The sequence below is a fragment of the Leptodactylus fuscus genome, chromosome 6, assembly GCF_031893055.1.
Source record: "Leptodactylus fuscus isolate aLepFus1 chromosome 6, aLepFus1.hap2, whole genome shotgun sequence".
In the NCBI taxonomy this organism is placed as follows: Eukaryota; Metazoa; Chordata; class Amphibia; order Anura; family Leptodactylidae; genus Leptodactylus; species Leptodactylus fuscus.
Genome location: NC_134270.1, coordinates 148,034,777 through 148,104,231, shown reverse-complemented (window position 1 = coordinate 148,104,231; position 69,455 = coordinate 148,034,777). Strand labels below are relative to the sequence as shown.

The 69,455-nt window shown below is 44.4% G+C and overlaps 1 protein-coding gene and 1 non-coding gene across 3 annotated transcripts; both read right to left on the bottom strand.

The window, feature by feature from the left end:
* Positions 1-11,002: 11,002 nt before the first annotated feature.
* TOP1 (DNA topoisomerase I) lies at positions 11,003-32,666 on the bottom strand. 2 transcript variants are annotated; one of them, XM_075277539.1, is made up of 21 exons: positions 32,406-32,666; positions 32,056-32,080; positions 22,252-22,339; positions 21,550-21,832; positions 21,391-21,443; positions 20,397-20,492; positions 20,221-20,296; positions 20,044-20,141; positions 19,823-19,938; positions 18,797-18,918; positions 18,583-18,705; positions 17,983-18,170; positions 17,494-17,638; positions 16,556-16,699; positions 15,864-16,049; positions 15,701-15,769; positions 15,184-15,298; positions 14,325-14,452; positions 14,106-14,200; positions 13,203-13,352; positions 11,003-12,357 (listed from the first exon to the last, which is right to left on the bottom strand). In XM_075277539.1, exons 1-21 carry the CDS (start codon positions 32,436-32,438, stop codon positions 12,255-12,257), a joined length of 2,436 nt encoding a protein of 811 aa, XP_075133640.1. In that variant the 5' UTR covers positions 32,439-32,666; the 3' UTR covers positions 11,003-12,254. The 2 variants fall into 2 exon arrangements, with proteins under 2 accessions (XP_075133640.1, XP_075133641.1); XM_075277540.1 differs by having other exon boundaries at positions 20,397-20,489.
* A 34,530-nt stretch (positions 32,667-67,196) lies between these two features.
* LOC142211023 (U6 spliceosomal RNA) lies at positions 67,197-67,303 on the bottom strand. Its single transcript, XR_012717124.1, has one exon. It is a non-coding gene; the product is annotated as a U6 spliceosomal RNA (small nuclear RNA).
* Between the last annotated feature and the right edge of the window lie 2,152 nt (positions 67,304-69,455).

The window sequence follows — 69,455 nt, the reverse complement described above, 5'->3', positions numbered from 1 at the left end:
CGTACCGGGGTCTCCCCCAGAAGCACTCCCCATCTTGTGAGGGAGGCATCTGTGGTCAACAGGGTCCAGGATGTCTGGACCGTGGATTTCCCGTCTCTGAGCTGGGACCACCAAGCCAGTGATCGACGGGTTCTGATGGATAACTGGATAGGCTTCTGTAGTCCCGAAGGACTGTGGTTCCCGACTCTCAGGATCTTGCACTGTAAGGGGCGCATGTGCCATAGGGCCCACAGAACTGCCTTGATGGCAGCGGACATGAGACCTAGGACCTTCATGGCGGTCCTGATAGTAACCTTCCGGGTTGTGGATAGGTGATGAGCCGCTTGACCAATCTTCTCCTTCCAAGGAGGAGGCAGGGAGATCATCATGCTGAGAGAATCCAAGATAAACCCCAGAAATTGAATCGGGGTAGATGGAAGGACTACCGACTTCTGCCAGTTTATTAGCCAGCCCAGCTCATTTAGGAAAGCCACAGTGGATTCCAACTGTGTGGCAAGCACCTCCTTTGACCGGGCTTTTAGGAGCCATTCGTCTAGTTATGGGACAATAAGATCCCTTGGAGGCGCCTTGAACAAGTTGAAGGACCGATGGATCTTGGATAAGCCGTGACCAGGCGGACATATGATGAGACCAAATAGCCTACCCAGCCGATCTAGATGTGCTCTCCTCAGAGAGGGAGGCATAGGTAGTCAACAGGGTCTGGCGTTAGCTGGACCATGGCCACTCTCCACCAGAGAGGGATGCATCAGTGGTCAACAGGGTCCAGGTAAACTGGACCATGGACTCTACATTTAATTTCATGTTCCTCCTATGGAATGCTTCTCTAGATGTGCTCTCCACCAGAGAGGGAGGCATAGGTAGTCAACAGGTTCCGGCCTTAGCTGGACCGTGGACACTCCCCACCAGAGAGGGATGCATCAGTGGTCAACAGGGTCCAGATAAATTGGACCGTGGACTCTATATTCAATTTCATGTTCCTCCTATGGAACGCTTATCTGGATGTGCTCTCCACCAGAGAGGGAGACATAGGTAGTCAACAGGTTCCGGCCTTAGCGGGACCGTGGACACTCTCCACCAGAGAGGGATGCATCAGTGGTCAACAGGGTCCAGATAAATTGGACCGTGGACTCTACATTCAATTTCATGTTCCTCCTATGGAACGCTTATCTGGATGTGCTCTCCACCAGAGAGGGAGACATAGGTAGTCAACAGGTTCCGGCCTTAGCGGGATCGTAGACACTCTCCACCAGAGAGGGATGCATCAGTGGGCAACAGGGTCCAGGTAAACTGGACCCTGAACTCTTCATCCAATTCCACTTTATTCCTATGGAACTTTTCTCTAGATTCGCCCCACTAGTGAGAGAGAGGCGTTATAGTCAACAGGGTCCAGCGCTAGCTGGACCATGGACATCCCGTCCTTAAGATGGAACACCACCTGGATGAAAGACAAATTTTGAGGAATAACTAAATTGGCTTGACCCAGACTGCTGAGTTTTTTGTCAGCTGGATGACACAGCCTCCTCCATCCAATTCCTCACTGCCCGTATGGGAATCTCCTGTAGATGCGCTCTCTACCGGAGAGGGCTGTCTCTGTGGTCAACAGGGTCCAGACTATCTGGACATGGACATCCAGCCCTTAAAATGAAGCCCCTCGGGTTGTGATTCCAGGCCTCAGACTTACCTTCTGCAGGCCGCATGCGCTATATGGCCCAAGGGACTGCAACTGCAGACTCTGACATAAGATCCAGTAACCTTTGGCAGTTAGGATGGAAACCCGCTGTATCACCTATAGATAATGCACTGCTGATATGATCTTTTCCCACCTAGAGGAGGGAGATTTTCAAGCAGACAGAGTCCAGCATGAAGTTTAGAAACTTTCTCCATGTGAATGGACCATGAGAACCACAAGTACCTTATTAACTTTTTTTTTTTTTTTTTTTCATATCACGAATGCAAAGTGCAACTGGGATTGAACCCAGGATACTGTGGATTCAGGCATACAAGTCTGTAACCCTACAGCTTGAGCCACTAGGGCTTCTATTTCTAAGTAAGACCTCTTATGAAAACTGGGAGAGGGAACCTTACCAGAAATCTGCATGTACTCCTTCACCCAGGAGATGACAACAATAAATGAAGGGCTCCTAGCTGGAGGACCCCGTACTGACAGCAGTGCAGACATGCATAACCTTACAACAAAATGCCTTAGAGAATCCACCATCATGTGAGCAATAAGCAAATATGCACCTAATAAGTAATGATAGTACATAGGTATCTGAACCCTTCTTTTAGGTTCACAGCATAAAGTCCCCGCTTAGGAATTAAATGCACATTGAAAAACCGCAAGAAATAAAAAAATTTGGTTGGATCTTACCATAATGGCGGTGCATCGACTTCCATATTGTGAAGTTGACAGAGTGCCCATAGCAAATAGAAATTAGTGCTTTTAGTCTCTGCAGTGAACACAGAGGGAAAGCTGAAAGAAGACACGGCTTACCTTACTGCAGGGCAGTAAATGAACTGCAGCTGAAAAAGTCAGTAACCTGCACAAGGCAGGTAAGACAAAAGACTGCAGTATAAACCTAGATCTTTCACTCAGAAAGAAGGGAAAGAGAAGAAAGGATCTAAGACACCTTATTCTAAACCCTAGAGGAGGCCACAGCCTCCTCCACCTGTCTAGTCGCACAGGACAAAAAAAAAACACAGGGGGGAGGAGGTCGCTCTGGCCTCTTATAGGGGGAAAAACTGTTAGCTAATTAAAAGTTCCACCTGTCCTAACAGCACACAGGGGCAGAAATACCCCATCTTGTGCTGCTGTTTGGCGTAGGGGGAATGCAAAATGACTGTCAATTGACATCGATCTGGGTGTCGATGCAAAATCTCACCTTTTGGGGTATCCTTGATCATGAGGAAGGTGAGAGATCAGCCTAAAACTACATGGGGAAACTTGTTACTGATCTCAAGGCAGCTGGGACCACAGTCACCAAGAAAACCATTGGTAACACATTACGCTGTAATGAACCCTGCAGTGCCCGCAAGGTCCCCCTGCTGAAGAAGGCCCTTGTGCAGGCCTGTCTGAAGTTTGCCAATGAACACCTGGATGATTCTGAGAGTGATCGGAAGAAGGTGCTGTGATCAGAGGAGACTAAAATTGAGCTCTTTGGCATTAACTCGCCGTGTTTGGAGGAAGAGAAATGCTACCTATGACCCAAAGAACAACGTCCCCACTGCTAAGCATGGAGGCGGAAACATTATGTTTTTGGGGTGGGTTTCTGCTAAAGCAGCAATTCTCAACTGTGGGTCGAGACCCCGGCGGGGGTCGACGACCAAAACACAGGGGTTGCCTAAAGCCATCGGAAAATACATATTTCCAATGCTTTATCTCAGGGGTCCTCAAACTACGGCCCGTGGGCCACATGCAAATACAACTGAAAGCTGTCAGTTTAGGCCGCGCGACCACGGCCTACACTGACTGCAGAGAGTGACCTCTGCCCCCAACGCAGGCGCAATGACGTCATCGCTCCTGCAGTCTGAAGGAGGAGGATGCGCGGCGACTCTTTATGGGTAAGTATGATAGTGTGTGTGTTGTACTGAGGAGCATATAATACTGTGGGGTGGGGGGGCATACAGAGGAGCATATAATACAGTGGGGTGGGGGAGGGCGTACTGAAGAGTATATAATACAGTGGGGGGGCGTACTAAGGAGCATATAATACAGTGGTGTGGGGGGCGTACTGAAGAGTATATAATAGTGTGTTGGTGAATCAATTGAAGTAGCCACCAAAATAATTTTGTGGTTTGGAGTCACCGCAACATGAGGAACTGTATTGTGGGGTCACAGCATTAGAAAGGTTGAGAACCACTGTGCTAAGGGCACTGGACTACTTCACGCATCGATGGAAGAATGGATGGAGCCATTTACTGTAAAATCCTAAGTGACAACCTCTGTCCCTCCACCAGGACATTAAAAATGGGTCGTAGCTGAACCTTCCAGCAGGACAATGACCCAAAACATACAGCCAAGGCAACAAAGGAGTGGCTGAAGAAGCAGCACATTAAGGTCATGGAGTGGCCTAACCAGTCTCCAGACCTTAAACCCATAGAAAACTTATGGGGGGAGCTGAAGGTCTGAATTGCCAAGCGACAGCCTCAAAATCTTAATAATTTAGAGATGATCTGCAAAGAGGAAAGGACCAAAATTCCTCCTGACGTGAGCAAACCTCATCTTCATCTACAAAAAAAGATCTGGGTTTTTCCACCAAGTATTAACACTTTTTTTTCCCCAGAGGGATCAAAGACTTATTTCTCTATGCAAAATACAAATACATTTATAAAACGTATACAATGTGATTTTCTGGATTTTATTTTTGATATTCTCTCACTGTTAAAATACACCTACCCCTACAATTACAGACTGTTCATGTCTTTGTCAGTGGGTAAACGTACAAAAAAAACCAAACCCCACACTATTCCCGCTATGCCAGGAAACTCAGAGAAGGGCAGCTATGGCGCATTTCTTTATGCTTTGTTTGCTACTTTTTACAAAATGGAAGGTGAATGGCAAAAAGAGTTGTACTAGAAATGAACTGGCTTGGGGTGACTCCCTGCAGTGGGTGTTCTTAAAGAGGACCTTTCATCACTTGGGGCTCATGCGGTTTTATACACCGCTAGAAAGCTGACAGTGCGCTGAATTCAGCACACTGTCTGATTTCCCGATCAGTGCCCCCAGTGAAGAGCTATCGGTACCATATCTCTTCACTGTCAGAAAGGGCGTTTCTGACAGTCAGGAATGCCCTTCCTCACAGCAGCGCCCATAGCACTGTACAGTGTGAGCGGGGAGGAACGTCCCCTCCCCTCCTGACAATACTTGTCCATAGACGAGTACTATCAGGAGGAGAGAGAGGGGGCTTTCCTCCCTGCACTCACATTACAGCGCTATAGGCAGTGAAGAGGTACCGTACCAGCACTGATAGCTATTCACAGAGGGCACAGATCGTGAAAGCCAATAGTGCGCTGAATTCAGCACACTGTCAGCTTTCCAGCAGTATAAAAAACCGCCTGTGCACCAAGTGATGAAAGGTCCTCTTTAATGGCACCAAGACTTTATAGGTGGGTATAGAAACCACCAGTCATAATAAACTCTGCTCTGTATTCCAACCCCTTGGCATGACAGTGGAGGTTATTAAGGGATAAACGAACAGTTTTTCATACTTCCCAAAAACGGAAAAGTTGACTGTACAGATCTAAAAGTGGTTCAAATGGAAATTTATATCACATCCAATCAATATAGAAGAAAAACAGCCCCTCTTAATGAGGGCGGGTTCACACCTACACCCAAACTCTGTTTTCAGGTTTGTTGGCAGAAGACGGAAACCTGCCAGACAGTGTCCGTGAGCCCCTGTGACCGTTTTCTGCTCTCCGCATGTCCGACTTTGTGTCCGGTTAAAAGACAAAACAAAACGCTCACGGCCGGACACTTTCCAAACCCACTCAAATGAATGGGTATGAAAAATGACTGCAGGTTTCTGTCTCCTGTTCAGTTTTGAGCAGGAAACGGAGACCTGCAAAACGGAGATTGGGTGCAGATGTGACTCTGCCCATGGTTACATTTCAGGCATGACCACTTCAGGGTTGCTTTTCCTCTCTTCTACCCTCACCCCAGAGTAAATCCAGTAATGTTCTGTGAATTGTGGCAGAATTCGATAAGAACCCTCCAACACAGAAGTGAACTGAGCCAAACAGTTCTGTAATGAGCCAAACACCTGCATCTTTCACACTACGACCGATTCCTTCCCTCTTCTCCCCCAACTAGGAAACAAATGGTCCACATTTACTAAGGAATGTGGCCAAAAAGGCACTTTAACTCGGCACATCCTCAGCCCCTGTGCCCCACTCACCACTTTCAAGACAGCAGGCAGAATGGAGCAGAGATGCCCCAGATCTCTAGTTATACCAGAAGCCCCTGACTGGCATAGATCTGCAGACTAAGGGCACCTACATGTACTAGAATTTCTAAGAAGCCAAAGCCACTTACTAATCCTTAATTCTAGCGAATCGTGTGCCTGACGGGGAATCAATTAGGATTCCGCCTCCCCTCCAAGTGAGTAAGCAGCTTCTACTTTCGAAAGAGGCATCAAGGACTACTTAGCTAGAAATGCCAAAAGTTTTAGGAACACGCTGAACCTCAAACGATGCCAAAGCACCCTCAGACAACAAGGCAGGCACATAAGAGCCAATTTATTCAGATGTTTCATGTATCGGTCCTACACCTTTCTTCAGCTGGAGTGAGATATCTCAGCGTGAGAGGACATTTCACCACCTCCACTAATTCTAGTTCTTAGCATCGTTTAATAGTCGCTGTTGTACAGATTCCTGCACAGTTGGAATTTTCTCTCTAGTCCCGACTGTTCATGAGCAACAAGCAGTTAGTTTTGGTGCCCGATGTGTTATTACTATTTAAAGTGAGAAGGGCGGAGTCAGGAGGGCAAGATTCAGGGCTCCAATCAGAGGCAGCCAGTGTTTGACACCGCCCTCCTAACAGTACTGATAGCATATAAGGCACCAAAGCTTACAGCAAGGATTGCTTGGGAATGACGGAGGCTAGAGGAAAAATACCAACAGTCTCAGAATCAGTGGAGCAGTAGCTATTAAAAGATACCAAAAACTGGAGGTCTTGGAGGGGTGAAGCAGCTCTGGCTCTAGGTCCGTGATGGCGAATCTATGGTATGCGGTGCCTCTCTGCTGGCACCCAGATTGCTCACTAACAGGGAATCCAGTATCACTTTTCAGGTGCCTGTGCATATAATACTGTGTGTGGGGCATACTGTGGAGCATATAATACTGTGTTGTAGGGGTGTACTGTGGAGCAGATAACACTGTGCGTGGGTGTACTCTGGAGCATATAATACTGTGTGTGTGGGGCATACTGTGGAGAATATAATACTGTGTTGTAGGGGTGTACTGTGGAGCAGATAACACTGCGTGGGGGGGGCATAGTGGAGCATATAATAGTGTATGTGTGGGTGTACTCTGGAGCATATAATACTGTCTGGGACCACTGTGGAGTGCATTGTATTGTCTGGGGCCCACTGTGGGGCAGATTGTACTGTCTAGGGTCCCTTCACTATATCACACAGTATAGGTTTTATAGCAGACGTGATATTAGTACAGGCAGTAATAACATTGCATGGTTGTTATAAAACAGATGACTTAGCCTTCCCTGGCTCTCACCTCCCCCTGTTTACACACAGCACACAGTGCTCAGTGAGCTTCCGATGCTCTGTGCTGGTTAATTAGCAAATCAATAAAAGCGGGCCAATTCAAAAACTGCTGAGGGGATTAACAAACAAAAGGTATGTCTGGAATAGCCTTTCTAAAGGCTATGCAAATATAGGCTTAGTTAAAAATCACTAGAGCCAATGATTGAATCCATTTAAGGTTAAAAATTGCAGTTTTGGCACTTTGCGATAATTTAGTGGGTTTTGAGTTGCAGTTTGGGCACAGTCTCAAAAAGGTTCACCATCACTGGTCTAGGTCATGTTTTATTCTTTGTCTCTTTTCTCAGATCACTTCCTAAACAAATGTAGGAGGGATCCATGAAAATAGGTGACCTTCGTGTGCAAAGACAGCTGTGAAAGACATCCATTTTGCATCACGGTTATCAGGCTGTGTCGGGTATGGCTCCATATGGCCACTGGAGTTTTACATTGACTACTAAGTGGCCACATGATGGTGTTAGGAAACCATTGTTTCACTCATGAACCATGATCCCTATTGTAATGAATCCAGGTTCCCAAGCAAGGTCTTATGTTGGTCCCACTCAGCACACAGGACAAGCTTGTCAGCCAATTGGCTGAGACGAGTCACCGCAAGTACAGCCAGGGTCGGACTGGGATGTCTAGGGCCCACCAGTGGAATTGTTTCTAGGGGCCCACCGCCAGGACCCTGCAGATCAGCGGTACCGAGACAGGGTGGTTAAAGGTAATAACATGTTGGGAGCCATGCTACTCACGCACTATACCATGTGCACTACATATACCTACTGCTACAGCCTGTATGGCAAGTGAACAGCATGGCTCCTAGAAATGTTACCATTACCCGTAGCTGAAGTGTCCTGGAAAAAGCTGATCTGCAGAGGTCCTGGCTGTTGTATCATCGCATATGTAATATTGATGGCCTATCCTAAGGACAGACCATCAATATTAGAAACATGGCTAAATCCTTTAAAGGGGTTGTTCAGGAATTGGAGCGACCCATGTGCTGGGAGGGAGGTGTAAAATAAAAAACAAATAAATAAAAAAAAGAATACTCACCTGTCCCTGGTGCTCCGTTGTCCGCCGGTAGTGTCTATTCGGTTTCGTGCCGGAGCCTCCATGCTGGGAGTCCTGCACCTCATGTGATCGCTGAGACCAATTAGGTACAGGATTTCCAGAAATGAAGCCATGAGACAAACAGACACAGGTGGGGAAAACGGGGTGCGGGGGACAGGTGAGAAGGCTTTTAAAAAAAAAATAAAAACTATTTTACACCTCCCTGGTGGCCACCACAGCGATCACTCCAGTTTATAGACAACCTGTTTTAAGGGGTTGTCTGGGACAAATATTTTATGGCCACTTCACTGGTCCCCCGTAATGTTTTCCGGAAGCCGTTTTGTTCCAGCTCCTGGAAAAAGAAGCGAGGTGCTCATTCTTCAGGTCGTTTCGCCTCACGATTCGGCCTGAAGACACTCCCTCCTCCCAACTAGGCCCATTCATTGGGCCTAATCTGGAGCAGAGTGCGTGACTGGAGGCCGGTGCAGTGCACCGGCATTCAGTCAAGGCTACCTGTTTTTTGGTCCGGAACCTGAGGCAGCCTCCGCCTCAGGCTCCGGAACATAAAACTCTGTGTGAACTTACACTTATACCTATAGGGAAACTGCAGGTGTTTCTGCAGATATAAGTGACATGCTGCGATTTCCAAAACCGCAACAGTTTTGGAAATTGCAGTGTGTCTGCCATGTGTGTTTTTCTGCAATGTGTGGATGGGATTGCACTCACTATATACCTACACACTCAGGCCTGGTTCACATCTGCGTTCAGTAATCCATTCGGGGAGTCCACATGGGGACCCTCCCAAACAGACTACCGAACGCATTAGCAAGTGGTATGCAGTGAAAGCACACAGACTATAATGGGGTCCATGTGCTTTCTGTGCAGTGTCCGCAAAGAACATGCGGACAGAAAAGTACTTCACAATCTACTTTCCTGTCCATAAGACTCGTGCGGACACCGCGTGGAAAGCACATGGACCCTATTATAGTCTATGGGGTCCGCATACTTTCACTGCACACCGCTTGCTAATGCGTTTGATAATCCGTTCGGGGGGGGGAGTTTCCCATGCAGACTCCCCAAACAGATCACTGAACGCAGATGTGAACCAGGCCTTATACATATACCATATATACTCACACATATACATTTATATACATTCATATTACCATATATAAGTCATATATACTTGTATGAATACTATATACACACACACACATATATACATACACATTATAGCATACTGTATATACTCACACATACTTGTATACAAACATACAGTACTCACACAGTATACAGGACACATACTTTACACAAAAGTACATACATATTAAACATACAGATTTTACAAAAAGAATTTACTCACCTATTCCAGCAGTAGCAAACTCAGCAGACGACTCCTGTCTTCCCCACACGCTGCGATGTAAGAGCATTCAGTGTGAGGAGGAGGGGGAGGGGGGAAAGAGGAAGTGCATGCGGATAGCAGGGGAGACCTCACAGGAGAGCAGCAAAGCAGCTGCAGGTTAGCTGAGGCTGAAGCTGCACATGCTATACAGCTTCAGCCTCAGCTAATAGGGGCCCCTGTGTGTGAAGACAGATGCATTGGCCAGGTACCCGGTTGGGGGCCCCTGGCCATCCCGATCGGGCCCCGACCAATGCATCTGCATTGTTAAAATGAAAACTTTAAGTCAGGGCCCACCGGGGGATTCCCCGATGCTCCGGCGGGCCAGTCCGACCCTGAGTACAGCCATTAGCTGAACAGTCATTTCCTGTGTCAAGAGGAACCAGAAAGCGCTGGAACAGCAGATCGGTGAGATTTTTTTTTTTTTTTTTTAAACCCTCTGTCAAGTTTTTACCCAATAGGCAAACATTTAATAATAACGTTCTCCTGTCCTAAAAGGAGTTTTTGTACGAAATGAATACTATGTAGTCTGTGGGGGTCCGAAACCTTCAGGCACATGCTCAGTCTACTGCTGATCTGTACTGGTTTGAGCTGTCAGACCCCACAGTGTGAATAGGACATCCGAATTAAAGAGGACCTTTCATCACTTGGGGCACATGCACACTTTCGGCTTTCACCATCTGTGCCCCCGGTGAAGAGCCATCGGTGCCGGTGCTCTTCAGTCAGAAGGGCGTTCCTGACAGTCAGACAAGAACGCCCTTCCTCACAGCAGCGCCTATCGCGCTCTCACAGTAAAGTGCTATAGACACTGCTGTGAGGAAGGGCATTCCTGACTGTCAGTTACGCCCTTCTGACGGTGAAGAGCTGTGGTACCGATAGCGCTTCACCAGAGGCACAGATCGTGAAAGCCGACAGTGCGCTGAATTCAGCGCACTCTCGGCTTTCTAGTGGTATATAAAACCGCATGTTCCCCAAGTGATGAAAGGTCCTCTTTAAATAAACCTTATAGGACCAGACAACCCACCCCCCTTCCCAAAACCAGATATCTACTGCCCATATAGAAGAGTAAGTACGTGGTCTATGACAATAAAGACGCTGAGGCGAATGAAGTTGTAGGGTTTTATTTTAAATAACCTACACTCAAGTTAATGGCAATTCATGATAAAAATAGAAGATAGGAGGGGGGGAAAACGTCCAAAAAGAAAGGACTCCTGAACACTTGCTTTCATATTAAAAAATAAAAAGCATCCTAGGCAAAAGAAAACTCGTATCATCATTATTATTTTTTTTAACGCAATCTCCACAAAAACTCACCAAGCTCTTGCAATTGATGTTAGTCACATGAGGAAGTCCATAGTGTAATCGCATTCAAGTAATTTTAACAATTCTTTCTAGGCAACCAATGATCCTTATAAACAGTAAAGCAAAAGTCTTGCCGTTAACCCCGTCGCGCCTTACACGGCTTTCCGAAACGACATTCATAGAGCGAAAAACTTGAACACCCCCCCGTAGGACATAGAGGGACGGCCACTTTAAGCGCGGCGGTTCAGTCTGAATTTTTTTTTAATCTTTTTTTATAAAAAGGTTACAACAAGTTTGGTCTTCATTGCACTTCTAGAAAGTTACTCTTCACATTAAATAAAATTTCTGTTGGTAAAATCTGCTGAAATGAAAAGAATTTTCCGATGTCCCTACAATTGTACAACAGTTGAAATTTTTTTTTTTTGTGTTTTTTTTTTGACAAGATAAAAAGGATTAAATACTTGAAATAATAGTACAATACATAAGATCGGGCAAAAAAAATAAAAAAAAATAATTCACATTAATTAAAAAAAAAAAAAGTTTCAGAAAATTTCCCCCTTTCCGAAATCCGACAAGGTATCACATTTGATTTAAGTCTCCAAACCAAGCGTGGGGATTGGCTTGGATATAGTTTCACTTTTACTGGGAAAAAAAACAAAAAAAAAACAAAACAAAATCAGGAAGTCAGAGACCCCCCCTCAGCTGCCAGACAATAGGCCCCTCTCTTCAGTGTAACCAGGGTAAGGGGATATGTTCAGATGAAAGGGAAGGGTTAAGTTTATAATTTTCTATTAAAATAGAAGTTATCGGAAAAAAAAAAAAAATCTTAACTGTAAAAACACACAGGATATTTTCTTAATTTCTATAATACAGACTTTTTTGAAAAGCGGATTTTTTTTATGCCTGGTGAAAACCTCCCATCTTAAAACACATAAAAACAGAACTAATGTCATCACAATTTCAGATATCCCACTTTGTACATATGTATATACTCCTTGTCCATGGGACAATACTGAAGGCAGCACGGGGATATTAGCCAATGGATGTCGAGCAGGCTTTAGCCTTTGTTTTTTAGTTTTGGTTTTTTTTTTATTCCCCCTTGATCTGCTGCATATCCCCTTCCCGTCCTAAAATAAAAGTTGATAAAAGGTAAGGCTCTCTATAAAATCCCTTTCTGAGGTGACATCCAGGCTTAAAATAAAATAATTAAAAACAAATTATAAAACGAACATTGTCTCTCGCACTCATTAAAACTCATAGTCCTCTTCAGCCATGTCGATAGCCCATGCAAACTTCTCTCTCTGGGTTTTGTTGTAGATTTTTTCAATAGGGACGCCAAATTTCTTACACCTATTGGGGATTAAAAGGTAGAAAGGAAATGATTATTGAAAAAAATTTAGATTGTGATTTATTCTATCAGATTATCCCCGCTGTGCTGGCAGCAGTCCTACAGGTCACTATGGCTTCCTCTATGAGGCTGGATGTGCTGGTATTACAAAAATGGCTAGCATGTAGCTGGGAAACTAACTTGTGTGTCTAAACACTTAGGCCTCATGCACACGACGAGTGTGCAGACTGATTTTTTTGTCTGCTTTCCAGCAGTATATAGAACTGCCTGAGCCCAAACCCATGAAAGGTCCTCTTTAAGGTACTCTGACTACTCATCCCCGTGTCTTCCATGCTTTATTAATTCCTATTGGGAACAGGGGGAGGGTCTCTGCTGTTCAGACGGCGCCTGCTCTGTAATTACTAGATCTGAGCAGAGTGTCAGTGCCCCACTTGGACAGCACATACATGTAGCCTTAGACTGGTTGCCCCTTTCAATAAAGCCACCGTAGATATTTATCCTGTGTTTGACTAGTGAGGGTCAGACTGGTGGGACCTCACCAATCACAAAGGGGGTCCTAACCCCTTTCCAATAAATTGCTGCGACTCCATTTAATTCTATACAAATGCAATATTCTACCATCTTCAGCAGTCCCATAGCACAGCCACACATGGTTCACTCAAATGTGGGACTCAGGACCACTATTAAAGCAACTGGGTCCCAGTGGTCAGACCCCCACCGATCAGGCACGTACACTGCGGCCCAACACTCTAGCATTGATCTTTCAATGTACGGCTATATTTAGAAACAGCACACCATATGGACAAGCTACAAATGTACAAATTACGTCTAGACAAGATGTTCTTACCAGGCTACGGAGATTCTTGGGTCCAAATAATTGAGTTTGGAGGTTCCTAGAGCGATCTGTTTGTTCTCTTCTCTGTCTGTTGCTTGAACCTCCAACTTCATCAGCTGCTCCTCTATCCTTTGCACAGCTTTCTTTTTGCTTTCAACGAGTCTGCAACAAACAGAAAATAAAATATTAGCTTAAAGGGAACGTCACCCTTGTCATGGTCATGTGTATGGGTGCGAGACTGTCTAAAGCCATGATGGCGAACCTATGGCACGCGTGCCAGGCACTCAGGGTCCTCTCTCCTTGGGCACCCATCTGTGGAACAAATTACACTGTGTGGGATCACTGTGGAGCAGATTGTACTGTGTGGGGCTCACTGTGGGGAAAATTGTACTGTGTGGGGGGCCACTGTGGAGCAGATTGTACTGTGTGGGGGCCCTTCACTATTTTTATCACATAATATCTGTTTTATAGCAGACAAGTGATATTACACACCATCTGTTACTGTCTATAATTGTGGATCCGCACAGTGTTAAGGTTAAATTGCCATGTTAGCACTTTGTGATAAATTAGTGGGTTTTGAGATGCAGTTTGGGCATTCGGTCTCTAAAAGGTTCGCCATCACTGGTCTAAAGCCTCACTGCTGAGTCTTATCCGCATTATGACAAATGTCATTTTAACTGAAATAATGAAGTTCTCTCCCCCTAGGCAATGCACGAGTATTCGCTATACAGCACTGCATAAATTGTGTGCCCGCACAGCCAGCTCTGTAGCTTTGCGTGTATAACCTGAACAAGTGCGTCCCCATTTCTGCAAATTCATCCACCATTGGCAAGAGTTAAAAATACCAAACCTCAAGAACTATTAGAATTTTTTTTTTGGGCTACCATTCGATAAAAACCAACCCATTCAACGTACTTTTTGGTCTTCTCATCACGCTTGACCTTGGCGTCTGCTTTGGCGCTCTTTAATTCACGGCGTGCATCTGCCAGTTGATCCTTTTTGGCATCAATCTTAAAAGCAAATAAAACGTGTGAAATCAAAAAATACAGCCGACGACCACACCGTGTGTAAATGCGTACGGTCACCATGATTATTTTTTTTTTTTTAGCAATTGATTATTTAGAGGGCTCATACCTTGGTCTGTAAATTCATCATGGACTTTTCAAAAGTCTTGGGAGGAGCGCGCTGATGGTTACACAGGATTGCCACCGCTCTGTTTGCTCGATTATAAGACAATATTTTGGCAGCAATATTATCGTCAGCTGAAAAAAATAAAATAAAGTTACACCGTTTACCTGGTCAATGCCAATTTTCTTTTTTCATACCCATCCTCTAAGATTCGTTATACTTACATAGAGGTGTCACTACTAGAGATGAGCGAGTAGTATTCGAAACAGCAGCATGCACCCATAGTAATGAATGGAGCTGGCCGGCGCCCTGCCGCTTAACCCCGTGTGCCGGCTGCGTCCATTCATTCCTATGAGTGCGTGCTATTCTAAACTGCTGTTTCAAATAGTACTCGCTCATCTCAAGTCACTACTTAAAACCAGTTAGTTACGCCAGGGTCGCATCTACATAGTAGACACACAAAAGGTGACTATCGGGGTCCATCAGGTTGCTGATGTTTTAACTGAGCTTGCTGGAACACAGACTTTTAGGAGTAAACAGATTCTGGTGCTGATGAGAACCTAGCTTTATGAAAACTATTTGCTGCACTACTAGATTCTGAAAATCCTCTACAATTTTCTTTCGATAGAGCCGTTTGAGGTTGCACTTTTTTTTTGTTGCTTGCAGGGTGTGCTGCACTTTTTAATGAGTTACATATGACTAAATGACATTTCATTTTTGTGTGTGTGTGTGTGTGTGTGTGTGTGTGTGGGGTAAGGTACTGGCTAAGCCTGCTCTATACATTCCCTGTGCACATGTGACTTATATGTACGTCCCCTGAAATGGGTCAAATTGTAAATTTTAACTCCATACAAATGTCACTTACCGTTGGTGAGTTCGCTCAGCTGCTGCTGCAGGGTGATGGAGGCGTTGTATGTTCTGAACACTTTGGCTGTCAGACCATCCATGAGATCTTGAAGATGCTTGTTTAAAATAGTTGTCTGGTATAAAATAAAATAAACTTAATTTCAGATAATGAGTTTTCCTCCACACATTATAAAATTGATTTAAAACAATAGAACAGATTTTATGTATAAAGTTAAAATTTTTTGCATAAAAAAATAAAATAGTGACTGTCTTGCCATCCACAGCACTTTAATATAGAAGGGAAGAGGCATAGGAGTTGCACTAAAAATTGACACCAGTTTACTGTCCTATATTATAGATGAGACAAGCTACAATATTTCTCATAAATGAGGCGCCTCCTCCGCCAGAGTAGGGGACATGAACACTGGCAGTGAATGTGCCAGTATTCATAAACCCCCTCCGACCTCCCCCCACAATGAGCTTAAATTAATTTTGGAAAAAGCATCCTAAACTTAGTTGGCAGCATGTACACTTACATTGAGTCTGTCGAACAAGTCATCTTCTGGCTGTTTGTTTTCCATGAAAAGTTGCAGGTTCTTGAAGACCTGATTCAGGGGGAAAAATAAAAATGAAATTCAAACCATGAACCAAGATACAAGGTGTTATAGTCAGACATCCAGAGACTCAGCCAGTACGTACCCGCTTTTCCACAGGCACCTTATTGTAGTAACGGATGGAATCTTTACCAGGGAAGTCGAACTCCACCACATATTCCTGGCCGTCCATTTCTGGGTAAAGCTTTATGTGCTCCACTCTCAAAGAGCAGCAACCTACAGTGTCCGCAGTTTCCCCCTCTTCCTTTTCGTTACCAGCTCTCAAAGCCAGCTGGAAATAGAAAGTGGTATATGTTAGTACATTAGGCAAAGTTTTAGTTATAAACTAATTTTTTATTTAATTTTTAATTTTACAATATCATTTTATAATAAGATTTTTAGATGCATATTTACTTTAATAGGAATTCAATCACTTAGGACAGGGGTCAGCAACCTTCGGCTCTCCAGGTGCTACGAAACTACAATTCCCAACATGCTCCATTCACTTCCATGGGAGTTCCAAGAACAGCAGAGGAAGTATGCATGCTGGGAGTTGTAGTTTTAAAACAGCTGGTGTGCCGAAGGTTGTCTATCCCTGACTGACCATGGCCGTCAGCCATTTATGAATGTATCAATTTGTGGAAAAATAGGCATGCTTGTAGTTTGCCTGCCAACTCCACAGCCCTGATCAACGTTCCCATTTGTTAATAACCTGGGTAAAAACTCAGGAACCCCCCCTTCTCCCCCAATATTGTATGTATGTGAGGTCTAAATGTGTGACTGCACCACTGGCCTCACCTTGTCTATGAAGTACAGTGCTACAGATCTCTGTCTGGCCTTCATCTCTTTGGATTTCCAGTCTTCCCGGTAGGTGTTACGAATCTTTTCAACACATTTTTTGAGTCTACGGGCTGTCTCATACTTCTGCCAGTCTTTTTCTCCCTGAAAGAAGCAAAATGCACTGGGTTAGGAAAGGAGAGAAGACAAATTTTACCTACAACAAGCAGTGGCTTTACTTTGTGAAGACAGATGTAGCAATAGTAATTTGGGTTTTCCCAAAAGTTTAAGGCCTGGGCTATACAACTTTACTGTAGCACTACAAATTGATTTTAACTATTGAGTTCTAACTGCAGCCCAGATGAATGGATTAAGTTGTATGCAGTGCTGTGGGCTACAGAGGTCACTCAATAGTTAAAAGACACAGAGACCAGTCTGACCATTCTGTACAGCAGAGGTGGACCAAAAAAACAGGAAAAAATAAATATATATTAATAATATTATTCATCTAAACACAAATATAAATATACACACAGACACGGAAAGGGTGTGGGCAGTGGTCTACATTTAGGTAACTGGCTTAAGTGAAATCTATGCCATCTGCAAGCTTGCCACGTTTCCTTTGTGCAGGCACAAGACCTGGTGGAGGGTGCGCCGGAAACATGAAGAGGCACGTGCCTAACGGTAAATGAGGCAGACTCGCCACCAATGCAGGTCAAAAGACAACTGGTGTTACACACATCTTTATATATCTCCCCCTAAATATAATGAACAGATGCTCAAGAGCACAGGGGTGTAAAGGTAACAGGCCCTGGAACCAAAAGAGGCCCAGAGGCCTTTCTATAGCATAAGACACCAGAATCATAGATAGCAAATAGTAAGTAGGGGTCCCCACTACATATTTTGTATCAGGGCCCAGGAGCTTCAAGATAAGGCTCTGCAAGAGCACCATACTTTACCTTAATGCGGGAACTGGGATTAAGCATTATATATTTGATGGATCCCTGAATGTTCTCTGTCCAGGACACTAACCATGTGACCTTATTGTCATGTCGAACCTCTTTCCACTTGTGACCAGGAGGAGCAGCGGGAACCTTGGAATCTCTAAATAAGAAGATACGAGATGTTTATTGAGACCAAGAGCAGGATATTGTTTCAGTGCAGAGGAAACCAAGTGCATTGAGGGGTTATTCCCACCTCAGCTATGGGAATAACTGTAGGTAAGTCCCAACAACTACCAGGGGGAAGACTTTTGGGAACAGCCGACCGATGCTCCTCTATGCAGCTTCCTTGGCTACTTATTCCCATTCACTGCTCTGCTGTTTCAATAAATCTTGCCTTGGTGGTCGTTACTTATGAGCAGTGATACGCCGTGATGGGAATAACACATTCAGCTTCATGCACATATATATTATATTGTCTATATGCTCCCCCACTCTGATACATACTTGCTGCAGTTAATGATGATGTCTTCTGGCATGATTCTCTTTTTTAGCTTGCCCATTTTTGGATGGTTTCCTCTTCCTCTAAACAAGCCAGGGGGTTCTATCCTGAAGTTGGCAATCCTTTCTTTATGGTTGTCCATGATACAAAAACCGTATTCCTGAACCAATCGCTCATTCTCTTCTTTGATTTTCTGTAGGACATATGGAAGGGAAAAGATTTGTAAACAGAGTCCATATATACGAGTCTACAGTAGACAGGTCTGGAGGCCTCTGGAGTCTCCAAATTCATGTTGGGAGTAAAATAATGAATGTTACACTTAAGCCCTCTCTGCCTCCCCCATTGAAGTGAATGGGTTTGGCCACTTTTCCAATTTTTGCATTTAGTGTGGAGGTAAACCAGGATCAGTTCGGGTCTCAGCAGTCAGACCCCCCTCCCCCTGGTCAGCAATTTATCCTGCATCCTATGGACAGAGGATAAACCTTTTGTGGTACAACCCTACTAATCTGTTCTCCCCCTTCAGAGCACATGCACACTTGGCCAAGCCTACACACACACATGGATTCGAAAGAAACCGTTTATCGTCTATGATCAGCTCCCAATACCTGTTTATCCTCCTTGGTCATTTGTTTCCTGGCCTCTGACTGGGCTTTGAAGTATTGGCTCATCTCATTGAAGTCACACTTGCTCAGGTTGGAAAGTAGAGCTCGTTCTTCTGAAGTCATTTCCTAATAAAATTTAGTTTGTAAAAATTAAAGCTGAAGTCATTTAACAAAAGATACACCCACCCCCACCCAAAAAAAAGCCCAACTAAAATACCTTCTTCCAGTCCTTAAAGAAGTTTTTCCTGAAGATGTCCTTTGTAGTGTATTCGTGATCCAACATTTTTGCAAAGAAAGTGGCTACCTCCTCGGCTTTAGGACTGAGCTTCACGGCTTTTCCTGTGGACGACAAAACAGAGCAGTTTTATTAGACTCCACCGTGTACAGGCTTACTCAGAGTTCTAGGCTGACAAATTCGGGTAAGATGTCTCATGTATAGGGACCCTGGTACACATGGAGGAATTTTACACAGAATTTGTCAGCCATAAATCGGCAGCTTCAGGAACTTGAAATAGAATTTGGAAATGGATTTTGATGCAGATTCGGAAAATCTGCCTCACAAACAGCGCCGAGCTCTGCCTTATCTTCACTATAACAGAAGAAGATACCTGAAGAACGAGCTAGCCGAAAATAAATATCTGCCTCCCATTGAAATGAACAGGGAGCGGATCTCAGGCAGGTCATCAATTTTGGACCATCAGAATCTATAGTCTAGCAATGTTCCAGCCCAGGGATAGGGAACCTTCGGCTCTCCAGCCGCTGTGAAACTACAACTCCCAGCATGCTCCATTCACTTCCATGGCAGTTCCAAGAACAGCAGAGCAAGTATGCATGCTGGGAGTTGTAGTTTTGCAACAGCTGGAGAGCCGTACGTTCCCTATCCCTGGTCTAACCCATCACCCAGGGTCATCCAAAGCCACAGGGACAGGAAAACCAATCACTATCCTGTCTCTAGATGCTGTCACTTGTACATGTCCCCTACACACAGGCTGAAGTGAGAGCCACCAGCATATGAATCTCTCACTTCAACCAACACCAATGTTTTTCTAATTGGGTTACAGGAACAATTTTCTAATTGCTGCTGTAGCCCAACTGGAAGTTTTGGCTAGACCCCCTGAACAGACATTAGCAACATATCATTAAATCTAATGTCAAGACCAATGTAAATTTCCCCAACCCCCCCCATTAAGGATGAAAAGGAACATAAAGAGAATAAAGTCTTGTCCTCTAGATCAGTCATTACCATCATAATAAAACTTCACATTTTCTGGGAGAGGCTCATAGGGCGGTGCAAATACAGGGCCCTTGTGTTCCAGGAATTTCCATTTGACACCATCAGTGTGACGCTCTTCCTCCCACCTGTGAGCAAAAAAAACCAAATGAGCAAAGGATATCAAGTTCTAGCAAAGAACACCAAGATCAAGTAAGGTAGACAAAACATGCCGAGGTAGATTCTAAGGTTACCATTTCCATTTTTCCTCCTCTTCCTTCTTTACTTTTTTCCTTTTGCCCTCTACTTCTTGGCCTTTGGGTTTGCCCTTTGTCGTCTTAGGCTTGACGTCCTTAAAAAGGAAAGCCATAGATGAAAATAAAGTAAGGGCTCATCACTGAAAACTATCACAAGATATCCCGGCCACTTACCGGCTCATCCTCTTGCTTCCTTTTTTTGGTTTTCTTTATATCTTCTGTTTTTATTTTTTTGGGCTTGTAGTCAGAGCTGCAAAGGGAGACGATTGGTTTAGAGAATGCTGGCTTTAGAGAATGTGTATACTTGCACTATAGAATAAGCATGGGCATAGTCCCTTCTCCCCACATACTCGTCGTCATCCCGGGATCTCTTCAGAGCCTTGTTCTGCTCCTTAGGTGACAAAGTGTAGGCGTCATCTTCTGGCTCATCCTTAATATGAAGAGGACTAAAAAAAATGAATGAATGAATGAATAAATAAAATGGCAGTCTCAGAATTGAAATAAGTAATAGCAGGCACATGTGATAGACACCCAGCTCAAAGAGGGGGAATCTTCCTGTCTGCGGGAGGATCCCCAACAATTAGACAAAAACCATCATTAATAGGTCATTAACATTATCCCGTATACTTAGGATAGGTGATCAATAGCAATGGTGAGGGTTCGACACCCAAAAGGGGCCGCATGTCCTTAGTCTTTCAGCAACACAGTTCCATTCCAAGTGAATGGAACAGATGCAGTACCCAGCAAGGCCACTATACAACATATGGCGCTCTAGCTGGCGGGTAACAAAGAGGCTGTGGCCTCTTCAAACAACTATGGGCTGGCAAGACTTTACATTAGGGTCCTGAAAGCCTAATATACTCACTGCCATTTTCAAGAGGTTTACCAATAGTGAATGAAAACCCTGTGACACATCCAATGACAAAGACCTGTACAGACTTGGCTTTTACAGGGGTGGGCAACATTTGTCACTCTAGCCCTTGCAACACTACAACTCCCAGCATGAACACTTTGCTCTTTTGTTCTTGGAAATCCAACAGAAGTGAATGGAGCATGCTGGGAGTTGTAGTTTCACATTAGCTAGAACGCCAAAGGTTGTCGATTCCTGGCCAAGGATACAACCGCGTCAGCTTTGTAGCTGTGAGACATATTAGGTCTGGATGAAAGTAAGAAAGTCATCAGATTTGTGAGAAAACACAAAAAAGTGCTTGGCTTTGTATGGCTGTGCACATAGGATACATAGTCCTGATGGATACCTGCCGTGTTACACTACAAGTCTTATGACATGCCCGTTTCCCCATCATAAATCCCCCAATATCGTGCGCACACAAGTTGTCACCTTACCTGGAGAAGCCATTTTCCTTTTTAATTTTGGCACCATCACTGGAAGATTTTAGCTGCAAAACAACATACAAAGTGTTAAGTGAGTGAAATAGTGAATCTAAAGAGCAGCAGAGAAAGATCTGACAAACTAGTAGCGGCGGCCATCTTTCCTGCCTTCACCTTTTCCTCCTTTCTCTTCTCTTTATCCCGATGCTTCTCTTTGTGTTTATCGCCATCTTTACGTTTCTCGCCGTCTTTATCCCGGTGCTTTTCTCCATCTTTGTGCTTCTCGCCGTCCTTCTCCCGATGTTTCTCTCCATCCTTCTCCTTATGCTTCTCCCCATCCTTCTCGCGGTGTTTCTCCCCATCTCGCTCTCTATGCTTTTCCCCATCCTTCTCTCTATGCTTCTCACCGTCTTTGTGTTTGTCCTTGTGTTTCTTTTCAGATGGATCTTTGTGTTCACTGAGGGTAAAAAAAAAAAAAAACACCAATAAAACGCCTGAGCATCTTAAGACGTATAAGAATAAGACAATACACATCTTTCTTGTACATTGCTCTGGCTACAGTTCACAGGTTAAAGAGGACCTGTCACCATTTTGGAGGCTAATTAGCATATCAATAAAAGCGGGCTAATTAAAAAAGGGCTGGGAGGATTTACAAACAAAAGGTATGTGTGGAATGGCCTTTCTAGCTAAAAATGAGTTTTGCCAATGATAGAATCCCTATAAAGCTGCCAGTACCAGCATCACACTACACGTCTTATACAGGACAATGCCACGTTGTCCACGACATAACCATGTCCCATAGAGCCAGACAGAGGCAACCATGGAGTGTGTGAGGATACGGAATAAGAACTCCATTTGGGTCAATCCTCCACTAACCTATTGTTGTGCTTGGACTTTTCACGGTCTTTGTCCTTCTTGTGTTCTTTGTGACGATGTTCCTTGTCTTTCTTATGTTTGTGAGAATCTGAAAGAGAAGAGGAAGTGACGAAACGGCAGAATGGTTGAGGTTGTCATGGCTAATAAATCCTTGTATGGCCGCCCACTCGGGTGACAAAGATCCTATTAACACAGCCCAATATGAAAATGGAAGATGGTAGCTCATAAGTAACAAACAGATCGGTCCTCTGAGCCGCCCTACAATGACTGTCTTCACAAGTCCCCAGACTGCCATACAGCCTTATCACCGGGCCAGATTTATTAAGATTGGCGTGTTGTATGCCAGTCTTAAAGGCCAGACTGACCAGGTACATCAGATCATGCCTGTGAGTACTAGTGACAGCCCCAGACAGGTATTAGTCAGTGACTGACAGCCTGAAGTAAGAGCACAGGGCACTCTGTTAGTATAACGGGTATGTTTTGCAGCCGGACAGCATTGAGGAACATCAGGGTTACAGGGATTCACCTTGTCCTCAGGTTTGACAAAAAAAAAAAAAAAAAAGATTGGGATCCTATCATTTACGTAAGTGAGGCACATAGCTTAGCACCTCACATTAAATGAGTTCCCCAGGACTAAGATATTGATCAACTGTTTTTAGGATATCAGATTGAATGGAGTCTAAGAGATGGAAATCGCAACGATCGGCAATAACGGGACATGCGCTGCAGCTTTATTGTGGCTGTGTTTGGTATTGCAGCTTTGCTCTATTCATTTGAATGGGACTGAACTGCAGCTGTACCAGCCAACAAAGGGTGTGATGTCACCGGCTTGAGAAGAGGAAGCAAAGTTGTCCCAAGTGCCGCAAGCTCCTCAAAGTCTATCCTAAAGGATCAGCCCTGGAACTCCCCCACCACCTAACCCAAGCATGAACCTCACATTAACTCAATGTTGCCCATTATGAAATTAACTACCTGATGGGGTCACGTACTATAAGGTGAGGCAACCCCATCATGTACACGAGCAGAGTGAGTACATGGGCCCAACAAGCAACTTCCTATTGATTTCAATGGACATTTAAGGCTGTAAAAAGTGTCGTTTTGGGATCGTGAATTGAGATACTACACAAAGTATTGGTATCGAAACAACTCTAAAGTTAAAATTCAATTTAAGTTACAGTACAACCCATTTAGGTTACCAAAACATGAACCTAACCCTATCACTTATTCACATGGTATTAGTGTAACCGAGTGGGACCCATACAGTCTTTACAAGACCCAGCTGACACTAAAGAGTTCCTGTAAGTAGTAGGATTTATGTTCATGTATATCCCTCTATCTCAGGGATAGGGAACGTACGGCTCTCCAGCTGTTGCAAAACTACAACTCCCAGCATGCATACCTGCTCTGGGAACTCCCATGGAAGTGAATGGAGCACGTTGGGAGTTGTAGTTTCACAGCAGCTGGAGTGCCGAAGGTTCCCTACCCCTGCTCTATCTTGTAAGGTACATATGACAGGACACAGACATGTGCACATCTGCTCACTACAACCATTCCACCAACATATTTATAGACAAATGCAAAAAACTTAGACTTCCTGCATTGTGTATTCTGTATGGTACCTACAACACCTGCTCGTGAGCATGGCAGTATTGTAGATGTATTCTGTCCAGCTAATATACCGCACACATATACAGACGTTTCCTTGTAGAAGTCACTACCTATGTACACACAATTTTCTCCGTGCACACACATTATATATATATGTAAAGCAGGCAGAAACCCTCCGTTCACTGTGACAAGCGGCAAAGTCACTATTTATAGCCATCTGTACATGTCCACAGAGAATACTAGTTTACATAGTGTCACGTAACAAGAGCAGTCCAACACTGCCATGTTAAATCCCCCATGGGCATAGGTTTCTACCCTCCTAATGGTTAACATGTTCAGGATTTAGCATGCCACTGAGATTCCTGCACTATACGGTTAAGTTCTTGTGCAAAAAGAGTACGATTGTGCCATACAGAGAGTAAAAAAAATAAAAATAAAAAAAGAAAATATATAAATATATATATATATATATATATATATATATATATATATATATATATATATATATATATATATATTATTGTAGAGTTGTAGAGATGCCAGCATTGCATTATCTCATGATATTGCCCTGCTCCAGAGTTAGGGACCGGCAAGAAGTTTCTCCTGTAAAACACAAAGGTCTAGAAACTCAGCTGATGTAGACACATTACACTTCCTTTACTTAGGTGGCTGCGCTGCTGATGTACAGGTCTCCACCGCTGCAAACTCTCTGCAGTCTCTTTAGCCAACAGAACAATACAAGTAGTAAGGGAGAGGTCACACAAAGCAAAATTTCTCCCACTGATTTCATAATTGAGAGTCAGATAGTTTGTTTTTCCCCTCATTAAAATAAATGGGTTGCGACAAGAGGGGGGGGGGGGGGGGGAATGTGTCTGAATGAATATATATATTAAACTAAACATGTATAGTTACAAGGCAAAAAAAAAAAAGGCACATCAGAGTTTACAAGAAGCCTAGTTGTGGCCCCTGGCATCTGTATGCTATAGCAGGCCTCAGATCTATATTGCCTCCAGAAGAATAGTATTCTATATCCTTCAGTGCTTATCCTCCTTTCCCCCTAACCAGGAACACCCCCATGAGAATGCTCTGACGTGGTCTAACCCAACCTTCACAATTTGGCCTTTGTCAAAGGTGCCAAGAGCCTATTGCTTGCTCATATTCCTGCTTCCAGTGCATCAACCTCCAGAAAGAATTGTTCACTCACTGCCTAATCATGGCACGTCATGGTCACATAATAATGAATGATTTTAATGTTACGGCTTCTACATTTAGAGTAGTGACTAGGGGTTTCCATGAAGGATCAGCACCTTGAGAGCAGAACCCCACAGACTGGGGTCACCATGTATCCTACAGGCATAGGCTCCGGCAGACTCCGACATCCTTATACATGGCCGCTAATCTACGACACACACAATATCCAACATGGAGCTCAGGGGCAACACGGTGGCTCAGTGGTTAGAACTTGTAGCCTTGCAGCACTGGAGTCCTGGGTTCAAATCTCACCAGGAACAACATCTATAAGGAGTTTGTATGTTCTCCCTGTGTTTGCATGGATTTCCTCTCATTCTACAAAGACATACTGATAGGAAAATAAATGTACATTGTGATCTCTATATGGGGATCACAATCTAAGGGTGAATTCACACTGAGTAAACGCTAGCTTATTCTGAACGTAAAACACGTTCAGAATAAGCGGCGTCTAAAGCAGCTCCATTCATTTCTATGGGAGCGGGGATACGAGCGCTCCCCATAGAAATGAATGGGCTGCTTCTTTCACTCCGTGCAGTCCCATTGAAGTGAATGGGGAGTGCCGGCGTATACGGCAAGCTCTGCTCATGCCGGAGCGTACACGCCGGCACTCCCCATTCACTTCAATGGGACTGCACGGAGTGAAAGAAGCAGCCCATTCATTTCTATGGGGAGCGCTCGTATCCCCGCTCCCATAGAAATGAATGGAGCTGCTTTAGACGCCGCTTATTCTGAACGTGTTTTACGTTCAGAATAAGCTAGCGTTTACTCAGTGTGAATGCACCCTAAAACAAACAAAACACGAACATGGAGCTTTTAAGAATCATTGGCTTTCACCAAGTAGTTAAGATTTTATTATTCTTCAATCTGTATCCCCTTGGGTTAACGGGACTGGATTGATAGTTCCCAGGGTGATGTTTGGCCACTACCTTCCACCCAGGAGGGATTACATGGTGGCGTACATCCAAGAGTCGTCACATGGGGTGCCCCCATTATCAAGCCCAAATTGCTTCCGTGGGATTTTCAAAGAAAAGGAATTCACAGGGGGTTATATAGGTAGGAATTGGAGATTCTGCCAAAACAACTCCGCTTGCAAGATATTATGACTCCAAGTGGAAGGAAACTAACATATCCCTAGATTAGAATTATCTTGGAAATCCTTTTAACCAAATTTAAGACAAAACTGACTTCAATGCAAAGTAAAATGGAGGAAGCATGTAGGGCAAATCGTTTGGGGTGCAGATTTGTGGCCACTTCAGAAGCGCCATAGAGGTGGTACAATCTGGAAGGGACTACTTGAGGCAAGTGGCTCATATACAGTGGTGGTTAAGATAGGGCTTGTGCTCAGGGAACCATGGCTCTTTTGGGATATATACATATGGCATCCATCCAGCTCTACCTATAAGGGTACAAGTCATAGAGCAGCTGTGCTATGTATGCGGTTGAAGTCTTTATATATTCTTTCAGCAGGTCAGGCGACATTTTTCTTTATACACCAACATAACTTAACAATTAAATCAGGGAACAAACCCCTCAAAGAAGCTCCTTTTCTAAACCAGGGCAACACTAAAAGGTGTTGGGGTTCTAGACCAAGTATCCAAATTTTTTGCACCCAGGGTCTGCCTGATATGTGACCAAGACAAAGTTGCAGTGACTAAATGACTTGTCTTGTAGGGCGTTGCTGATATCCAATGGTCATTGCCTAACCAGACGGAGTCCAAGGAAGGACAGTCACCTGGGAAAAGAGCTGCAGGGCTCCAACCTTCTGAAGATGAAGAGGCAAGAAGGCTCATCTGAAACCTACTGAAATGGTTAATGCCGGTTATGACAACAGTCTGCTTAAAGGGCACAAGACACTGACTGGTCAGAGTACCCAGGGTGACACCATCCACCTACCCGAAACGGTCTACAATGGGCACAGGAGCATTAAACCTGAAGCAATGATAGAAGGTGGCCAGGTGTGAGGAGCCATATGTAATGTTCTGGGCAATGTTGGGCATTCATGTGCATGTTACTATGAGACTCCATGAACATGTCCGGGTGTGCCATCTGAGGAGGCGTCTGATGGTCCATTCTGCTGAAAATAGAGCAGGTCCCATCACGATTTCCTTCTCCAGAACAGAACAGAAGCCCCTGTAGAGGTGAGTGCATAACAAAGTACTTGGAAGTCAAACTTGGATGCACTCAGGTGTGTGCATGAGGCCCAACAAGTACCACCTATCATTTTGGTAAAGTACCCCATACACCCCCCCCTCTTCATGGCAACAGTATTCCCTAATGGCAGTATAGTGCAGTAACATGACAAAGCTAAAGCAAAAAGCCTAATCCCCAAGTTTTCCAGATCTCAGTCTCATCTAGCATCTGTATAATGTTCCGACCATCTGTGATGGTCCCCAAACCCAACCCCAAAACGTACAGGAGCCAAGAGACCCGCTGCCAGATACTACAGGCCACCTTCAGTAGTCGTGTGGTGTCCGCACATCGTGGGTCAACACAATTTGGACCTAGACTGCATTAGGCTTTGTAGTTTTGCTTAGGCTGAAGGGTGTATGTGAACTAGTCCTGCACAGAGTACCCTGGAAGCCCCCTCCCCCCCCCCCAACAAATACAATAAGAACCAAACCACAGATCAATTTGCTTAGTAAGTGAGCAAGAAGCCGCTAAACAAACCACAGGTAGGACTATGAAAGTGCACATTAGGTTACCTAAAGGTCATACACGGGGAAGGGGGGGGGGTTCTTCAATATTCGGTATAGGCAAGAGCAAATCACAATTCCTGCTTTATCCCTAACCAGTGGTGGCCTTGCAATAGCGACAACCAGAAGATGTCCAGATCTATGAAACCATCTCTTACATCCCGGTCATTCACTCTTGTAGGGCTTATTCAGTAGAAAAAACAAAACAAAAAAAAGAACTCATCTGCCCCATGTGAATACACGCTTGTAGAAATACATTATCTAGTCAATAAGGAGACGCACTCCTATGGGAAAGTGAATCCTACGCGAATATCTGACCTATTTAATGACCAGGGCACAGTTTAGGAAACCTGTCTTGCTTTATCAGACCCTATAAGATGACTATGGCTTCTTATACAGTGGCCATCTTATCCATAAAGGGTTGCAGAAAGACAACATGTTCACAATGAAGCGCTGTCCTGCTGTGTACTAGATAGCTTGCAACCTGCCCATAACTGCAGACGTACAGCGACCAGGGAGAAGAGCGCCGACAAGAACGTAATGGTGGAAAGAGCGAACATAGACCTCATAGCCATGTATTAACTAGGCAAGGAGAGCTGAAATATTAGCACCCATGCACACTGTACAGATGAAATCTGTTATATAGATGCGCCAAAACTATCTCAATATTACACAAGCTCCTCTCACCCTGGGGTCACCACTGTGGCTTCATGAAGAGATTCACAGCAACTTTGCGAATTATCAGGATGACCTCATTTTGCTAGTAAGGAACTGGCAATCTGCAAGTGACATCAGCGGTCTATCGAGTGGCCATGATTGGTCGTGTAGTTAAGGGAACACTTGCCCTGTGCTACGAGGCCAGGGGGGGCACACTCACTGTGCAGACACATGATATTAAGATCACAATAGTCATGCTATCATGTATAATAGAGTAAAAGCTCATTAAGTTTACATTTCTTGTGACTAGTGGCAATAGGTAGTCATAGCCGTGATCCAAGTTCACAGTCGTGAAGTGCGATCTAGTCATCTTATTCCATACAACTACAAGTTGTGACTATTGTCTAACACTTTCTAAAAAAAATTTAAAAAAAATGTCTTACTCCTTTAGACCGTTGGCTTGATCTGCTAAACATGGAAGGCTCAGAAGTATTAGCAGAGCTGTACACCAACTCTCTTGGCTGAGGCCTGAACCACTACATAAGTTACAAGATGATCCAGCAAGGGTTAATCTGTGCATCCATGTCAGTCCCTATAGGTTAAGCCTTCCTTTCAGCAAATGACAACGTCCACGTAATTGCCATCTGTCACATATGAAGGCGCTTTACTAAAACACTCATGTGAACACGTGTTGGCGCCCTGAAGTCAGAGCGCTCCTCTCCTGAGGTGGGTATAAGTGCCATGTGCTACTTGTCATTAACTACTCGAGCCGCCGCTGCTCACTTGTCCGTGTGAATGTGACATCGGCCTATCTAGAAGATATTCAACACTTACAAAGACACTTGTACAGGACTCTGAAAATCCCACTGACTAATAAGGGTCCAAACTGGGATTCTCAAAGGCTCCAAGTGTGGGATATACCATGGAGCCACATGGGCGTCCTCTTCACATGTGGTTGCCCTATACTGTATGATGCAGCAGTACTATGTAGGTGACAATTCCAGACTGCACATTAATTTTTGTCACTCCCCGTCTTCCTATAAGTAGAAGGTCAATAGAAATATGTTCTGCCCTAGGCAATGTCTCCTCCGGTAGAATCTACTGGTAATAAACATGGCGGCTGTCATGGAGGTGCTTCTCAGTAAAAGTGCAGGTCCCATCTGCGTTACCAATGTTGTAAAAAAAAAAAAAAAAAAAAAACAAAGTATCCCCCCCCCCCCCCAAAAAAAAAGACATGCAAATGGATACCATAGAATGGGCACAAGAATACCAACATATACCTGTCCATGTACGCAGGACAAAAGCTTGGCATACTACATTTTTCTGTAGTACAAAAATTAGACCGGAAGGTGTCCATGTTTCCAGTCCATTGAAGGACCAGAAGAACAGACACCAATGGGACCCCTCTGACTATAATTGGGACCGTCACATGTCTGTTCTTTTTGACTGAAATCGCCAGACATATACATATATACACAGGCTTGCACAGCTAGCTTCTTCATCTGGCGATGTATGACAGATCCGTGCTGGACGTGAACCTAACCGAAGGCCTCATACACACGACCTGACCTGTCACATGACCCTTTCATTTGTATGGCCTTATACATATGGCTGTGCATTTCAAAGTACTGTGTATGGACAGATTTGGGGTACAGTATGGGGGCCTCAAGGCATGGGCGGCACACGGATGTCATCCACACGCTGCTTAATCACAGCCTCAGTTGCATCCAATTCGCCAAAGTAAGACGGACGCCCATTTTTTGGCATTCGCTTGGTGACATCAGTGTGCCGCCCATGCCTTGAGCGCCCCATGCTGGACCCCAGATCTGTCCTGAGTTTAGTCACAGCGCCATACACAGTAATTTGAAAATACACAGTTGTCTGTAGGAGGTCATACAAAAGGAAGGGTCATGTGACCAGTCAGGTCGTGAGCGCACATATGTCATCCATACGCAGTTTAATCGCGACCTCAGTTGCTTCCAATTCGCCAAAGTAAGACGAACGCCCATTCTATGGCATTCATGTGATGTGACCCTAGCTAAAGTGATGCCTATGGTAGTCACTGGAACCAGTAAGACCAATCTGAATACAACCCTAGACACACAAAAATTCTTGTAAAGTTGCAGTGCACGCACCATGTTAGAAAACGAAACAGCGGGAGAAAGTTTAGTCTGCGAGAAAGGAATCGATAATGGAGGATACAAAGTGGTTTCCTTAGCTTGTAAGAGATTAGGGATAGTGCCGTACCCATCACAGCCTCATCTACGCTATGGTCACACTGACAGCATATTCGGGGACACGGCACAGACCTCAAGTATTTCCGTCTCATAATCCAGAATCTGGCAGTGCTGGACTGGAAGGAAGTTGTCAGACAGTCCAGCGCTGAAGCCCCGGCGTGTATACAAGCTCCGTATACTGGCACTGCCAACTATCCTGGCACATCTGCCTACAGAGGGGTCACTTGCGGACTCTCTCCACTTTGCAGGCGGGCAGTCTGGATTATTCCATAATTGATCTATTTGCATCCTGGATTATTATAGCGATATTATAATGTGTATGTGTTGTGTATCACACACTAATACTATAATTAGGAGAATATAATCTATATTACACCCGGGTCCTTACAGCGGTGACGACGGCGTTCATCACCGTACGTAACGTATAATTACTGATCATTATCACGTGCACTTTCTGTCATCTGTAAAGTAGCCTCCATTTTGTCACCTGGAAATATCAGTTCCTGGAAAAGCTTGGTGACAACGGCACCGGCCGCCTCACCCAGCTTTTCCGTACTCTGGAACGGCGCGTTTGTCTTTAGTTTAGAGAGGGAAAGAGACTGAAGCGCCGTTCAGGAGTTTGGGAAAGCTGAGTGACACGGCATATGACTCAGACCGATCATATTAAAGGATCTCACACAAGGGCACAATTCAGACGTGTGATGTAGGGGGATTGTTAGTGAGGAGATGATGGGGGTGATAGTGCAGCAGCTGCAGGGACACATGTATCCTAAGCACATGTTACAGCACATACTAAGCACATGTTACAGCACATATTACATGCTAAGAGTCTGCTATCAGGGTTACTCGGTGAGAATGAGGGCTGAATGTCCCGCTGGTTTGGTGCGCCAGGCAGCAGCAGCCATGTCAGCCCCGCAGCCCAGGCCCGAGCCTGCCTCACACACACAGGCAGAGAAAAAGAAAATGGCGCAGAGACTAAGTCCCCACCGACTGATCGCTGACTTTCACACGGGGAAAACACAAGGGAAACGAGGCCTGAGGCGGCCGGGGAGGCGGGCAATGGCAAGCTCGGATCGGGCTGAAGCCGAATATCGCATTTAATGGCGGCTGGGAGGCCGGATGGGCGAGATGGAAGGGGCTGGAGGTGAACAAAGGAGCCGGTGAGCGAGGAGACGGGACTTAGTCTCTGGACGCCATGTCTGCCCTTTCTAGAGGAGGAAGGAGAGTGAAGAAGAGGAGGGGGGAAGGGAGAGACAAGAAGGGGGAAAACAGGAGCCCACACCCCGGGCAACACACACTCCTGCCCGGCCAGATCGTACCCCGAACCCCAATATTACCCCGGGACCCCAATTACTCACCGTTCGCCCGAAAATTAGCGTCAATCTAAGGAAAAAGGGAACAAGAACAGAAATCAGGGGGTGATGTTATAAATCGGGGTAACTAAGGTCAAATACAGGGTCATACATGTACCCCCACTCTAGGGGGCGCTGCTAGCTACAGCGCTTAGGGCGCCCCCACCAGACTACGCTGCAATCCCATGCCATAGACTAGCATAAGGGCTACAAAGTTTAAAGCCCTAGTCATAGTGCGGGCTATAGGGGGCGCTGTGAGTCTATAGAGGAGTAAGGGGGTTACATTGTATCAGGAAGCATTAAGTCCTAGTGGCCGGGCTTCTGGGGCCATGTGCTTGGAAGTAAGGGACACTTACCTGGGAGTCGTTCTGACTGTTATCCCCACTCATGGTCAGTCAGGAGAGGAGGGCGCACTGAATGAATGGGGTGCTGCAGCAGCTGTGGAGGGCTCTGGCGCTAGGCAAGGAGCTCACAGAGCCGGCTGGGCAGGAGGAGGAGGACTGCTGAGCGCCGTGTGCTGTATTGTGTGGCTGGGGGAAGGAGCCGGGCACAGCCAGGAGAAGCAAAAGCTAAATGAGAGTGGGCAGAGACGCTCAGCGGATTGTGTAACAACTAAGTCCCGATTTGGCCGCACTGCGCAGGCGCAGGGAATTTAAAAGGACGAGGAGGAGTGTGGAGCGGCCTGGCCACGCCTCTTCCGCGCTCTAGAACTTCAGTCCCGGCTGCAGAGCTGATGTCACCGGGGTTACTCCAGTCATCGCGTCCTGCTGGGGGCCGGCCATAGAGACTGTGCTCTGTGTGCTGACACATGTACTGCTGGGGGCCGGCTATAGGGACTGTGCTCTGTGTGCTGAGAGTATAGACACGTACTGCTGGGGGCCGGCTATAGGACTGTGCTCTGTGTGCTGACACATGTACTGCTGGGGGCCGGCTATAGGGACTGTGCTCTGTGTGCTGACACATGTACTGCTGGGGGCCGGCTATAGGGACTGTGCTCTGTGTGCTGACACATGTACTGCTGGGGGCCGGCCATAGGGACTGTGCTCTGTGTGCTAAGAGTATAGACACGTACTGCTGGGGGCTGGCTATAGGGACTGTGCTCTGTGTGCTGAGAGTATAGACACGTACTGCTGGGGGCTGGCTATAGGGACTGTGCTCTGTGTGCTGAGAGTATAGACACGTACTGCTGGGGGCCGGCTGTAGGGACTGTGCTCTGTGTGCTGAGAGTATAGACACGTACTGCTGGGGGCTGGCTATAGGGACTGTGCTCTGTGTGCTGACACATGTACTGCTGGGGGCCGGCTGTAGGGACTGTGCTCTGTGTGCTGACACATGTACTGCTGGGGGCCGGCCATAGGGACTGTGCTCTGTGTGCTGAGAGTATAGACACGTACTGCTGGGGGCTGGCTATAGGGACTGTGCTCTGTGTGCTGACATGTACTGCTGGGGGCCGGCTATAGGGACTGTGCTCTGTGTGCTGAGAGTATAGACACGTACTGCTGGGGGCCGGCTATAGGGACTGTGCTCTGTGTGCTGAGAGTATAGACACGTACTGCTGGGGACCGGCTATAGGACTGTGCTCTGTGTGCTGAGAGTATAGACACGTACTGCTGGGGGCCGGCTATAGGGACTGTGCTCTGTGTGCTGACATGTACTGCTGGGGGCCGGCTACAGGGACTGTGTTCTGTCTGCTGACTGTATAGACACGTCCTGCTAGGGGACGGCCATAGGGACTGTGCTCTGTGTGCTCACTGTATAGCGAACACCATTGATTGTTCTGGAACGGTGGGGGCTAGAGAAAAAATTCCAACTGTGTCGGAATCAGTGGAGCAGCGACTATTAAATGGTGTTAAGAACTGGACTTGCTGGAGGCTGTGAAAGGTGCTCTGTAAAACATAACTAAACTTTGGACAACTTTTGCGTTTCCACTACTATTTGTCATTAATAAATTTTGTAATGTATTTTTTGTGGTTAATGGACAATAGTGCTGATGCAAGATACCAAACTATCAGCTGTGAGCAGGAGATCTCACTACGTACCAAAGAACTGCCACATGTTATCATGATGGCTGCATATGTCCCCCACCTCTGCAAAAATGTTTTCTGCTTGTTATATCTACATGCTGTGACCCCCCCCCCCCCCCTCCCCGTCATGTCCTCCAACCACAGTCGGCTGTATTATTATTAACATCACTCCACACAGAGAACTAAATGATCCTGCAGTGTGTCTGTGTTTCTTTCTTTTTTAGTTGCTCTGATTCCTAGGATTTCTCTATCTGCCATGAGCTTCTATGTGTCTCTCTCTTGTTATATACTACTGTGCCATCTATGAAACTATCACTGAAATTTCCCCATTGTGGGACTATTAAAGGATTATCTTATCTTATCTAATATACTTTATTAACACATTGTGGCTCCTTTCTGTGAAATCCTGCCTCTCTTTATTCTTTCTCTTGCTTCCGTATAGAGATCTGTTCCTCTCCAATACCAAGGAGAACAGTAACACAGTTGTCAATTTATACATAAATATTCAGGAGGAAGAACAAAGGAACAGAGATATAATAAAAGATGTTCCGGAATAGTTTTATTGTGTGAAGTCTCTAGTAAATGCACATCTCAGGGGAGGTGACAAGTCCTTTATAAATAAGGGGCTGTCCAGCAGGTAATGTTTGTTTTCGAAAAGGTTTAGAATTGGTTAAAAAAAAAAAAAAAGTAAAAAAAAAGCAAAACTCACCCCATTGTTCTCACCTGTTGCTCCCTCAGGTGCCATGCTAATCCCTATTGTCATGCAGGAAAGACCAAATACTGGTCACAATAGTGTAAAATGGAGCATGCTAATTTTACATACAGAAATGCTGCATTTTCCCCATTGTTTAAGGCTGATTGCAGATGACTGTGCTGCACCCTGCCTGCCGTGAATTAAAAGCCTGGGCTGCACCCGGGGGACACAGGGATGAATAGGCTGCAAAATAGGACCTGTCCCATCTGATATGGCCTGCACACGGGATCATGAAAATCACTGTCTTGTGTATGAGCCCATAGAAAAGAATGGCTCAGTGTGCTATCTGTGAAATACACGGAGAAAAATCCTGCACGGAGGACTGTTCTCTCCACCACTTTCAGTATGTAAATGGTGGCCATCCAGCGAACCCCATTATAGTCAACCTCTGTTTTAGTGGTCCGGCTCTCTGTTGTTGGGGTCCTCCAGCGAACCCAAAAGATGGAGAGCCTGGTACAGATGTGAACGTAGCCTTATATGTCGGGAGGCAAAAACAAAAGCATTCAAAACCTCAAACGTTTTCGTTACAGTATTTCTGCTGTGTGGCCTTAGCCTTAGGCTGGGGTCAGACATATTATTTATCCATGTATTAGCATCCATAAGATAGGGATAGGGATCCCGTTATTCTTCTCTACTGACCTTGTCTTACATAGAGCTCAAGGGTAACATTTGTCTTATTCAGTACTGTATGGCACTTATAATAAGGAAATATATGTTATAGCTATTTGTGCACTCTATGTCAATACATTGCATAACCACAGGGGGCGCCAGCAGAATGCATTGCACTTAGCTATGGGCGCCTTTACCTGAACACTTATCTTGTATTGTAAGCTTGTATTGCTACAATATTGTCCCCATATTGTTTTCTCTGAGATCAGCAGTCACCGTGTCTTGCAGATACTTATCTCCCCTCTCTATAAGTGTGTACATTTATATGACAGCCAGTGGCTGATTTATTATTCATCTGAATGCTGTGACATGTTACGGCCAGGTTTATTGCACCCGTTGCAGGTAGAACTTATTCAGAGCAGGAAGCTGAAGTCCTGGTAATTTTCCGGAAGTCCTTAATAGGTTACAGATTGTTTTATAGCAGACTATAGACTACCATAAACAGCTGTCTATACTTCATCATGTAAGTACAACCCTGAGGAATGAATTAGGATTTTCTGAGATTTTTTTTGCATTCTCTATATGGATTCCGCATGAGGACCCCCCCCCCCCCCCCCCGAACGTAATACCGAACGCAACTGCAAGTGCTGTGCAGTGAAAGCATACGGACCCTATAGACTATAATGGGGTCCGTGTGCTTGCCGCGCGCTGCCCGCACAAATCACGCGGACAGGAAAGTAGATGGTGAAGTACTTTCCTGTCCGCATGATCCCCGCGGAGATCTGGCGGCAAGCACACGGACCCCATTATAGTTTATGGGGTCCGGGTGCTTTCACTGACACACTGCTTGCAGTTGCGTTCTCCCGTTCCGGGGGTTCCTCATGCGGACTCCCACAGACGGAATACAAACGCTGATGTGAATGAGGCCATAATGTGGCACCTCCTTTAATCTCAGACCATGCGGTGCCTTAGGGCGTTTCTAGCGAAAGTCTTGCCTGGTACCCCAGTGCATTAGGGACAAGTGAGTACGGTCACCGTCTGGTCCTCTGGCTCCTATACTTAAGTATCCTGGACAACTCCTTTAAATATCTATAGTCCCTATACAGGTGGAGACGCTTTAATTAAAACGGAAACAATTGAGTTTACCTTACCTGTATAAGTTGACATGACAAACAACATGACCTTATCTATTCTACACATAACAATGGGGCGATTGATATAAAGAACTAGTCTGACTTCCAGGCCTGGAGAGACGACTGAATTGGCAGATGTCTCACTGGAGGTTTGTTTTGGAGCAAAATTTGTTATTAACGTGTCTGTATTCCTTAGTCTACGTGTTATAGAGAGTAGAAGATGGTGAGGACTAGAGTTATACAGGGTTGTATACAGAATATACTGTGTGTCCTGGTACAATAGCTCCGCTTAGGCCTTCTGAAGCATGGTGATAACAGTACGTAAGGCATGTGACTACTGCGGCCTCTCACTGTCTGCAGCGGTCACCTGTTAATGTGTCACATTGTCACTGCTCTTATGTACACAGGGTGGGCCTAGAGCAGCAGGGGGGGATATCATTAACAGTACAAGGGTATCGGTGAGGACTGCGGTGTAAGGCTGGGAATACACATAGGGCCTGGAGAATTTACTTGTTGCAGTTTGAATATTAATTTGAATAATTGATAAATATTAATCTCTGGCCTGAAAATGCTAAAAACAGCAAAAAAAGATACTAGTGCATCAATAAATGAGAATATCATCAAAAAGTTCTGGACTGGTGCTCAGTGGTCAAAGGTGTTTTCCGATGGAAGTAGATTTTGGAAGGTCCCAGAGTCTGGAGGAAGAGCGGAGAGGCCACTGTACACAATCCAAGCTGCTGGAGGACTAGTGTGAAGTTTCCACAGTCAGTGATGGTTTGGGGAGCCATGTCCTCTGCTGTGTAGGTCCACTGCGTTTTATCGAGACCAAAGTCAGCGCAGCCGTCTACCAGGAAATTCTAGAGCACTTCAGGCTTCCCTCTGCCCACAAGATTTTTGGGGATGGAATTTTCATTTTCCAATAGGACTTGGCCCCTGTCCACACTGCCAAAAGAACCAAGACCCGGTTTAATAACCACAGTATCACTGAGCTTTATTGGCCAGCAAACTCGCCTGACCTTAACCCCATAGAGATTCTATAGGGTATTGTCAATAGGAAGATGAGAGACCCCAGACCCAACAATGCAGATGAGCTGCAGGCTGCTATCATACAACCTGGGCTTCCATAACACCTCAGCAGTGCCACAGGCTGATCCCTCCATGCCACATTGCCGCATTGATGCCAAAGGAGCCCCCACCAAGTATTGAGGGCATTTATTGGACAGACTTTTCATTTGGCCAACATTTCTGTGTTAAATAATTTTTTTATATAATATAATACCAGCCATTACCTCTTTGTTGGCCAGAGTTCCAGATTGTTTAGCAGCCGTAGCCTCCTTTCTCTCCTCCTGCTTTCTCAAACTCAACATGGAGAAAACAGAGTTCATCATCTTCGCCCCACCTCATACGGCCCCTTTACTTGACCCATCTATCAAAGTTAATAGAACCACGCTTACTCCTGTCCCACGGGTCCATTGCCTTGGGATAACCCTAGACTCTGACCTATCCTTCAAGTCCCCCATTCCAACCCTCAACACCTCCTGCCGCCTCCAATGACATGGGAAAACATCTTTAATCCAAATTGGCAGTTTGCTACTTTTAAATATGCCAGGAAAAAGAGAATCTAATTTGTTGCAAAATTCTAAAACAACCACAGCTATGAAGGAGCCAGAAGTCACAGAGCTCTCCTCCAGCGGAGCTGAGTGGGATCATCGGCACCAACAACACGCTCATCATATGGCGTCCCAGCGAGCTGCTGAGATGCCGGAACAATCAGCATGAGGAATGAGTTCAGTCGCAGTTCAGCTTAACAGCTGCTGAAATACCGGAGCAGGCGGATCATTGACGCCAACAACACGTTCATTATATGGAGTCCCAGCAAGCTGCTGAGATGCCGGTACAATCACCGGCACGGTGTGAGGAACACGTTTGGCAGCAGGACAGCTTAAGAGCTGCTGAAACACCGAAGCAGGCAAACCATCAACGGCAGTAATTTGCTGAATATAGGCGGATCATCAACGCCACCAACACGCAGACAAAGTCACTGGCAGAGACACACAGACAAACGACATACAAAATACACGAGTGCAAAACTGGACACTTCTTATAGGGCCACTACACCAACAAAAAATGAAATATACCCGTGCGGAGCCGGGTCCTCCTGCTACCGTAGTAGCCAATATAAGGCCCCATGCACATGAAGTATGCTTCAGATGTGGGGCTGAGCTTTCAACAGAATGCACTAGGATGACATATCTGAGGGCTTATTTTTATTTCATAGCAAATTTATATTGATTTAATGAAATAAATCGCCATTTTCTAAAATAAACGATTTGCCTGCAGGCACCGTATTGTGACATTCATAACTTTTTTACATTAGTAGTACGATTTTTTGGTATTTACAACCTATTGATGACTTTTCATTGCTATAACACATTCATTTACGCGTACCATATGAGATAAATAATATTATTTTTGGATATTTAGACCTAATATGTTTATTTTTTTGTTTATTTTTCAAATGGGAATGGTTGGTTTCTTTTTATAAAAAAAAAAATTATTATTATGTATTTTTTTTATACTTTTTGAATATCACTTTACTTTGTCTTTTTTTCCGCAGTTGATTGGCCTCCCGCCTACTACGGCACCCTGCAGTCTCCAGTGGGGGACCTGAAGATATTAAGTGAAGGGGAGAGCTTTCTCCCACTATCCACCAAGATACCATTATTGATCACAACTAGAGATGAGCGAACACTGCTGATCCAAACAGCACGCTCCCATAGAAATGAATGTAAGCACCTGGCACGCAGACATTGTCGGCGGCTGGCCGCTTAACCCCCCTCGTGCCGGCTGCTTCCATTCATTTCTATGGGAGCGTGCTGTGAGTGTGCTGTTCGGAACGGCTGTTCTGAACAGTGTTCGCTCATCTCTAATCACAACAGCTAAGGGGTTAAGTTGCCAGTTGCATTTTACATCTCCTGCTAGATCCGGGTTCCAGCGGTATAATATATCCGTAAACTGAGAAGCCACTTAGCAGGCGCAGCTTTATGTACCTGCTACTGAACTGCACCATACTCCTAAGGTGCTTAACATTAGCTGCACTCCAGAAGATCGCAGAACTATTGCAGCGCTTCCCGAAATTGGAAATGTGGTATGCTATGGACGGTATATTTTTCATGCTGTCCTAATAAGACTGAGACCAATGTGCACTGTACAGAAACGGTCCTTACAAAACTCTCCAACGATCTGCTGACGGCTAACTCTAAAGGCTAGTTCAAACATGGTTTTTTGGACCGGATTGTGACGCGGAATCCGCGTCAAAATCCAGATCAAAAGACTGCCTCCCATTGAATTCAATGGGAGCCAGTTGTTTCCTTGTTCCGTAACCTGCCCTATCTTTACGTGGATTCTGTGGCGGAACCGCCGTGGCATCCGTGTCAAGACAATCTCTCTGGATTAGACCCATTTATTTGAGCCTTATCCGAAGCGGAAAGCCGCGACTGTTGGAAGCCCTGGCTAGCCGCAGCAGGCGCATTTTGGTTCGGATTCTGACGTGGCTTCCTGTGTCAAAATCTGGATAAAAAACTACGTGTGAACTAACCCTAAACGGAGTTATTTACTACTGATTCTTCTGGATCTCTCAGCAGCATTTGACACTTTAGACCACCAACTCTTCCTCACTATGCTCTGCTCTATTGGCCTCGGGGACACCGCGCTCTCTCATTTAGTGTATCATTTGCTGGTGCTATTTCTTCTCCTTTCCCCCTTGCAGTTGAGGTTCCTCAAGGCTCGGTCCTAGGCCCCCTCCTCTTCTCTCTCTACACAGCCCCTATTGGATAAACCATCAGCAGATTTGGCTTTAGGTACCATGTTTATGCTGATGATACCCAACTATATATGTCATCCTGTGACATCACCTCTGCAATAATACAGAACACCAGTGACTGTCTCTCTGCTGTCTCTGACATCAAGTCTTCTCTTTATCTGAAAATCAGCCTATCAAAAACGTAACGTCTTGTGTTCTCTCCATCTACTACCCAACCTAACCCTAATATCTCCATTTCTGTCTGTGGCCTTACTATTACACCGAGGTGGCATGCCGCTGTCTGGGGTTGAGTTTGACTTGAATCTCGCCTACACCCCACATATTCAGACACTTGCACCTCAATCACATCTCTAGAATTCGCACTCCATGCACTTAGTGTATGTATATTCACAGATACAGCTTTAGTTGTATGACCTTACTTATTAATAGAAGGACGGATTATTGTACTCTGACCTCTTGTGTCTCCCTATTTCTGCATAGATTGTAAGCTCTCACGAGCAGGGCCCTCCTCGTATTGTTTGATGTCCATTTCTTTGTCACATTGTAATGTCTCATACGGTCTGTTCATGTGTCCTCTGATTTGTAAAGTGCTGCAGAATATGTTGGCGCTATAGCAATAGCGTTATTACTACAATATGCCATCTTGGTCCATCCACTATATGTAGAGGACGGGTTTCATGGGCTCAGAGTCACTATAAATCCTCCACTGCTAGATGTTGTAATGATAATGAAACAATCCGCTTTAGATTTCTTGATATGAGTAAATGATCAAGGGATTTGTCCTCTGCCATATTTGGAGTCAATTTGAGAATTGCCAGCGACTCCCCTGGGACTTTTCACAATGAGAGGGATGAATAGACTCGTCCTCCTCAACCGTGTAACTGTGCAAGGACTGACGTATCCGAAAGAAAGAAACTTACTATGTTCTGCCATCAAGGAAAATAATCAGTGAAAGTATATTAGGATAATACTACTGATAATGACTACTATGTACAGGATTATAGGGTGACTAGTGACATCTACTATGTACAGTATTACAGGGTGACTAGTGACATCTACTATGTACAGTATTATAGGGTGACTAGTGACATCTACTATGTATAGTATTATAGGGTGACTAGTGACATCTACTATGTACAGGATTATAGGGTGACTAGTGACATCTACTATGTACAGTATTACAGGGTGACTAGTGACATCTACTATGTACAGGATTATAGGGTGACTAGTGACATCTACTATGTATAGTATTATAGGGTGACTAGTGACATCTACTATGTACAGTATTACAGGGTGACTAGTGACATCTACTATGTACAGTATTACAGGGTGACTAGTGACATCTACTATGTACAGGATTATAGGGTGACTAGTGACATCTACTATGTACAGTATTATAGGGTAACTAGTGACATCTACTATGTACAGGATTATAGGGTGACTAGTGACATCTACTATGTACAGTATTACAGGGTGACTAGTGACATCTACTATGTACAGTATTACAGGGTGACTAGTGACATCTACTATGTACAGTATTATAGGGTGACTAGTGACATCTACTATGTACAGGATTATAGGGTGACTAGTGACATCTACTATGTACAGTATTACAGGGTGACTAGTGACATCTACTATGTACAGTATTATAGGGTGACTAGTGACATCTACTATGTACAGGATTATAGGGTGACTAGTGACATCTACTATGTATAGTATTATAGGGTGACTAGTGACATCTACTATGTACAGGATTATAGGGTGACTAGTGACATCTACTATGTACAGTATTACAGGGTGACTAGTGACATCTACTATGTACAGGATTATAGGGTGACTAGTGACATCTACTATGTACAGTATTACAGGGTGACTAGTGACATCTACTATGTACAGTATTATAGGGTGACTAGTGACATCTACTATGTACAGGATTATAGGGTGACTAGTGACATCTACTATGTATAGTATTATAGGGTGACTAGTGACATCTACTATGTACAGGATTATAGGGTGACTAGTGACATCTACTATGTACAGTATTACAGGGTGACTAGTGACATCTACTATGTACAGTATTACAGGGTGACTAGTGACATCTACTATGTACAGGATTATAGGGTGACTAGTGACATCTACTATGTACAGTATTATAGGGTGACTAGTGACATCTACTATGTACAGGATTATAGGGTGACTAGTGACATCTACTATGTACAGTATTATAGGGTGACTAGTGACATCTACTATGTACAGGATTATAGGGTGACTAGTGACATCTACTATGTACAGTATTAAAGGGTGACTAGTGACATCTACTATGTATAGTATTATAGGGTGACTAGTGACATCTACTATGTACAGTATTACAGGGTGACTAGTGACATCTACTATGTACAGTATTACAGGGTGACTAGTGACATCTACTATGCATAGTATTATAGGGTGACTAGTGACATCTACTATGTATAGTATTATAGGGTGACTAGTGACATCTACTATGTACAGTATTACAGGGTGACTAGTGACATCTACTATGTACAGGATTATAGGGTGACTAGTGACATCTACTATGTACAGTATTATAGGGTGACTAGTGACATCTACTATGTACAGGATTATAGGGTGACTAGTGACATCTACTATGTACAGTATTATAGGGTGACTAGTGACATCTACTATGTACAGGATTATAGGGTGACTAGTGACATCTACTATGTACAGTATTACAGGGTGACTAGTGACATCTACTATGTATAGTATTATAGGGTGACTAGTGACATCTACTATGTACAGTATTACAGGGTGACTAGTGACATCTACTATGTACAGTATTACAGGGTGACTAGTGACATCTACTATGCATAGTATTATAGGGTGACTAGTGACATCTACTATGTATAGTATTATAGGGTGACTAGTGACATCTACTATGTACAGTATTACAGGGTGACTAGTGACATCTACTATGTATAGTATTATAGGGTGACTAGTGACATCTACTATGTATAGTATTATAGGGTGACTAGTGACATCTACTATGTACAGGATTATAGGGTGACTAGTGACATCTACTATGTACAGTATTATAGGGTGACTAGTGACATCTACTATGCATAGTATTATAGGGTGACTAGTGACATCTACTATGTATAGTATTATAGGGTGACTAGTGACATCTACTATGTACAGGATTATAGGGTGACTAGTGACATCTACTATGTACAGGATTATAGGGTGACTAGTGACATCTACTATGTATAGTATTATAGGGTGACTAGTGACATCTACTATGTATAGTATTATAGGGTGACTAGTGACATCTACTATGTACAGGATTATAGGGTGACTAGTGACATCTACTATGTACAGTATTATAGGGTGACTAGTGACATCTACTATGCATAGTATTATAGGGTGACTAGTGACATCTACTATGTATAGTATTATAGGGTGACTAGTGACATCTACTATGTATAGTATTATAGGGTGACTAGTGACATCTACTATGTACAGGATTATAGGGTGACTAGTGACATCTACTATGTATAGTATTATAGGGTGACTAGTGACATCTACTATGTACAGGATTATAGGGTGACTAGTGACATCTACTATGTATAGTATTATAGGGTGACTAGTGACATCTACTATGTACAGTATTATAGGGTGACTAGTGACATCTACTATGTATAGTATTATAGGGTGACTAGTGACATCTACTATGTACAGTATTATAGGGTGACTAGTGACATCTACTATGTATAGTATTATAGGGTGACTAGTGACATCTACTATGTACAGTATTACAGGGTGACTAGTGACATCTACTATGTACAGTATTACAGGGTGACTAGTGACATCTACTATGTACAGGATTATAGGGTGACTAGTGACATCTACTATGTACAGTATTATAGGGTAACTAGTGACATCTACTATGTACAGGATTATAGGGTGACTAGTGACATCTACTATGTACAGTATTACAGGGTGACTAGTGACATCTACTATGTACAGTATTACAGGGTGACTAGTGACATCTACTATGTACAGTATTATAGGGTGACTAGTGACATCTACTATGTACAGGATTATAGGGTGACTAGTGACATCTACTATGTACAGTATTACAGGGTGACTAGTGACATCTACTATGTACAGTATTATAGGGTGACTAGTGACATCTACTATGTACAGTATTATAGGGTGACTAGTGACATCTACTATGTACAGGATTATAGGGTGACTAGTGACATCTACTATGTACAGTATTACAGGGTGACTAGTGACATCTACTATGTATAGTATTATAGGGTGACTAGTGACATCTACTATGTACAGGATTATAGGGTGACTAGTGACATCTACTATGTATAGTATTATAGGGTGACTAGTGACATCTACTATGTACAGTATTACAGGGTGACTAGTGACATCTACTATGTACAGGATTATAGGGTGACTAGTGACATCTACTATGTATAGTATTATAGGGTAACTAGTGACATCTACTATGTATAGTATTATAGGGTGACTAGTGACATCTACTATGTACAGTATTACAGGGTGACTAGTGACATCTACTATGTATAGTATTATAGGGTGACTAGTGACATCTACTATGTATAGTATTATAGGGTGACTAGTGACATCTACTATGTACAGTATTATAGGGTGACTAGTGACATCTACTATGTACAGTATTATAGGGTGACTAGTGACATCTACTATGTATAGTATTATAGGGTGACTAGTGACATCTACTATGTACAGTATTACAGGGTGACTAGTGACATCTACTATGTATAGTATTATAGGGTGACTAGTGACATCTACTATGTATAGTATTATAGGGTGACTAGTGACATCTACTATGTATAGTATTATAGGGTGACTAGTGACATCTACTATGTACAGGATTATAGGGTGACTAGTGACATCTACTATGTACAGTATTATAGGGTGACTAGTGACATCTACTATGTACAGTATTATAGGGTGACTAGTGACATCTACTATGTACAGGATTATAGGGTGACTAGTGACATCTACTATGTACAGGATTATAGGGTGACTAGTGACATCTACTATGTACAGTATTATAGGGTGACTAGTGACATCTACTATGTACAGTATTACAGGGTGACTAGTGACATCTACTATGTATAGTATTATAGGGTGACTAGTGACATCTACTATGTACAGGATTATAGGGTGACTAGTGACATCTACTATGTACAGGATTATAGGGTGACTAGTGACATCTACTATGTACAGTATTACAGGGTGACTAGTGACATCTACTATGTACAGTATTATAGGGTGACTAGTGACATCTACTATGTATAGTATTATAGGGTGACTAGTGACATCTACTATGTACAGTATTACAGGGTGACTAGTGACATCTACTATGTATAGTATTATAGGGTAACTACTGACATCTACTATGTATAGTATTATAGGGTGACTAGTGACATCTACTATGTATAGTATTATAGGGTGACTAGTGACATCTACTATGTACAGTATTATAGGGTGACTAGTGACATCTACTATGTACAGTATTACAGGGTGACTAGTGACATCTACTATGTATAGTATTATAGGGTGACTAGTGACATCTACTATGTACAGGATTATAGGGTGACTAGTGACATCTACTATGTACAGTATTATAGGGTGACTAGTGACATCTACTATGTACAGTATTATAGGGTGACTAGTGACATCTACTATGTACAGGATTATAGGGTGACTAGTGACATCTACTATGTACAGGATTATAGGGTGACTAGTGACATCTACTATGTACAGTATTATAGGGTGACTAGTGACATCTACTATGTACAGTATTACAGGGTGACTAGTGACATCTACTATGTATAGTATTATAGGGTGACTAGTGACATCTACTATGTACAGGATTATAGGGTGACTAGTGACATCTACTATGTACAGTATTATAGGGTGACTAGTGACATCTACTATGTACAGTATTATAGGGTGACTAGTGACATCTACTATGTACAGGATTATAGGGTGACTAGTGACATCTACTATGTACAGGATTATAGGGTGACTAGTGACATCTACTATGTACAGTATTATAGGGTGACTAGTGACATCTACTATGTACAGGATTATAGGGTGACTAGTGACATCTACTATGTACAGGATTATAGGGTGACTAGTGACATCTACTATGTACAGTATTATAGGGTGACTAGTGACATCTACTATGTATAGTATTATAGGGTGACTAGTGACATCTACTATGTACAGGATTATAGGGTGACTAGTGACATCTACTATGTACAGTATTACAGGGTGACTAGTGACATCTACTATGTATAGTATTATAGGGTGACTAGTGACATCTACTATGTACAGGATTATAGGGTGACTAGTGACATCTACTATGTACAGTATTACAGGGTAACTAGTGACATCTACTATGTATAGTATTATAGGGTGACTAGTGACATCTACTATGTACAGTATTACAGGGTGACTAGTGACATCTACTATGTACAGTATTATAGGGTGACTAGTGACATCTACTATGTACAGGATTATAGGGTGACTAGTGACATCTACTATGTACAGGATTATAGGGTGACTAGTGACATCTACTATGTACAGTATTACAGGGTGACTAGTGACATCTACTATGTATAGTATTATAGGGTGACTAGTGACATCTACTATGTACAGGATTATAGGGTGACTAGTGACATCTACTATGTACAGTATTACAGGGTGACTAGTGACATCTACTATGTATAGTATTATAGGGTGACTAGTGACATCTACTATGTACAGTATTACAGGGTGACTAGTGACATCTACTATGTACAGGATTATAGGGTGACTAGTGACATCTACTATGTACAGGATTATAGGGTGACTAGTGACATCTACTATGTACAGTATTATAGGGTGACTAGTGACATCTACTATGTACAGGATTATAGGGTGACTAGTGACATCTACTATGTATAGTATTATAGGGTGACTAGTGACATCTACTATGTATAGTATTATAGGGTGACTAGTGACATCTACTATGTATAGTATTATAGGGTGACTAGTGACATCTACTATGTACAGTATTATAGGGTGACTAGTGACATCTACTATGTACAGGATTATAGGGTGACTAGTGACATCTACTATGTACAGGATTATAGGGTGACTAGTGACATCTACTATGTACAGTATTATAGGGTGACTAGTGACATCTACTATGTACAGGATTATAGGGTGACTAGTGACATCTACTATGTACAGTATTATAGGGTGACTAGTGACATCTACTATGTACAGGATTATAGGGTGACTAGTGACATCTACTATGTACAGTATTATAGGGTGACTAGTGACATCTACTATGTACAGTATTACAGGGTGACTAGTGACATCTACTATGTACAGGATTATAGGGTGACTAGTGACATCTACTATGTACAGTATTATAGGGTGACTAAAAAAACAACAAGATTTCCCCATCATCTTGCACTCAATACCCCTTAATGTAAAAACTAAATTTTATAACGTTTTACAAATGTATTAAAAACTAAATATTTGCATGTACATTGTACAAGTATTATAAGACCCCTCTCTATGATACTTGCAATTTACTTCTAGGGGTCTTCCAATCCTCTTGACCACTGTTGAGATGTTTCTACATTCTGGTAGATTCGGTTTATTAGACATCATTTAGAAGGACGCTCCCAGTGTCGGTGTGAGGTTCCTTGGTCCCACCAGATAAAATGATTCGGGGAAGCCCACACTTTAACCCCCTCTAGATAATAAACCATAGTATTCTTGAAACTTGGGTGTTTTCTGCTGGGCCATTACTGTGATAGAGCCTCGGCCCACTGGAAGATCCTCTGGTCGGCCAGTCCCACACTGGACATCCCCTATCTATAGAAGTTCTCACAGCTGACAATGCGTGTCAGAGCAGAAAGCAAGGTATAAGGAGGAAAGAACAGTCTGTAGAGCTCAGAGACTTCATTGAGCAAAGGCAAAAATCTGGAGAAGGGTACACAATTTCTGCTGTACTGAAAGTTCCCAAGAGCACAGTGTCCTCCATAATTCTTAAAGGGAAGAAGTTGGGAACAACTAGGACTCTTTGTAAAGTAGTCAGGGGAGAAGGGTCTTGAGAGTGGTGACCAAAAACCCAATAGTCACTGGGGCTGAACTTCAAAGATCCTGTGTACAGATGAGAGAAACTTCAAGAGCGTCAACCATCACTCCACCAATCTGGACTTTGTGGCAGAGGCGCTATAATTAAGATTATTGTGAACCGGGTACCAGGCAGGGACACTACATGTATGAGAAGATAACCCGGACACAATAAGGACATCATGGCTGGTTATCAGGAGGACACTACATGTATGAGAAGATAACCTGACCACAATAAGGACATCATGGCTGGTAATCAGGAGGACACTACATGTATGAGAAGATAACCCGACCACAATAAGGACATCATGGCTGGTAATCAGGAGGACACTACATGTATGAGAAGATAATCAGCCATCATGGCTGATTACACTACATGTATGAGACATGTATGAGACATGTATTACACTACATGTATGAGAAGATATTCCGGACACAATAAGGACATGATGTCCTTATTGTGTCCGGGTTATCTTCTCATACATGTAGTGTCCTCCTGATAACCAGCCATGATGTCCTTATTGTGTCCGGAATCCTTTTGGGACACACAGTTTCTGTGTGCGCACCATGCAGCCGCCGTAATAGTACTGCGGTTTGCGGGAAGTCAGTAAGTAGAAATGACTGGTCACTGTTTGAGCTGTGACTATGAAGGTGGCGGACTAAGATTTGGTTGCCCGGTGTCACCAACACTAGTAGGTAGGAAGTACACACTGAACTTGATCCTAAGCTACAATATCCCCGTTATAGGGAAGGATCGTAAATTCTCACAAATCATTTACACATCATGTTTATTAGAAAGAGGAACCATCACGTATAGTCACTAGGGGGAGCCAACCGCTACACTTGGAGGCAATGGAACGCTGCAATGGCAAGTGACCTGACTGTGACAGGAGTGACACAGATCTGTACCATTGGTACTTGCCACCTCCAGATGTTTTGGGTGTAAGGGGGTCTGGCGAGTGGATTGTTTTTCATAGATAAAAATTACACATCCCCTGGAAATAAGCCTTAACCCATTTATTGGAGCATAAAAGAATGTAAGACCCTGTGTTATTTTCAGAGAGACGCGGTCTATACACTATATACAAGACAGTATGTAGTCTTTAGGGTACAATCAAAGGTTCTGTAAGATATATCAGGGGCAGGTTAGCAGACAATTCTGTGGTCAGCCAAGGCTCCTAATAATGAGCCCCAAAGGTTTAGCTGACTTTGGAACTATATACTCGCCCGCGGGGCTTACTTACTATAGGATGAATACACTTTTATTGTGGATACTATATGTCTTGTGTGGGTAGAGAGAATAACATTTATGGAGATATTCTTGAGGCTAGGTTTACACTGGCATTGGTTTCTCCGTCGGTCGGGTCCACATGGGAACATGAAGGTCGGAGATTTTGTCTGCGGCCACCTGGATACCCCATAGACTATAATGGGCTTCGCTGGGTGTCCATTGGGTTTCCACAAGTTTTATGCATGGAGGACTTTTCTCCACCAATTGTAGGCGAGTCTCCTACAGAGATAAGTCCATCACATGACCATGAACACATGGATCTTTCTCCTTATAGATATATCTATAGATGTATTTATTTCTATATATATTTTCTTACATATGTTCATTGACCCTTTATTGCCCATTTTCATTATAGTAAACACAGTAATATTTTTATATTAAGTGCATGTGATTGTTGTATTTATGATAATACAGCACCACCTAGTGGTCATTTATGGGATTTCATTTTCTCAAAGCATGAAATGATACAGAAGGCTCAATATATCGAAAATCTTGCACCATTCAGTGCTTGCCGATGGTTAATTTGCGACTTCTATTGGGGAACAATGTAAGGATCCAAAAGTCCATATTTTCATGAGGGGGTTGTACGAAGTCCATCTTTTTCAAAATTCATCCTAATTCAATAATGGCTAGTTCACATAGGGGGCAGTGGGGCGGATTTTGGCACCGAGAGTGACGCGGGGAGCCACGTCACTCTCGGGTCAAAACCTGTCTGCCACAACTGTTGTGGCTTCCCCTCCGGAGTCGGCTCAAATGAATGGGCTGACTTCGGAGGTTGCTGCCGCCAGGCTTGTTGAGCTGCGGAATTCGCCTGAAGAAAGGGCAGCTCGCTTCTTTTTTCCCATCTCTGCCCCAAGATTCATGTCCCCCCATCTCTGCCCCCAGATTCATGTCCCCCCATCTCTGCCCCCAGATTCATCTCCCCCCATCTCTGCCCCCAGATTCATATCCTCTCCATCTCTGCCCCCAAATTCATGTCCCCCCCATCTCTGCCTCCAGGTTCTTGCACCCCCATCTCTGCCCACAGTTTCATGTCTTTTTCCCGTCCTTCATCTGCTCACAGTTTCATGGCCCCCTTCATTATGTTCCCCTCAATGTTTAACACAGAAAAACCCACACTCACCTTCCAACGCTCCCCCGCAGCTCTCTCTTCGCGGTCACTCACATAGTTGTAGGCGCGATGTGACGTCATCATATCGCGTCTACACATGCAGAATCCGGAGCGCAGCTGAGCTGTGACAGCTCCTGCTTTACTCGCTTATGTGTTGAAACCGGGATATACAGTCCTATGAAAAAGTTTGGGCACCCCTATTAATCTTAATCATTTTTAGTTCTAAGTATTTTGGTGTTTACCACAGCCATTTCAGTTTGATATATCTAATAACCAATGGACACAGTAATATTTCAGGATTGAAAAGAGGTTTATTGTACTAACAGAAAATGTGCAATATGCATTAAACCAAAATTTGACCGATGCAAAAGTATGGGCACCTCAACAGAAAAGTGACATTAATATTTAGTACATCCTCCTTTTGCCTCTAGTCGCTTCCTGTAGCTTTTAATCAGTTCCTGGATCCTGGATGAAGGTATTCTGGACCATTGCTCTTTACAAAACAATTCAAGTTCAGTTAAGTTTGATGGTCGCCGAGCATGATGGTCGCCGAGCCCGCTTCAAATCATCCCACAGATGTTCAATGATATTCAGGTCTGGGGACTGGGATGGCCATTCCAGAAAATTGTAATTGTTCCTCTGCATGAATGCCTGAGTCGATTTGGAGCGGTGTTTTGGATCATTGTCTTGCTGAAATATCCATCCCCGGCGTAACTTCAACTTTGTCACTGATTCTTGAACATTATTCTCAAGAATCTGCTGTGACCCTCAACTTTAACAAGATTCCCGGTGCCGGCATTGGCCACACAGCCCCAAAGCATGATGGAACCTCCACCAAATTTTACAGTGGGTAGCAAGTGTTTTTCTTGGAATGCTGTTTCTTTTTGGACGCCATGCATAACGCCTTTTGTATGACCAAACAACTCAATCTTTGTTTCATCAGTCCACAGGACCTTCTTCCAAAATGAAGCTGCCTTGTCCAAATGTGCTTTTTCATACCTCAGGCGACTCTGTTTGTGGCATGCTTGCAGAAACGGCTTCTTTCTCATCACTCTCCCATACAGCTGCTTGTGCAAAGTGCACTGTATTGTTGACCGATGCACAGTGACACCATTAGCAGCAAGATGATGCTGCAGCTCTTTGGAGGTGGTCTGTGGATTGTCCTTGACTGTTCTCACCATTCTTCTTCTCTGCCTTTCTGATATTTTTCTTGGCCTGCCACTTCTGGGCTTAACAGGAACTGTCCCTGTGGTCTTCCATTTCCTTACTAAGTTCCTCACAGTGGAAACTGACAGGTTAAATCTCTGAGACAACTTTTTGTATCCTTCCCCTGAACAACTATGTTGAACAATCTTTGTTTTCAGATCATTTGAGAGCGGGCTGTCCATGCTCGGCGACCATCAAACTTAACTGAACTTGTATTGTTTTGTAAAGAGGAATGGTCCAAAATCCCTTCATCCAGGATCCAGGAACTGATTAAAAGCTACAGGAAGCGACTAGAGGCTGTTATCTTTGCAAAAGGAGGATCTACTAAATATTAATGTCACTTTTCTGTTGAGGTGCCCATACTTTTGCACCGGTCAAATTTTGGTTTAATGCATATTGCACATTTTCTGTTAATACAATAAACCTCATTTCAATCCTGAAATATTACTGTGTCCATCAGTTATTAGATATATCAAACTGAAATGGCTGTTGCAAACACCAAAATATTTAGAACTAAAAATGATTAAGATTAATAGGGGTGCCCAAACTTTTTCATAGGACTGTACCTCCCGCCGACCGGGACCGTGGGACAGGACAACGAATTTGTGAATGTCCCACGGAAATTGGGACGGTTGGGAGGTATGTCAGTGGTCTGTATACAATGCATAGAACCCAAGTCTATAGGTGCAACCACCAGGGGCGCTATTACATTGAAATGGGTAACCCCTCTCTATCCCGGGTACACTAAATCTAGAGTAAAGCTCATTGTAAGAGGGGCAAGAATTTTCACATGATCATTTTCTGTACCCTTAGTGCCAGAGTGCCCCCTAAAGATTAGAGTACCCCTAAAGAAGATTAGCGTACTCCCATAAAGATTAGAGTGCCCCTAAAGAACATTAGAGTGTCCCATAAAGAAGATTACAGTGCCCCCATAAAGAAGAGTAAAGTGCCTCCATAACCATTGTCAGAGCCCTTTCAAATGATTATTTTTTTTATAGACCCCCAGGAACATGTATTACACATATATTCTTTCCATACATAGTAGTAGTAACACTTTCTATAATAATGGACTATGGGCACGGCCGGCCCTCATACAGCGGTCACTTCTTCCCCATCTACTAATAATGCAGCACTAGAAGTTGCCATAAAGGTCTCTCCCAATCCTCAGGACACTGGACTGTCTCTCACAGTGTATATGTCAGTGCAGGGCAATGGACACTGCCAGGCAGGAGCTACCTGAGGGTCTCACGGCCATGACATCATGTCACCTGCGCACAGCCAACTGACATTCAGTTCTTAACTGTCGACGGCCGAGAGAAGAAGCGATTATACAGATTTCTAAGGATTTTATATTGCCTTTTGGATTTATTGTTGGATTGAGTGAGACTACCAGAATGGTGTCCACTGGAAGAGGAGAGGACGGAGAGGAGAAGAGAGAAGAAAAGAGGAAGTTGGAAGAGGAGAGCGACGGAGAGGAGAAGAGAGAAGAGAAGAGGAAGAAGGAAGAGGAGAGTGACGGAGAGGAGAAGAGAGAAGAGAAAAGGAAGAGAGAAGAGGAGAGTGACGATGGACTAAAGGAGAGGATCAAGAAAAGAAGATCCCAGGATAAAGGATCGGAGGACAAGGAGCCGACCCCTAGCAGCAGCCAAGTCGCTGAAACATCACGCCCCTACCCAGGCCTTACCATCAGCCGCTTCATCCTCCACAAGATGTTGGGTAGGGGCAGCTTTGGCAAAGTAAGTTTTATCACTTCTTATTCTTTGACCCCCATTTTATTTCCTTTTGTCAACATTGCAGACTGGGTAGATATTAATTGTAGTCTAGGTCTATGGGGCGACTGTTAGGAGACTTTCCTGCCCCCATGACCACTGTTTTAGGCCCGTATCTCATCTGTTCTGTGTATCACCATAGTTAGGTTTAGTGTTAATATAAAGGGGTACTCTGATTCATGTAAGATCTCAGGATCAGAGCTGTGGGGGCGGACTGTTTATATCCATGTCCTGGTCTATGCTATACAATACATACATTGACCCAATGTGAATAAGGCTCTATTCTGATTATGTAATCCATATCTTGCAGATTTTTATTTGCACAGAGACATAAGTATGGTAGATTACCCTTCTGTGTAGAAAAACAGATGGAAAAAAATAAATAAAAGGTGATCGAAATGGAGCCAAATGCTGATCCCAAACCGATCCACCCAGCCATCTTGTGCCTATTCTGTCCATTCCCATATGGTAATAGTAGAGACCCCCTTTATGGCCTTTCCATACACAACCCCAGAGCTGACACTACATGATGCATATGAGCCCCTTTTCCTTTTCGATGTAACAACCATTTTCTATTTGTCCCCTTCAGGTTTTCCTGGCATCAGTCCCTGGCCGACAGACCTTCATGGCCATCAAGACCATCGAGAAGACAGAGGACGATATGGATACCATCCTGAGAGAGCAGCAGATACTCGCCGCTGCCAGAGAATGCCCCTTCATCTGCCACCTTTATGCCGCACATCACTCTGAGCAGCGGGCATATTTAATAACCGAGTATCTGTCTGGCGGCAGCCTGGCGGATTTGATCAAGATGTGCGGCAGCCTGAACATCGGCAACGTAAGGTAAGAAAAAGGGGTAAATACCGGGGGGAGGGGGAGAAGATAAAAGCTGAGGTCGAGGGATGTAGTCAGGGCTTTGCTAACACTGAAATTTCTCTTTGTTCTTCCATGAGATTCTACATGGCAGAGATTATTTGCGGACTTCAGTTCCTCCATGGACACGGCATCGTCCACCGGTAAGAACTTTCTTCCTTCTATGTCTCTCCTTTGCATTCTGGATTTCATGCACCCAGCTTTCCTAGGGTCTTGCCTGGCTATTCTGCCTGGTCTTGTATTTACCTATCCCCCATCTCCATTGTCACTGGGCAGATCGTCATTTTCTTCTTTTATTTCATTACAGCGACATCAAGCCAGCAAACATCATGTTGGATGCAGAAGGGCACACCCGTATCATCGACCTGGGGCTGGCCCGAGATGGCATCACCACCTCCACCAAAATCTGTGGCGTGACGGGCACCTTCAACTATATGGCCCCAGAGGTGCACTTCAAACCAGGATATGGCATAGCAGTGGACTGGTGGAGCTTGGGAATAGTGATCTCCAAGATGGCAACAGGACACCACCCGCTTTATGATGGTTCAACCCGACGGGAAGCCTTTATCGCCAAGCTCACCAAGAAGCCCGAATTTCCACCTGACGTTGATGCGGACTTGAAACAACTTGTCGAAAACCTGCTATGCAAGAATCCTAGGCAGCGCCTGGGTTTGTGCCGGAACATCAGAGAGCATCCATTCTTTTATACCATCGGCTGGGAGGAACTGGAGCAGAGGAGAGCGCGGCCACCATTTACACCGTTTCAATCAGTTCTGGAGAAGGAACATCTGCAGTGGCCGGAGGATTGGAGCGCCCTTCACCCAGCGGACCAACATAACTATACGTCACCAAGCTGGGATGCCTTGCAGGACGTATTGGCGCCCACAGCCCAGAACTTGACGACTCCTCCGTGAAGATCTGCATCCCCAGGAGCGGCCTGTGCTCGGCTCAGCACAGGCCTGGTAAGTATGACGCACAACACACATCACACACACTACATGATAGGTATAGGCACCACACACACTATATGATAGGTATAGGCACCACATGTAGACACATAGAGATAGCGGCCATTGATCCTGGGATTTATTCCGATTGCCAGATTTGGGGTCAGGAAGGAATTTTCCCCTATGCTGAGGACAATTAGCCCATTCCTCACAGGGTTTTCGCCTTCCTTAGGATCAAAACACGGCCTTAAATAGGATTAGATAAGTAAGTAGTAGTAATAGTAAGCTAAAAATAGGAATTAATAGGAAAAAAAATGTAGTTACAAAAATATAAAGATTAGATAAATGTATAAGAAGCTGGAAACATAAATAGTAGAATAGAAACCTAGGAAAAAACTAAAAAAACTAAAAAAAAAGAAAAATAAGATATAGGTTATAGCTCACATATAAACACGCACACACACACATATATATATACACATATATACACTAGTTTAGTATAGAAAAAATAGGATAATATGTAATTTTAATATTGTAGTATAAAATAAAATTTAAAAAAAGTTATATGGTAGGTTATAGCTCACACATACACACATATATAATATATATATATATATATAATATATATATATATATATATATATTATATACAGTATGTGTGTGTATGTGTGAGCTATAACCTACCGTATAACATGTATTACGGTATACGCTCGCAAATAGGATAATATGAAGTTTTAATATTATAGTATAGAAGAAAAAAAAAAAAAGGTTATAGTTTACAGACACATATAGAATATACATATATGCTATCTTAGTTTAGAAATAACAGGATAATATGTAGTTTTAATATTATAGTACAAAAGAAAAAAAATGGAAAAAAAGAATTTAAATAAAATATAATTTATAGATCTCACACATATATACACTAGGTTAGTAGATGTAGATAAAAAACGCTTAATACATAGTTTTAAGATTATTGATTGGAGGGAAATATAAAAAAAATTTAAACAAAATATGTTAGACAGAACACACACACACATATATATATATATATATATATATATATATATATATATATATATATATAGTGGCTCAGTAAGTTAAAAAAATAGCATAATATATTGTTTTAATGCATAGGAATAAATAGTAAAATATAAAACTAAAAAAACCTAAAATGTAATTCTAATTAAGTATATCAATATGCACATACAGTTATACAGTAGTGACATATAACATTAATATAGTAATATAATATGACCCCGCCCCATCTATAAATAAGATTAGTATTATACACATATATATATATATATAGATATAATATAATAGGAATATAGTAATATAATATATCCCTGCCCCCATCTATAAATAAGATTAGTATTATACACATACATATAGACATAATATAATAGGAATATAATAATATAATATATCCCCGCCCCATCTATAAATAAAAATTTCCCCTTTACCTCTTACATCTTTGTTCTTGTCTTTATTCTCATTGGATGTCCTTGTAGTAAATCTTGTACAAGCCTCAATGTCCTTTCCCCAGCACTCGGGATCTTCAGGGGTTTTCAATCTCACTTAAGTCATTTTACCTATAGACGTTTACAGGTGGTGTGAACAGAGCCCTAAAAGGGTTGTCAGCTCTTTACCATCCCTTGCTGTAACCTGTGGTCGGACCTGACTGCAGCCGTTCACTTTCCCTACAGCGCCTCTAGAGGTAATGAAGTATAACACACTTCTCACTAACATCACTGGGTTGTCCATGGACGTTTTGGGTCTTCTAGAACAAGAGGCTCTGCTTTTAGTCTTTTTCCATTCTGGGTAATAGTTGTGGGTCTTGGCTCGAGGACCCCCCTCATTTACCTCAGAATTCCCTGGGGCAGTATGAAAATGGGTTTTCTAAGAGAGACAGCAACTTTATTGGTTATATCATAAACAGTGAGGGTTTGTTACAGCGTATAAACCCAAATGTCACGCTGGGTTCACACCAGCATCCGGTCTCTGTACTCAGGTTTCCGTCTTCTGCTGGCAGAAGACGGAAACCTGTCAGGCCTTGTCCAGCCGTGAGCGCCGGTGAGCATTTTATGCTCTCTGCGGCGAAACCATTTTTTTAAAAAACTGGACACAAAGTCCTGCATGTCTGACTTTGCGTCTGGTTAAAAAAAAAAAAAAAAACAGTTTCGCCACGGAGAGCATAAAACGCTCATGAGCGCTTACAGCCGGACACATTCAAATGAATGGGCTTGAAAAACGCCTGCAGGTTTCCATTTCCTGCCCAGTTTCGCGCAAGAAATGGACACCTGCATAGCAGAGTTCGGGTGCTGGTGTGAACAAGTCCTCACTAAACTTCTACAAACTCGTGAACAGTAAATCTGTCCAGTTATGTGGTGACACATCCTCTGCTCCTAGAAGAGTCCACTCTGCTTCACCATTTGGCCCGTCTCTGCTCCCGGGTTCTTGTGAGCAGTCGGTGCGATGTAGTGATGTCACTGAAGTCTCCAGGAGCAGAGACAGGAGCGAACACAGGGGGATCTGGGAGAGGTATTAGTTTTTTGGTGGGATTGTTCATTACTGTGGTGCCACACGAAGAGCGACATAATACTGTGGGGGAACCAAAAGATACACATGATAGTGTAATGTATCATGTGTTACAAAAGGTAATGCTTTCTTCAGGCGGATTCCACGGCTGAGTCAGCCCCGGCGCCCGCCTCGCGACAGTTGCAACAGTTGCATTTTGGTCCTATTCTGACGCGGCTTCCCGCATCAGAATCAGGACCAAAATACGCAGCCCCGTGTCCCGTCTGAACGAGGCCTTAGGTTTATGCTATCACTCGGCTCCTCATGGGGACCTGAAAGACAGATAGCCTATCCGCTAAAAAAACGGTTACTCGCGGACCCCGAGGAACCCATTTTCACCTGTAAACATACCTCCCAACTTTTGAAGAACAGAAAGAGGGACAAAATGTGCCGCACACATAACGTGCTTTGGCAAATTTAGCTCCACCCACTTTTATGTTGACTCCACCCATGGTCATTCATTTTCATGTGCCCCCACACAGTATAATCCTCCTACAGTCACCCGTACATTATAATGTTCCCTTCCAACTGCCCCACAGTATTAAGTCCCTCTCCTGGTGCCCCAGTTTAAACTGGCGGAAACTAGAGGGGACATGAAACTGTGGGGGTAGTTGGAGGGGGACAATAAATTAATGGCAGCGAGAGCGGGACTTTAAACTGGGGGCAACTAGAGGGAGGCATTAAACAGTGGGGGTAGTTGGGGGGGCAATAAATTAATGGCAGATGAAATGGGACATTAAACTGGGGGCAACTAGAGGCAGACAGAAAGCCCCACATAGCGGACCCGCAGGGGTAGCAAATGAAAGGCTCATGACAGTAAATAGGAGTCAGAGCCAGACAGGGCAATTCAAGGTAGTAGGTTACACAGAGGACAGGAGGTGGGGTTGTTGAGGCAAGTTTATATAAAGAGAGGGGCACAGAGGGGGGCACACATCAGCTAGGAGAACAGTAGTTGAAAGTTGGCCTGCCCGCCCTCCCTTAAAATTTTCATTGTCATGGCGGCGTAGAAAGGAGGGATCTGTGTAGGTTACCTGGTATGTTAATCAGCGGTGGGGGTGGAGGACCACGGGGGGGGGGGGGGGGGGGAATTGGGGTCATCTCCACCCATTTGGTAATTTGGTGAAGTGCTTACTGATTGGAGAACCAGACTGGGGTATACGTCCTGCGGTCAGGGTACCCAGGATGGTGATACCCTCCGATGCTGGTGCCCCTGGGCAAGGTGTATTACGGCTGGGGGTAAATATCGGAGGGGTGGGACATGATCAGGGATTCTAGGTTAATTGGTAAGGGTTATAGGAATACAGGTTCATAGTCGTTTGTTTACATTTGTGTGTTATGGTATGTTAATTAATTATGCATATGGTAATATGTTATGCTAATGTGGTCAATTGTTTGTTTAAAAGTGTGAATTTTAATAAAATGCCGCTGTGGCCTTTTTCTTCCAGCCTGGTGTCAGTGTCTTTTGGGGAACAGCAAGGTATGGTTGGGGGTGGGTTGGAAGCAGGGGTTCCACAGCTCAGGTACGCTATTTTACTAGTCAAGGTCCAGCTACCTTCACGGTTTAATGCCCCCTCCAGTTGTCCCCAGTTTAATGTCCCTCCAGTTTAAGTGCCCTATTCATCTACCCCCAGTTTCCTGTCTCCCCCCCTCCATTTCTCCCCCAGTTTCATATCCCCCTTCATCTGCCCCATTTCATGTCCCCCCTCCATCTGCCCCCAGTTACATCTCCCCTCTCCATCTCTGCCCATTCTGCTTAAAAAACAGTGAGACAAAAGGGTTTCCATTTTTTAAGTGGATTGGGTTTCTGTTTTTCAAGTCCACAAGTGGACCCGAAGAACGGAAACCCGATCACAAGTGTGAAGTTAATGTCCCTTGTACACCACATCCATATATCTAAGGACCCTACCTTTCACCTGCCTATACACATACTCTAATGTAAGGGGGCACTCACACCAAGTAAAGTGGCGCTGATTCTGCTATTATAACTCGCGGCAGAATCAGCGCTGATAAAAAGACTCCCATTGACTTCAATGGGTTTCGTTTTCCATGCGGAACACATTGAAATCAATGGGAGTCTTTTTATCAGCGCTGATTCTGCCGCGAGTTATCATGGCAGAATCAGCGCCACTTTACTCCATGTGAATGCCCCCTAATTTCCCTGCATACTACTCATGTACAGCTTCACTTTTTCCCTTCAGCCACCTCCCAATATGCAGTCTCATGTAAAAATCATTACCCCTCTCCCCTCCCCAGCGCCGCACCTCCCATGAGGCGACCTGAAGCGAGCGCTTCAGGCGGCGCTATGCCAGGGCCTCAGGGAGGGCGGCATTTTTGCTAACCTAAGCCAGTCCAGGACAAGCTGTCCTGGACTGGCTTAGCACGGAGCGGTGGTTTGGGGAGGCCACTGGAGCAGCGCTGCTCCAGCAGCCTCCCCGCACGCTCAGGCAGAGCGCAGGCAGTCTCCGGGCCTGCTCTCTGCCAGCGAACGGCGATAAGCCCCGCCCCTCAGCTAAGCCACGCCCCTCTGATAAGTCACACCTCACTCCGCCCCCTCCCCCGGCAGGGGGAGGCGGCTTTCTGCACTTCGCCTCGGGCGGCGAAAGGGGTAGGTTCACCCCTGCCCCTCCCCCACCTACAACATGGGACTGCATGCAGACAGCACTATCGTCTCTCTCTGCTTCAGCTCCATCCAGCAGGCAGTCCCATGAATAAAGCAGCCTTACAATTTATGCAGCCCCATGCATTTTAATAAAAAAAAAAAAAAAAACACAAAAAAACCCACAAACACCAGCCTCTCCAACCCTCAGCCACTGCAACATGGAGTTCCATATAACTTATCGTTACAACTTCTTCCAAAGTTCAGCAAAGAGCAGTTTAAAACAAACAGTCTACCCTGTCTGCCATCTTCCTCTCTAGTGCACAGATTGCAGGTTTGTGAAGCACTAACACTGGACACCTGGGGGGGAGACGCAGCAGAGAGCCGGGGATGGGGGGAAAACTGAGCTTTTAAAGAGAAAACACTCAGGGGCAGAGCGGGACAAGCTCTTAGCTGTCCGGGACGGCAGGACAGGACTGCAAAAGCGTGACTGTCCCGCCGAAATCTGGATGGTTGGAAGGTATGCCTATGCGCTGTAAAGCATAACACTAAATGGTACTATTCCGTTATCGGGCCAGCAGCAGCGCAGTTCAGCAGCAGCTTTCGGGACAGCAGTTCAGCAGCGGGAATTACAATGACATCCGAGGACTGCTGGCCCGATGCTTGTGCCCAGTAACCAGTACATCGATGACCCCCCTCCCCCATCCTTCTCCTCCTGCCAGTGCTGCCCCCCAGCTCTCCTTACATCTTCCCCGTACCCTCTCCCCGCCACACGACTAGGCCTCACCTCAGCGCTAGTACCGAGACCGAAAGGAAAGACACCGGGGCTCAATCCAGGCCCTGACAAGAAACACGCCGACTATAGGAACGGTGAGCTACAGCGAGCCGGAGGGACAAACTTTCTGCAGCGTCCGGCGGCTATCTAGTAGCATTCATTGCTCAAGATTTACGGTGAGGCCTATTACAGGGAGAGGGTACGGGGCAGATGTAAGAAGAGCTGGGGGGCAGCACTGGAAGGAAGAGGAGGATGAGGGCATCGATCGATGTACTGCCTACTACACACAAGCACGGCCTCTATCATCGGGCCAGCATCGGCTTAGTCATGTGGCGGGGAGAGGGTACGGGGTAGATGTAAGGAGAGCTGGGGGGCAGCACTGGAAGGAGGAGGAGATGGAGGGGGGGTCATTGATGTACTGGCTACTGGGCACAAGCATCGGGCCAGCAGTCCTCGGATGTCATTGTAATTCCCGCTGCTGAACTGAACTGCTGTCCCGAAAGCTGGTGCTGAAATGCGCTGCTGCTGGCCCGATAACGGAATAGTACCCACTAAATACGGGTTCATGTGACATCAGAGATGTCAGAAAGGAGGCCTGGCAGGATCGTGGAGAGGTAAGTAACACTGTTTGTTATGTTCCCTTACCTTTCCCGATCCGCCGATCAATATACTCGGGGGTCTGCAAAGACCCCCGAGTATAATGATAGCATTTGTGGGGCCGGCTGGGCCGGGATCAGCAAGTGAATAGGGGCCGTAACAGCCTATTTAAAAAAAAACAAAAACGCAGCGGTAGCGGCTGTCACCGGGCCCCCTCTCCACGATCCTGCCAGGCCTCCTTTCTGACGTCACATGAACCCGGCCTGCGTCCCGGGTAACTTATCATTACAACTTCTTTCAAAGTTCAGCAAAGTGCAGTTTAAAACAAACAGCCTACCCTGTCTGCCCTCTTCCCCTCTAGTGCACAGATTGCAGGTTTGTGAAGCACTAACACTGGACACCTGGGGAGGAGACGCAGCAGAGAGCCGGGGGATGGGGAAAAACGGAGCTTTTAAAGAGAAAACACTCAGGGGCAGAGCGGGACAAGCTCTAAGCTGTCCAGGACGGCAGGACAGGACTGCAAAAGCGTGACTGTCCCGCCGAAATCTGGACGGTTGGGAGGTATGCCTATGCGCTGTAAAGCATAACACTAAATACTGTTAACAGAGCAGAGGAGAAGCTCAGGTAAGATGGCCGCCCCCATAGTCATGTACAGGAAATGGAATAAAAATCTGCAGTCAGAAAAAAAGTGATAGATAATATATTATAGAATTGGCAATATATTCCTTTTTTAAGTCTCATTAAATCCTTTTAGACCGCGGCCCCATGTGGTGTAAATGTAGTGAAAAAAAATACGGCGTTTTACAGTCACGATGTAGTGTATAGGAATCTAGTGAATCCTATCCTCAAAGTGCGGGAAAATATGCGCTACGGACAGGCCGCAATTTCCAAAACTGTTGGAATTTTGGGAATTGCAGGATGTCAATTATACCTATGGAAATGCCGGCGGTTTCCCTGTAGGTATAATAGAAGCAGAAAGTCTGCAGAGGCTTCTTTTCTTTCTGTGAAAAGTGCTGCGAGAAAAACCGTGATGTGTTTCCGCTGCGTAGTCCTCGGGTATCGACGGTCTCGGGTTACGTAGTTTCATGGTTACGACTAGAGATGAGCGAGTAGGTCCTTGCTAGTCAGGAGAGCTGGCAGCTTGCATTTATGCGGGAGCTGACTTTTTCTCATACGAATGCATTGACCAGCGTTGATTGGCCAGTGTACAGCATTCAACCAATCAACGCTGGCCAGGAGGTGGAGTCTAATAACGGACCACAATGGAGACTGCTGTGGTCTGATCTTAGATTCCGCCTCCTCACAGACGAGCCTCCGACAGAACCAGCGTTGATTGGCCGAATGCTGTACACTGGCCAATCAACGCTGGCCAATGCATTCCTATAGGAAAAAGTCAGCTCCCTCGTAACAGCAAGCTGCCAGCACTCCCTTACAGTACATGATTTAGTGTGCAGCGGCTAGGAACCGAGGAAGACTGTACTGTACTGTATATGGTACAGTCTTCCTCGGTTCCGAGCCACTGCACACTAAATCACGTTGATCCGTTCCTACGCGGCGTTGTATGGTACAGTTATGTATGTTTCCGACTTACGCCGAAATTCGGTTTACGACGCTGCGTAAGAACGGATCAACATCGTAAGTCGAGGACTACCTGTACTCTGTCTCGGGGGTGAACTGTATTAACTCCTTTCCAACATCCGTCGTACTATTACAGCGGATGCCAGGTGTTTAACTATGGCGGCCGCCTGGAAGTCGGGTAGCCACCATAGCCACTGCGTGTCTAATATTTTATACAGTAGACACCCAGCGTTAATGTCCATGATCAGTGCCCGCACCGATCGTGGGCATTAACCCCTCCGCTGCATCGGTCAAAGCTGACCAAGGCGCCATTTTCCTGGGGGCGTGTGGGTGCTGCAGTTTTTCCCGGTGGTGCCCACATCTTGTTTCAGTACGATTCCAGGGATACCTAATTTATATGGTTTTATTTACATTTTAACCTCTTAACAAAAATCCAAAACTGTGCCATTTTTTTTCTAAAAGTCGCCATATTCTGACACCCGTATCTTTTTTATACTTCCGTGTACGGGGATGTATAGGGCGTCTTTTTTTGCAGCATCAGGTGTACTTTTCAGTTCTACCATTTTGGGGAATGGCTATTGCTTTGATCACTTTTTATTTAAACTTTTTATCAGAGGCAAAACAGTGAAAAAATCTCAGTTTGGCACTTTAGATTTTTTTTCCCGCTACGGCATTTACTGTACGGGAAAAATATTATTATAGATTTGTAGAGCGGGCGATTTTGGACACAGGGATAGCTAATGTGTATGTGTATGTGTTTGACTGTATAGTACTTTTATATGTGTTCTAGGGAAAAGGGGGTGATTTGAATTTTTAATACTACATATATATATATATATATATATATTTGCATTTATTAGACTAATGCTCTAAGACTCATGTCCTGCTATATGACGTAACAGATAAGCACTAAGCTCCCACAATGCATCGCTCTTTGGTAACAACATACCAAATTTAATGTTAGCCATACACGGAGAAGAAAACATGAAATTAAAGCAAAGTCTTTAAAGGAATTTTGTCCCATAACTGAATATTACATTTCTCTGTAAAACTGCAATTTCTTCTTCGTAACCTTCTACAATAAACTGATCCTGCTCAGTGATCACCAGGGGGCGCCATAACCGCGATGTCTAGACACTGGAGTTATTGTAGCATTTTATGTACATGTAGTAAATTAAGTTTTCCTTCTCGTGGAGTGTAAGCTCTTGTGACCTTCTCTTCTCTGATATGTGACATTATTTTGTTACATTGTAACATTTAACATTGTCTGTTCATGAACCCGCTGATATGTAAAGTGCTGCGGAATATGTTGGCGCTATATAGATAAAATAATTATTAGCATTATTGAGCTATATTATGATGTGAGTTATTTTAATAGTGTAGCAAATGGAGCAACTGAATGGTGACCACAACTAGGAAAATCCTACAGTATATCCCGAATATTCGGTTCGTTCTAACATGACCCTAACGTCTAATATATGTTCATTCAGTTTTCATAGACATTGATTTACCCATTGCTGCAATGTTAAAAGTTGTATATGTTCCCTCTCTTTTTTTCTATTTTAGACAGGTCCTAAGTTGATCGCAGGAATTCACGCTTTTGGATCGTCTCACAATCGGATAGATTCTGTATTGGAACCTAAGACCAAGTGTTTAAAGGGAGTCTGATACCACCTCCAGGATATTCAGTGGCTACCATGGCGTTACAGAGCACATTATACTGAAAAACAACACACCCCTGTTATGTGGGTAACCTTTGGACATTTGGAGAAAACCAACTTTGAAGTGTTGTACAAATGAGGCAGTTGGTGCACTGGGGGCGGGGCTTCAGCCCTGGGAGCAGTTCTAAGAGGGATAGGTGACATCATAGCAGTGGGAGGATCAGTTACTGTGCAGGCAGAAGATGGTAGAAGTTTGAATGGCAAGAGCAGTGCTCCAGGCAGTGGAAGCCCCGCCCCCAGTGCACCAACTGCCTCATTTGCATAAGAAATCTAAATTATTTTTCTCCAAATCTACAAAAGATGCATAACAGAGTTATATTGTCTATCACTGTAATGTGGTAGGGGCAGCTGAATATGTCCAGGACAGAGCTAGACCTTCTGATCAGCCTGTCTATTTCTGTCCCTGGTTGATATACTGAACCCCCAGCAGGCCACACCGAAAAAGATGGCTGAAGCAACCACAGAGCTGAAGAAGGCCCCAAGAAGTGGCCCCTGGACTCCGAAGGCCCTCAGCCTCCTGAGCAGGTAGAGTCTGCTGTGGCCCTTTCTGTGCAGAGCCTCCAGGTGATCAGCCCAGTCTAGTTTATTATTGAGGAGCACGCCCAGGTACTTATAGGTCCTGACTATATCAATGTATAGTGTACTTGATAGGACTTACTTCATATGTGGTGGGGCTTCAACCACTGGGACCTCCACCAACCCCAAGAATAGGTCTCGGTTCCCCCATTCTGATGAAGCATAAGGCTGAGCATGCGCCCTGCCACTCCACTCATTCTCTATAGGAGCTGCAGAGATGGCAGAGATCTCCCATTCAGATGAATGGAGTGGCAGAACATACCGTGTTTCCCCGAAAGTATGACACCCCCTGAAAGTAAGGCATGCGGGGGTTTCTGTTAAATAGCCTAATATAAGGCATCCCCCGAAAAAAAGGCATGCCGGGCAGTGGTGTGCGGGGTTTCGGGGGGCGTGACTTAGCGGAGATTTCGTGGGCGGGGCTTAGCGAGCTCCACTTCACTGACACAGCAGCCGTGCTCTGTGCTCCGTGTGCACAGCAAAGCCGGCTGCTGCCTCTGCTGTTGTAGGATGAGCTCTCCCAGCTCATCCCAGAGGCAGAGACAGCAGCTGCCATACAGAAGAGCACGGCTGCTGTGTCAGTGAAGTGGAGCTTGCAAAGCTCAGCTAAGCCCCGCCCCCGAAGCCTAGCTAAGCCCCGCCCCCCGAAGCCTCGCTCACCACTTCCAGGACGAACAGCAGCACCAGCTCTGCTAGGAAGAAGGGACAGGTAAGTATGATAACTTCCCCCCTCCCCTACACTACACTACCTACAACCGGCAGTCATGCTGACGCTCCACTAAGGAAGTGCCGGCATGACTGCCGGTTGTAATAAGGCACCCCCCCCCCCCCGAAAATAAGACAGGTCCTATATTTAGAGTGACAATTTAATATAAGACACTGTCTTATTTTTGGGGAAACACGGTATGGTCAGCCTTATGCTTCATCAGAATGGGGGGGGGGGGGGACCAGATCATGACCGATCATGAAATCATCCCTTATTCTTTTTTTTTTTTTTTTAATGGAACGCTTCACGAATTTGCGTGTCATCCTTGCGCAGGGGCCATGCTAATCTTCTCTGTATCGTTCCAATTTTAGTATATGTGCTACCGAAGCGAGCACATCCCTTATTCTTTCGATAAAACTTGGTACAACCACTTAAAAAGTCACGAGTCCTCCTCTGGGAATGCAAAGGTAAGCAAAGTAGTTCTCCCTGCTGGAAAAAGAAAAACTGTGCCTCTGGCGCCACCTATTGGAAAAATCTGTTGCAAAATTAAAAAACAGCTTATCGGCAAATTGATCTGGGTTCTAGAGTGTCTCTTCCTTTTGGAAGGTATCTATCTGTTTTAGCTTACATCCAAAGTCAGGCTACAAAACTTCTTTAAAAGTTGGGCATTGAGTTATAGGGTTGGCAGCCTCCAGTAGGTGGCGCAGGAGGTACAGTTTTCCTTTTTCCAAACAAGGAGAGTGATTTTCCATGTAATACGTGAATAGTTGGGGTCCCCTGACCTGGGGCTGCTCTTTGTAGCCTCTCTCTATTCTAGTTATTAGATCCAGATCCTTAATAAGATAATCTACTCTACTATATCTCAGATTTCCCTAAGGCTGAGGACACACAGGGTGGACATGCTGATGAAATTACATACAGCACTGTGATGCCCTGAACACGGCTAATGCTAGGTTCACATCTGCCTCTGGGTTTCCGTTTGGGGGGTCCGCATGGGGACCTGCTGAAAAAAGCAGTTACCCGCGGAAACAAAGACTGTAATGGGGTCCGCCAGGTTTACGCCCGGGCTCCACCTGAAAAGGACAAAAAATGCGGAGAGAAAAGCACTGGTGTGAACCCAGCCTTACACACAAACCACACAAAATTGGGTTATTTTTTTCCACAAACATTTATAGCATATACACAAGATACATTACTGTGCAAAAGTTTTAGGCACGTGTGGAAAAATGCAGCACAGTAAGGGCTAGTTCACACGTAAAAACCTCCTGGCTTATTTTGATCCTGAAAAAAACCGCTTCCTAATTAGGAAGCTTTTTTTTGACATTGCCAGGCTTTTTTTGGAGCTTTTTTTTGTAAAAACCGCTTCCAAAAAAAGCCAGGCTGTTTTCCCCTCCCATAGAAGTGAATGGGCTAAAAAAAAACGCTAGCGGTTTTTTCCTCGTGGTTTTTTGCAAAAAACAGCTAGCGGTTTTTTGCAAAAAAACCGCGCTGAAAAAAACCTGCGCTGTTTTTGCCTCCCATTCACTTCTATTGCTTTCTTCAGGCGGAAAACGCCTGAAGAAAGGTCATGTCGCTTCTTTTTTCTGCTAGCTGAAAAATAACTAGCAGAAAAAAAAAGCTAGTGGAAAAAAAAGCTAGCGGAAAAAAAAAGCTAGCTGTTCACATAGGGCTCCATTGTAAAGGGGCTGATTTTGAAGCGAAATCCGCTGTCAAAAAACTCCCCTTTGCCCACGTGTGAACTAGCCCTTAGAAAGCTTTCAGGAATAGAAGGGTTAATCGTTTATTTTTTTGTCAGTTACCAAACTGAAGTGAACGAAGAAAAGCAAAATGTACATCCCATCAAGATTTGGGGTGACCTTTGTCCTTTGGAGGAGGAGCCCTGGAAGTGATGATATGACACCACAGGTCCTTGATCTCAATATCCTCCAGTCTGTCTTGGATTACATGAAGAGACAAATGGATTGGAGTGAGTTTACGTCCAAGATCTGGGCTTAGTTCTTCAAGATGGCGGGAACAACCTTCATATACTGTCTGCAAGTACCGAGAAGAACTGATGGAAGGCAAAGGGTAAAAGTCACACCAAATATTGAGGGGATTTACATTTCTCTTTCCTTCATTCACTATTCACTATTAACCCTTGTATTTCTGAAAGCATTCTTACTTGGCAGCATTTTCTCACACCTGCCTAAAACTTTACACGTGACTGTGTATTGGCCGCAATGTGTCTTTCGATCCTGTTTATTCACTCTGCTGCTGCACCAGTTGGAACAGTGGGTCGGGGTCACATATAACAGAGGTGGGGGCTTGCAGGACTTTTTATGTGGACATTTCTATGTGGAAATCACATAGACCCCATTACAGTCTATGGGATCCGTGGGTTTCCCAGTTAACTCCTTTTCAATGTGTATAGGTTTCCATTCGTGGATCCCCGAAAGGAAACCCAAACACAGATGTGAATAGGACCTTAGGCAGAGAGCAGTGAATGGGGCTGTGGAGGCACAGGTGGCACAGGTATGTCATCCATGTGCTTGGTCACGGCCTGGTTAC

Bases quoted from the DNA above. Each gene is read 5' to 3' on its own strand.
- TOP1 (XM_075277539.1), bottom strand. From the start codon at position 32,438: ATGAGTGGGGATAACAGTCAGAACGACTCCCAG. The intron at 20,142-20,220 runs GTAAGTGGCCGG...TTCCTTTTTAAG, and splicing joins GGAAGCAAGAGGATGAGCCG to GACGTCAAGCCTAAGACGAC. The intron at 18,171-18,582 runs GTATTGGGAGCT...TATGTCCTACAG, and splicing joins TGACCAAGGAGGATAAACAG to AAAATCAAAGAAGAGAATGA.